The sequence below is a fragment of the Nerophis lumbriciformis genome, linkage group LG21 (genome assembly GCF_033978685.3).
Source record: "Nerophis lumbriciformis linkage group LG21, RoL_Nlum_v2.1, whole genome shotgun sequence".
Taxonomy (NCBI): Eukaryota; Metazoa; Chordata; class Actinopteri; order Syngnathiformes; family Syngnathidae; genus Nerophis; species Nerophis lumbriciformis.
Genome location: NC_084568.2, coordinates 6,489,108 through 6,561,196, shown reverse-complemented (window position 1 = coordinate 6,561,196; position 72,089 = coordinate 6,489,108). Strand labels below are relative to the sequence as shown.

The 72,089-nt window shown below is 38.5% G+C and overlaps 2 protein-coding genes across 2 annotated transcripts; one reads left to right on the top strand and one right to left on the bottom strand.

Moving 5' to 3' along the window:
* Positions 1–36,283: 36,283 nt before the first annotated feature.
* cdca5 (cell division cycle associated 5) lies at positions 36,284–37,344 on the bottom strand. Its single transcript, XM_061983458.1, has one exon. It carries the CDS (start codon positions 37,182–37,184, stop codon positions 36,462–36,464), a length of 723 nt encoding a protein of 240 aa, XP_061839442.1. The 5' UTR covers positions 37,185–37,344; the 3' UTR covers positions 36,284–36,461.
* A 3,536-nt stretch (positions 37,345–40,880) lies between these two features.
* Positions 40,881–65,796, top strand: psmb2 (proteasome 20S subunit beta 2). The gene is made up of 6 exons (XM_061983459.2): positions 40,881–41,125; positions 46,170–46,292; positions 46,501–46,571; positions 62,694–62,856; positions 62,947–62,996; positions 65,578–65,796. Exons 1-6 carry the CDS (start codon positions 41,035–41,037, stop codon positions 65,674–65,676), a joined length of 597 nt encoding a protein of 198 aa, XP_061839443.1. The 5' UTR covers positions 40,881–41,034; the 3' UTR covers positions 65,677–65,796.
* The last annotated feature ends 6,293 nt before the right edge of the window (positions 65,797–72,089 follow it).

Here is a 72,089-nt window from a genome sequence, read left to right as displayed (position 1 = left end):
AATCTCAGGTCATGCGGCCCTTTCATGCCGTCCCTTATCTTTTATTGTCATGCGCTGACAATCAAGTGCGTGCATTGTACGGCCCGAAAGAGGACAGTCGCCTCGCGTGTTGACCCACCAGAACGGCCTATCGGCGCCATACCTCGGTGTCTAATCTCTCCCGTTCCCAACTGTGGCCTAAGGCTATGTGTGGGTCCTCACTTAATCCCCACCCCAACCCACTCGAGTCCCACCTATTCCACTGGGGATTTGGCAAAACTGTTACATGTCAGCGCCGCGCGCGACGCCGCTTTTTTCACGCCGTCTTTCAGCAAAAAGGGGATTAATGGCTCCACCATTATGTACGATGAGGATGAATAACAAACAGCCGTCTGTTTATCCTGCGAGGAAATGGGTGTCCTTTTTTTGCTCTTTTATCCAACTGTCTTTGAGCGTTGTCTGAAACCAGCGTGTTAATTTACCATCTGATGCTTTTACTCGACACTATTACAATTTTTTATATGCATATGCATGACCTACTGGTTAAAATACATGCACCGGTGGTAGCACCAATTTGCATTAATGTGTACACTGCAAAAAGTCAGTGTTCAAAAACAAGAAAAAAAAAAAAAAATTAAGGGTATTTTATATGAACTAAGCAAAATTATCTGCCAATAGAACACGAAAATTTGGCTTGTCAAGACTTTCCAAAACAAGTAAAATTAAAGCTGCAAGCAGCGTTGTTCGGGCCCGCGTATTTGGCAGGTGCTAGTCCTAAGTGTCCCAATACTTTTGTCAAGTTATAGTCCCAAGTGTCCCAATACTTTTGGCCAGTGTAGGTGTCCCAATACTTTTGTCCAGTGGTAGTCCTAAGTGTCCCAATACTTTTGTCCAGTTGTAGTCCTAAGTGTCCCAATACTTTTGTCAAGTTGTAGTCCTAAGTGTCCCAATACTTTTGGCCAGTGTAAGTGTCCCAATACTTTTGTCCAGTGGCAGTCCTAAGTGTCCCAATACTTTTGTCCAGTTGTAGTCCTAAGTGTCCCAATACTTTTGTCAAGTTATAGTCCCAAGTGTCCCAATACTTTTGGCCTGTGTAGGTGTCCCAATACTTTTGTCCAGTGGTAGTCCTAAGTGTCCCAATACTTTTGTCCAGTTGTAGTCCTAAGTGTCCCAATACTTTTGTCAAGTTGTAGTCCTAAGTGTCCCAATACTTTTGGCCAGTGTAAGTGTCCCAATACTTTTGTCCAGTGGCAGTCCTAAGTGTCCCAATACTTTTGTCCAGTTGTAGTCCTAAGTGTCCCAATACTTTTGTCAAGTTGTAGTCCTAAGTGTCCCAATACTTTTGGCCAGTGTAAGTGTCCCAATACTTTTGTCCAGTGGCAGTCCTAAGTGTCCCAATACTTTTGTCCAGTTGTAGTCCTAAGTGTCCCAATACTTTTGTCAAGTTGTAGTCCTAAGTGTCCCAAAACTTTTGGCCAGTGTAAGTGTCCCAATACTTTTGTCCAGTGGGAATCCTAAGTGTCCCAATACTTTTGTCCAGTTGTAGTCCTAAGTGTCCCAATACTTTTGTCAAGTTGTAGTCCTAAGTGTCCCAATACTTTTCAATCAATCAATCAATCAATCTTTATTTATATAGCCCTAAATCACAAGTGTCTCAAAGGGCTGCACAAGCCACAACGACATCCTCGGTACAAAGCCCACATACGGGCAAGGAAAAACTCACCCCAGTGGGACGTCGATGTGAATGACTATGAGAAACCTTGGAGAGGACCGCATATGTGGGTAACCCCCCCCCTCTAGGGGAGACCGAAAGCAATGGATGTCGAGTGGGTCTGACATAATATTGTGAGAGTCCAGTCCATAGTGGATCCAACATAATAGTAAGAGTCCAGTCCATAGTGGGGCCAGCAGGACACCATCCCGAGCGGAGACGGGTCAGCAGCGTAGAGATGTTCCCAGCCGATGCACAGGCGAGCGGTCCACCCCGGGTCCCGACTCTGGACAGCCAGCACTTCATCCATGGCCACCGGACCTGTGCCCCCCGCCCCCTCAAGGAAAAGGGGAGCAGAGGAGAAAAGAAAAGAAACGGCAGATCAACTGGTCCAACAGGGGGGCTATTTAAAGGCTAGAGTATACAAATGAGTTTTAAGATGGGACTTAAATGCTTCTACTGAGGTAGCATCTCTAATTGTTACCGGGAGGGCATTCCATAGTACTGGAGCCCGAATAGAAAACGCTCTATAGCCCGCAGACTTTTTTTGGGCTCTGGGAATCACTAATAAGCCGGAGTTCTTTGAACGCAGATTTCTTGCCGGGACATATGGTACAATACAATCGACAAGATAGGACGGAGCTAGACCGTGTAGTATTTTATACGTAAGTAGTAAAACCTTAAAGTCACTTCTTAAGTGCACAGGAAGCCAGTGCAGGTGAGCCAGTATAGGCGTAATATGATCAAACTTTCTTGTTCTTGTCAAAAGTCTAGCAGCCGCATTTTGTACCAACTGTAATTTTTTAATGCTAGACATAGGGAGACCCGACAATAATACGTTACAGTAGTCGAGACGAGACGTAACGAACGCATGAATAATGATCTCAGCGTCACTAGTGGATAAAATAGAACGAATTTTAGCGATATTACGGAGATGAAAGAAGGCCGTTTTAGTAACACTCTTAATGTGTGATTCAAACGAGAGAGTTGGGTCGAAGATAATACCCAGATTCTTTACTGATTCGCCTTGTGTAATTGTTTGGTTGTCAAATGTTAAGGTGGTATTATTAAATAAATGTCGGTGTTTAGCAGGACCGATAATCAGCATTTCCGTTTTCTTGGCGTTGAGTTGCAAGAAGTTAGCGGACATCCATTGTTTAATTTCATTAAGACACGCCTCCAGCTGACTACAATCCGGCGTGTTGGTCAGCTTTAGGGGCATGTAGAGTTGGGTGTCATCAGCATAACAATGAAAGCTAACACCGTATTTGCGTATGATGTCGCCTAGCGGCAGCATGTAAATACTAAAGAGTGCAGGGCCAAGAACCGAACCCTGAGGAACTCCGCACGTTACCTTAACATAGTCCGAGGTCACATTATTATGGGAGACGCATTGCATCCTGTCAGTAAGATAAGAGTTAAACCACGACAAAGCTAAGTCTGACATACCAATACGTGTTTTGATACGCTCTAATAAAATATTATGATCGACGGTATCGAAAGCAGCGCTAAGATCAAGAAGCAGCAACATGGATGACGCATCAGAATCCATCGTTAGCAGTAGATCATTAGTCATTTTTGCGAGGGCTGTCTCCGTAGAGTGATTTGCCCTGAAACCGGATTGAAAAGGTTCACAGAGATTGTTAGACACTAAGTGTTCATTTAGCTGCTGTGCGACAATTTTTTCGAGGATTTTCGAAATAAAGGGAAGGTGGGACACCGGTCGGTAGTTTACCATGAGGTCAGGATCAAGGTTTTGTCCAGTGGCAGTCCTAAGTGTCCCAATACTTTTGTCCAGTTGTAGTCCTAAGTGTCCCAATACTTTTGTCAAGTTGTAGTCCTAAGTGTCCCAAAACTTTTGGCCAGTGTAAGTGTCCCAATACTTTTGTCCAGTGGGAATCCTAAGTGTCCCAATACTTTTGTGCAGTTGTAGTTGTAAGTGTGCCAATACTTTTGTCAAGTTATAGTCGTAAGTGTCCCAATACTTTTGGCCAGTGTAAGTGTACCAATACTTTTGTCCAGTGGTAGTCGTATGTGTCCCAATACTTTTGTCCAGTTGTAGTCCTAAGTGTCCCAAAACTTTTGTCAAGTTGTAGTCCTAAGTGTCCCAATACTTTTGGCCAGTGTAGGTGTCCCAATATTTTTGTCCAGTGGTAGTCCTTAGTGTCCCAATACTTTTGTCCAGTTGTAGTCCTAAGTGTCCCAATACTTTTGGCCAGTGTAAGTGTCCCAATACTTTTGTCCAGTGGTTGTCCTAAGTGTCCCAATACTTTTGGCCAGTGTAAGTGTCCCAATACTTTTGTCCAGTGGTAGTCCTAAGTGTCCCAATACTTTTGGCCAGTGTAAGTGTCCCAATACTTTTGTCCAGTGGCAGTCCTAAGTGTCCCAATACTTTTGTCCAGTTGTAGTCCTAAGTGTCCCAATACTTTTGTCAAGTTGTAGTCCTAAGTGTCCCAAAACTTTTGGCCAGTGTAAGTGTCCCAATACTTTTGTCCAGTGGGAATCCTAAGTGTCCCAATACTTTTGTGCAGTTGTAGTTGTAAGTGTCCCAATACTTTTGTCAAGTTGTAGTCTTAAGTGTCCCAAAACTTTTGGCCAGTGTAAGTGTCCCAATACTTTTGTCCAGTGGGAATCCTAAGTGTCCCAATACTTTTGTGCAGTTGTAGTTGTAAGTGTGCCAATACTTTTGTCAAGTTGTAGTCGTAAGTGTCCCAATACTTTTGGCCAGTGTAAGTGTACCAATACTTTTGTCCAGTGGTAGTCGTATGTGTCCCAATACTTTTGTCCAGTTGTAGTCCTAAGTGTCCCAAAACTTTTGTCAAGTTGTAGTCCTAAGTGTCCCAATACTTTTGGCCAGTGTAGGTGTCCCAATATTTTTGTCCAGTGGTAGTCCTTAGTGTCCCAATACTTTTGTCCAGTTGTAGTCCTAAGTGTCCCAATACTTTTGGCCAGTGTAAGTGTCCCAATACTTTTGTCCAGTGGTAGTCCTAAGTGTCCCAATACTTGTGTCCAGTTGTAGTCGTAAGTGTCCCAATACTTTTGTCCAGTGTAAGTGTCCCAATACTTTTGTCTACGTTTAGTCCGAAGTGTCCCAATACTTTTGTTCAGTGGTATTCGTAAGTGTCCCAATACTTTTGTGCAGTGTAAGTGTCCCAATACTTTTGTCCAATATTCGTCATAAGTGTCCCAAAACTTTTGTCCAGTGGTAGTCATAAGTGTCCTAATACTTTTGTCAAGTTGTAGTCCCAAGTGTCCCAATACTTTTGTCCAGTTTTCGTGCTTTTTGTCCCAATACTTTTGTCTACTTGTAGTCTGAAGTGTCCCAAGACTTTTGTCTAGTGTACCTACCTTGTCTGCATTGTGTGGGCACGTTGGTGCTTCCTGCTTTTAAGCAGCCATCTTAAAAAAACAGCAGCGTAGCAGCATCAGCGCAGCGGGTCTTTGAAGGGTCATAAAATCAAAACCGGAGCAGTTAGAAAAAAAGCGCTTCTGTCATTGTAATCACAAGGGTTCAATCTCTCTCCTGTGTTAGTTTGAAGGCGAAACGACAAACGCGCTCAGAGGAGATCGTTTTTGAAGGAAGGTGACCGGTTTTTACAAAAAAATTTGTTTGAAGGGGGAATAGCAAACTTCCTGTTGATTTTTGCTGGGGTTGTCAATTTATGAAATGTAGGTCTAAGTGAGACCTACATTTTTTGGTTTTTGTTTCATGTCTCTCCGACCTTCCCAGTGGGAGTTACAGGCAGTTTTGTCATTTTTTTCTTCCGAGGAGCAGTTTTTTCTCCGTTTTATTCAAAAATTGCTGTAGAGCGCAATTTTTAAATTTGGGGTTAGGTTTTTTTATTAGATCGCAATTTTTGCCAGTCCTGATGTGTGTGTTCAGTTCGGTGAGTTTTGAAGCGTGTTAAGGGGGTCAAATTACAGCTCAAAGAGGCAAAAGTGACTGTTTTTAGTACTTTTTTGTCTTGAAGGGGGAATTGCCAACTTCCTGTTGATTTCTGCCCGATGATATACAATTATGAAAACTAGGTCTAAGTCAGACCTACATACAGATGGACGGGACCGACTTTGACGGCACATAAAATCCAAACCGGAGCAGTAATTAAAACTCTTTTGTCAACTTTTAATCAAAAGGGTTCAATCTCTCTCCTGTGCTAGTTTGAAGCTGAAACGACAAACGCGCTCAGAGGAGATAATGTTTGAAAATAGGTGACCGGTTTTTACAAAACTTTTGTTTTGAAGGGGGAATTGCAAACTTCCTGTTGATTTTTTCTGGGGGTTGTCAATGTATGAAATGTAGGTCTAAGTAAGACCTACATAAAGGTTTTTGTTTCATGTCTCTACGACATTCCTACTGGAAGTTACAGGCAGTGTCTGTGTTTTCTTCCTAGGGGGCGCTAGAGCGCAATTTTGAGTTTTGGGGTTGGGTTTTTTATTAGATCACAATTTTTGCCAGTCCTGATGTGTGTGTCCAGTTTGGTGAGTTTTGAAGCATGTTAAGGGGGTCAAATTACAGCTCAAAGAGGCAAAAGTGACTGTTTTTAGTAAACTTTTGTTCTGAAGGGGGAATTGCCAACTTCCTGTTGATTTTTGCTGAAGGATGTCAACATATGAAATCTAGGTCTAAGTTAGACCTACATAGAGGTTAATGTTTAATGTCTCTACGACATTCCTACCGGAAGTTACAAACAGTGTTGTCTGTGTTTTTTCCTAGGGGGCGCTAGAGCGAAATTTTGAGTTTTGGGGTTTAGTTTTTTTATTAGATGGCAACTTTCGCCAGTCCTGATGTGTGTGTCAAATATGGTGAGTTTTGAAGCATGTTTAGTGGGTCAAATTACAGCTCAAAGAGGCGGCCGGTATAATAATAATAAAACCTTACAATTACAATAGGGTCCTCTGTCCCAAAGGGACATTGCGGTCCCTAATTAGCTAACCTCAATGAACCCAAAAATACCTGAAAATAAGTATATTCTCACTAATAACAAGTGCACTTTTCTTGGTAGAAAAAAACCGACACCTTTTTGCTCAATATGTTGAAAAATATTCTTAAATGAAGTAAACGCTAGTGCCATTATCTTGACATAATGATATGCGCTCGGCATTACATTTCTTGAAACAAACAAATGTATACTAAAAAGTAATTTATTGTTCTTAATGGAAAGGTAACAAGGAAACCGCTTGTTACTCTTGGGGTCTCCTAGCCGCTCAGGCAAATCGTATTGTCTAAAAATTCATTTTTCCATGGATAACATGACATCATCACGTCAAGTGCGTGCTCTTTCAGTCAATTAGTGCGCATTTATACACCCCAAAAAATATTTAATTGTAATTTTGAAGAATTTATCTGAATGTGCATGAACTATTTCTGTTCAAAATTGTTAGAAATGTTAAATGTTTGAATATTAACTGTACTGTGCCAAGTGTACTACTATATGAGTACGTATTTTCTATTGTTTCATTGGAAATAAAACAGCAAAGTCCATTTGGCTGTCATCTGTTTTAATTATGAGACACAATTGTGTCAAAATCATGATTTTTTTTGTTCATGCTTGAAGTAAGAAATGATTACTTTAAAAAAGTAGTTTTATACTTGTGAGTGTTGATGACACAGCTTTGCAACAGTTGATATTCTAGTTTCAAGCATGTTTTACTCAATATAGGTCATCAAATCTCAGCAACAAGCTGTAATATCTTACTGAGATCATTTAGGACCAAAACACTTAAAACAAGTAAAACACTCTAACATAAAATCTGCTTAGTGAGAAGAATTATCTAATCAGTCAGAAAATAAGCAAATATCACCCTTATTTGAGATATTTCATCTTACTTAGATTTCAGTTTTTGCAGTGTACATACTTTTTTTTAAATAATTTTAAGAAATTAATACAGATTTTTTATTTTTTTTATCCATCCATGCAATTTCTTTTTTTTAGGAAACAAAATGCACGGTCAAATTAGGTGTAAAATATTCTAAATTAAGCAAAGTGTCGTGAATATTAATCTGATTGCATATTTAATAAATACAAATCAAAGTATTAATTTAAATACCTTGGACTATGTAAACGTAGCATGTGTTGCCTGTCCCTGCTTCCTGAAATTAGACGTTATCATAAAATATGATTATTTAAATTAAGTTGTTACTCCTATAGTGCAACTATATTTTAGGTTTATTCTTATTTCTAACTAAGTTAATAATGAATACTAATAATATGTATGTCTCTTAAATAAACTGTCAATACAATTTAAGTGCAAATGAAAATACAGCTTCACCGCTTTAGTCGTAATTTTTGCACTTGACTTCTTCTTTTTGTTTGAGATTGTCATTACTGCCACAAGTGGTGGAAAAGTGTAGTGCAACCGGCTATTGCTGCGACCCATACGGACCAAAGCTGAGAAAGACTACTGCCTTTTGGCATCTAGGAATTGCAACTGCATGCAAAATCTGCTATATAAAACGGTACAGTACTTGCAAATGAGACCGAAAAGTGCAAGAAAACAAGATCATTGGACAACACAGTTGAATGTTGAATATAATTTTTTTTGTTTTTTTTTAAACATTTATTAGCACATTTTTAATTGGTATAGGCATCAATTACCATGTATGTATCAATTCAGATTCAGAACCTCCATCCATCCATCCATTTTCTACCACTTTGACTCATAAGTAAAACATTTTTTTTTTTACATACAATTACATTTGAACTAACTCAATAGTGAATACTAATAATATGTATGTCTCTTAAATAAACTGTCAATACAATTTAAGTGCAAATGAAAATAGAGCTTCACCACTTTAGTCGTATTTTTTGCACTTGAGAAACGTTTCTCGGACTTTAGCTCCAGACTTCTTCTTTTTGTTTGAGATTGTCATTACTGCCACAAGTGGTGGAAAAGTGTAGTGCAACCGGCTATTGCTGCGACCCATACGGACCACAGCTGAGAAAGACTACTGCCATTTGGCATCTAGGAATTGCAACTGCATGGAAAGTCTGCTGTATAAAACAGTACAGTACTTGCAAATGAGACCGAAAAGTGCAAGAAAACAAGATCATTGAACAACACAGGTCAATGTTGAATGTTGAATATAATTTTTTTTTGTTTGTTTTTTTAACATTTATTAGCACATTTTAAATTGGTATAGGCATCAATTACCATGTATGTATCAATTCAGATTCAGAACCTCCATCCATCCATCCATTTTCTACCACTTGGACTGATAAGTAAAACTTTTATTTATTTTTTACATACAATTACATTTTAACTAACTCAATAATGAATACCAATAATATGTATGTCTCTTAAATAAACTGTCAATACAATTTAAGTGCAAATGAAAATACAGCTTCGCCGCTTTAGTCGTATTTTTTGCACTTGAGAAACGTTTCTCGGACTTTAGCTCCAGACTTCTTCTGCTTGTTTGAGATTGTCATTACTGCCACAAGTGGTGAAAATGTGTAGTGCAACCGGCTATTGCTGCGACCCATACGGACCAAAGCTGAGAAAGACTACTGCCATTTGGCATCTAGGAATTGCAATTGCATGCAAAGTCTGCTATATAAAACAGTACAGTACTTGCAAATGAGACCGAAAAGTGCAAGAAAACAAGATCATTGGACAACACAGTTGAATGTTGAATATAATTTTTTTTTTTTTTTTTTTAACATTTATTAGCAGATTTTTAATTGGTATAGGCATCAATTACCATGTATGTATCAATTCAGATTCAGAACCTCCATCCATCCATCCATTTTCTACCACTTTGACTCATAAGTAAAACATTTTTTTTGACATACAATTACATTTGAACTAACTCAATAATGAATACCAATAATATGTATGTATCTTAAATAAACTGTCAATACAATTTAAGTGCAAATGAAAATACAGCTTCACCGCTTTAGTCGTATTTTTTGCACTTGAGAAACGTTTCTCGGACTTTAGCTCCAGACTTCTTCTGCTTGTTTGATATTGTCATTACTGCCACAAGTGGTGGAAAAGTGTAGTGCAACCGGCTATTGCTGCGACCCATACGGACCAAAGCTGAGAAAGACTACTGCCATTTGGCATCTAGGAATTGCAACTGCATGCAAAGTCTGCTATATAAAACGGTACAGTACTTGCAAATGAGACCGAAAAGTGCAAGTAAACAAGATAATTGGACAACACAGGTCAATGCTGAATGTTGAATATAATTTTTTTTTTTTTTTAAACATTTATTAGCACATTTTAAATTGGTGCAGGCATCAATTACCAGGTATGTATCGATTCAGATTCAGAACCTCCATCCATCCATCCATTTTCTACCACTTGGACTCATAAGTAAAACTTTTATTATTTTTTTACATACAATTACATTTTAACTAACTCAATAATGAATACTAATAATATGTATGTATCTTAAATAAACTGTCAATACAATTTAAGTGCAAATGAAAATACAGCTTCACCGCTTTAGTCGTAATTTTTGCACTTGAGAAACGTTTCTCGGACTTTAGCTCCAGACTTCTTCTGCTTGTTTGAGATTGTCATCACTGCCACAAGTGGTGGAAAAGTGTAGTGCAACCGGCTATTGCTGCGACCCATACGGACCACAGCTGAGAAAGACTACTGCCATTTGGCATCTAGGAATTGCAATTGCATGCAAAGTCTGCTATATACAACAGTACAGTACTTGCAAATGAGACGGAAAAGTGCAAGAAAACAAGATAATTGGACAACACAGTTGAATGTTGAATATAATTTTTTTGGTTTTTTTTTAACATTTATTAGCACATTTTAAATTGGTATAGGCATCAATTACCAGGTATGTATCAATTCAGATTCAGAACCTCCATCCATCCATCCATTTTCTACCACTTTGACTCATAAGTAAAACATTTTTTTTTTTACATACAATTACATTTGAACTAACTCAATAATGAATACTAATAATACGTATGTCTCTTAAATAAACTGTCAATACAATTTAAGTGCAAATGAAAATACAGCTTCACCGCTTTAGTCGTATTTTTTGCACTTGAGAAACGTTTCTCGGACTTTAGCTCCAGACTTCTTCTGCTTGTTTGAGATTGTCATTACTGCCACAAGTGGTGGAAAAGTGTAGTGCAACCGGCTATTGCTGCGACCCATACGGACCACAGCTGAGAAAGAGATATTTTTTTCCGGCCCTATAGGGGGCGCACCTGGCCCAAATATGGAGGCATCTGGGAATTGCAACTGCATGCAAAGTCTGCTATATAAAACAGTACAGTACTTGCAAATGAGACCGAAAAGAACATTAACATTTAACATTTATTAGCACATTTTAAATTAGTATAGGCATCAATTACCAGGTATGTAGGAAAATATATGACCAAAAAAACAAAATCCTTCCCGTCGCCACGACTGCCAAGGCGGACTGTATAAGCGACCGGCATGGAGCATAAATGAAACATGAAACAGTGTGTGCGATAAAACTGGTAGATAATCATCTTTTCATTAAAACTTTCATCCCGAGTGACTTAAATATTCAAGAGGGCAATTACGGCGCTTTGTGCATGGCGTTCCCTCGCACTCTCATGGCTGTATCCTTAACCGGGGCAGTCAGGGTGTGTGGCTGCGGGGCTGGAGGAGGCGGGAGCATCATTAGGAAGCGGTCCAGCCACTGGATGGAGGGAGGGGGGGGGGTTGACCCTTTGCGACCTCGGCCGTCCAAAGAAGTGTGAGGAGAGAGAGGGAGACGTTGCAGGTGCAGCAACGCGTGGATGTAAGGGAAAAGAGCTGAGACAAGTATAGATTTTGCAGGCAGATATAGTGCCACAAATAGGGTGCATGATTCTGGTGTGCGTGTGCGTGTGTAGCCCACAGGCTATTCCTGTGTGAGCTGCAGATAAAGGGGGGGAAAAGGGGGAGAGGAAGTACAATGGAGGGTGTGGAGGAGGAAGTTAGTTGGTTGGGTGATGAGAAAGAGAGTAGAGCGCTTCCTCTGTGCTTTCAAAGCCACACACACACACACACATTTTTGTATTTCTGACCTTCTTGAGACCTGAGAATAATGCCTACCTCTTTAGGACCACCCTTTCTAGATATATAAAGATTTGTGTTCACAACATTAGTAATATATACAAACTATGCAAATATAAAAAAGCTTGTTGTGAGTGAAAAATGAGTTGGAATTTTACAAGAAAAATGTCTGTTTATCCTGCGAGGAAATGGGTGTCCTTTTTTTGCTCTTTTATCCAACTGTCTTTGAGCGTTGTCTGAAACCAGCGTGTTAATTTACCATCTGATGCTTTTACTCGACACTATTACAATTTTTACATGCATATGCATGACCTACTGGTTAAAATACATGCACCGGTGGTAGCACCAATTTGCATTAATGTGTACACTGCAAAAAGTCAGTGTTCAAAAACAAGAAAAAAAATACAAAAATGAGGGGTATTTTATATGAACTAAGCAAAATTATCTGCAAATAGAACAAGACAATTTGGCTTGTCAAGACTTTCCAAAACAAATAAAATTAGCTAACTTCAATGAACCCAAAAATACCTTAAAATAAGTATATTCTCACTAATAACAAGTGCACTTTTCTTGGTAGAAAAAAAATGAGACCTTTTTGCTCAATATGTTGAAAAATATTCTTAAATGAAGTAAATGCTAGTGCCATTATCTTGACATAATGATATGCGCTCGGCATTACATTTCTTGAAACAAGCAAACGTATACTAAAAAGTAATTTATTGTTCTTAATGGAAAGGCAACAAGGCAACCGCTTGTTACTCTTGGAGTCTCCTAGCCGCTCAGGCAAATTGTATTGTCTAAAAATGCATTTTTCCATGGATAACATGACATCATCACGCCAAGTGCGTGCTCTTTCAGTCAATTAGTGCCCATATATATATATACACAGCCCAAAAAATATTTAATTGTAATTTTGAAGAATTTATCTGAATGTGCATGAACTATTTCTGTTCAAAATTGTTAGAAATGTTAAATGTTTAAATATTAACTGTCAGTTTACTGTACTGTGCCAACTGTACTACTATATGACTACACATTTTCTATTGTTTCATTGGAAATAAAACAACAAAGTCCATTTGGCTGTCATCTGTTTTAATTATGAGACACAATTGTGTCAAAATCATGATTTTTCTTCATGCTTGAAAAGAAAAATGTCACAATTTCACAAGAAAAACGTAGAATTTTGGCAGTGTTAGTTTAATAAAAGTCGTCATTTTACTCAACGCAAGTCAACATTTTACAAGAAAAACTGAACATTTGTGCGATGTTATGACAAAAGTTGGAAATTTACTCCACAACGGTTGCAATTTTAGAAGAAAAGTTGTCAATTTTATGAAAAGAGACGTAATTTAACTCGACAAAAGTCACCATTTTGTAAGAAAACTGTAAAATGTTTGGCAATGTTATAATAACAATCGGAATTTCACTCGGCAAAATTATGACAAAAGTCGTAATTTTACTCAAAAACAAAACAATTGGCAATATTGTGATAAAAGTCAGAATTGTATATGACAAATGTCACCATTTTACTTTTAAAAAGTAATAATTTGAGAAATTGTTGCCCATTTTGTAAGAAAAAAGTTGACACATTGCTTTTGGTTAATTTTTTTTTTTTTTTGTAATTATTTTGTAAACTTCATTATTTACTTCAAGTTATTACAGTAGGTCTTTATATACATATTTATTTAATATTTTAAAACACATTTTTGCCAAAGGGGGTGCATTTCAATTTTTTACACACACTTGTTAGTACATATGTTGACCAGAGGGGGAGCACTTCAAATTTTTTACACACACTTGTTATTTCATATGTTGACCAGAGGGGGAGCACTTTTAAAACCGACACAGTCGATTTGAAAAATCCTGCCTTTTTGGGACCACCCTCATTTTGATCAATTTCACCACCAGGGGTGCAAATGAGACATTCTCTATTAGATGCAATGGTTTTCCGTATAGGGACCATAATTTATGTCCTAACTTGTATAGAAGGTACTTTTCCTTGTTGATGTCTCAAGAAGGGTAGAAATACAACAAAACACACACACAAATATTAAAAAACTTGTTGTGAAAAATGAGTTGGAATTTCACAAGAAAAAGGTTACAATTTCACAAGAAAAACTCAGAATTTTGGCAGTATTATAATAGAAGTCATAATTTTACTCAACGCAAGTCAAAGTTTTACAAGAAAAACTGAACATTTGTGCAATATTATGATAAAAGTTGGAATTTTACTCAATAAATGTTGTGAATTTTATGAAAAGAGTCCTAATTTTACTCTGAAAAAAGTCACCATTTTATAAGAAAACTGCAAAATGTTTGGCAATGTTATATTAACAATCGGAATTTCACTCAGCAAAATTATGACAAAAGTTGTCATTTTACTCAAAAAAATGTCACTGTTTTACAAGAACAACAAAACAATTGGCAATATTGTGATAAAAGTCAGAATTTTATATGGCAAATGTCACCATTTTACTTTTAAAAAGTAATAATTTTAGAAATTGTTGCCAATTTTATAAGAAACAATTTGACACATTGTGAGCAAAAGACTGCTTTTAGTTAATTTATTATTATTATTATTATTATTATTATTATTATTATTATTATTATTATTATTTGTAATTGGTTTGTAATCTTCATTATTTACTTCAAGTTATTACAGTATGTCTTTATATACATATTTATTTATTATTTTTTTAATTTATTTTTGCCAAAGTGGGCGCATTTCAATTTCTTACACACAATTGTTATTACATAGAGGGGGAGCACTTCAAATGTTTACACACACTTGTTATTTCATATGTTGACCAGAGGGGGAGCACTTTTAAAACCGACACAGTCAATTTGAAAAATCTTGCCTTTTTGCGACCACCCTCATTTTGATCAATTTCACCACCAGGGGTGCAAATGAGACATTCTCTATTAGATGCAATGGTTTTCCGTATAGGGACCATAATTTATGTCCTAACTTGTATAGAAGGTACTTTTCCTTGTTGATATCTCAAGAAGGGTAGAAATACAACAACACACACACACACACACACACAAATATTAAAAAACTTGTTGTGAAAAATGAGTTGGAATTTCACAAGAAAAAGGTTACAATTTCACAAGAAAAACTCAGAATTTTGGCAGTATTATAATAGAAGTCATAATTTTACTCAACGCAAGTCAAAGTTTTACAAGAAAAACTGAACATTTGTGCAATATTATGATAAAAGTTGGAAATTGTACTCAATAAATGTTGTGAATTTTATGAAAAGAGTCCTAATTTTACTCTGAAAAAAGTCACCATTTTATAAGAAAACTGTAAAATGTTTGGCAATGTTATATTAACAATCGGAATTTCAGTCAGCGAAATTGTGACAAAAGTCGTAATTTTACTCAAAAAAATGTCACTGTTTTACAAGAACAAAAAAACAATTGGCAATATTGTGATAAAAGTCCGGATTTTATATGACAAATGTCACCATTTTACTTTTAAAAAGTAATAATTTGAGAAATTGTTGCCAATTTTATAAGAAAAAAGTTGACACTGTGAGAAAAAGACTGCTTTTAGTTAATTTATTATTATTATTATTTTTTGTAATTGTTTTTTAATCTTCATTATTTACTTCAAGTTATTACAGTATGTCTTTATATACATATTTATTTATTTATTTTTTAAATTTATTTTTGCCAAAAGTGGCACATTTCAATTTCTTACACACACTTGTTATTACATAGAGGGGGAGCACTTCAAATGTTTACACACACTTGTTATTTCATATGTTGAAAAATCCCTCCTTTTTTTTGACCACCCTAATTTAGATATATTTCACCACCAGGGGTGCAAATGAGACATTCTCTATTAGATGCAATGGTTTTCCGTACTGGGACCATGATTTATGTCCTAACTTGTTCACACCTCCTCATATGGAAGGTACTTTTCCTTGTTGATGTCTCAAGAAGGGTAGAAATACAAACACACACACACACACACACACACACACACACACACACACACACACACACACACACACACACACACACACACACACACACACACATTCTTGTATTTCTTACCTTCTTGAGACCTCCGAAAAATTCCTGCCTCTTTAGGACCACCCTTTCTAGATATTTAAAGATTTGTATTTACAACATTAATAATATATACATACTATGTAAATATAAAAAAGGTAAGCTTTTAGTTACATTTTTTTGCTGCATTTTCTGCACTTTTAAAACTCCTTTGCACCTGTCAATGTTTACTTTTGTATGCACATTAAATCAACAAAAAAATCCTGACTTTGGAGCAATGTTCACGGACTCTAGTATTTGGCTCTCTATTAGATGCTATGGTTTTCCGTATTGGGAACATGATTTTGGTCCTTACTTGTTTTTGCTCCTCATATGGAAGGTACTTTTCCTTGTTGATGTCTCAAGAAGGGTAAAAATACAAGAAGACACACACACGCGCGCACATTCTTGTATTTCTTACCTTCTTGAGACCTCTGACAAATGCCTACATCTTTAGGACCACCCTTTCTAGATATTTAAAGATTTGTATTTACAACATTAATAATATATACATACTATGTAAATATAAAAAAGGTAAGCTTTTAGTTAAATTTGTTTGTTGAATTTTCTGCACTTTTAAAACTCCTTTGCACCTGTCAATGTTTACTTTTGTATGCACATTAAATCAACAAAAAAATCCTGACTTTGGAGCAATGTTCACGGACTCTGGTATTTGGCTCTCTATTAGATGCAATGGTTTTCCGTATTGGGACCATGATTTCGGTCCTAACTTGTTCATCGCTACTCATATGGGTGGTACTTTTCCTTGTTGATGTATCAAGAAGTGTGGAAGTACAAGAACACACACACACACACACACACATATTCTTGTATTTCTTACATTCTTGAGACCGCGGAAAAATGACCACCCTTTCTAGATATTTAAAGATTTGTATTTATAACATTAATAATATATACATACTATGTAAATATAAAAAAGGTAAGCTTTTAGTTACATTTTTTGGTTGAATTTTTTGCACTTTTAAAGCTCCTTTGAAACCGTCAATGTTTACTTTTGTATGCACATGAAATCAACAAAAAAATCTTGACTTTGGAGCAATGTTCACGGACTCTAGTATTTGGCTCTCTTTTAAATGCAACGGTTTTCCGTATTGGGACCATGATTTCGGTCCTAACTTGTTCACCACTACTCATATGAATGGCACTTTTCCTTGTTGATGTCTCAAGAAGTGTGGAAGTACAAGAACACACACACACACACACACACACACACACACACACACACACACACACACACACATTCTTGTATTTCTTACATTCTTGAGACCGCGGAAAAATGACCACCCTTTCTAGATATTTAAAGATTTGTATTTACAACATTAATAATATATACATACTATGTAAATATAAAAAAGGTAAGATTTTAGTTACATTTTTTTGTTGAATTTTCTGCACTTTTAAAACTCCTTTGCACCTGTCAATGTTTACTTTTGTATGCACATTAAATCAACAAAAAAATCCTGACTTTGGAGCAATGTTCACGGACTCTAGTATTTGGCTCTCTATTAGATGCAATGGTTTTCTGTATTGGGACCATGATTTTGGTCCTTCCTTGTTTTTGCTCCTCATATGGAAGGTACTTTTCCTTGTTGATGTCTCAAGAAGGGTAAAAATACAAGAAGACACACACGCACGCACATTCTTGTATTTCTTACCTTCTTGAGACCTCCGAAAAATGCCTACCTCTTTATGACCACCCTTTCTAGATATTTAAAGATTTGTATTTACAATATTAATAATATATACATACTATGTAAATATAAAAAAGGTAAGCTTTTAGTTACATTTTTTGGTTGAATTTTTTGCACTTTTAAAGCTCCTTTGAAACCGTCAATGTTTACTTTTGTATGCACATTAAATCAACAAAAAAATCTTGACTTTGGAGCAATGTTCACGGACTCTAGTATTTGGCTCTCTTTTAAATGCAACGGTTTTCCGTATTGGGACCATGATTTCAGTCCTAACTTGTTCACCACTACTCATATGAATGGCACTTTTCCTTGTTGATGTCTCAAGAAGTGTGGAAGTACAAGAACACACACACACACACACACACACACACACACACACACACACACACACACACACACACACACACACACACACACACACACATATCCTTGTATTTCTTACATTCTTGAGACCGCGGAAAAATGACCACCCTTTCTAGATATTTAAAGATTTGTAATTACAACATTAATAATATATACATACTATGTAAATATAAAAAAGGTAAGCTTTTAGTTAAATTTTTTGGTTGAATTTTCTGCACTTTTAAAACTCCTTTGCACCTGTCAATGTTTACTTTTGTATGCACATTAAATCAACAAAAAAATCCTGACTTTGGAGCAATGTTCACGGACTCTAGTATTTGGCTCTCTATTAGATGCAATGGTTTTCCGTATTGGGACCATGATTTCGGTCCTAACTTGTTCATCGCTACTCATATGGGTGGTACTTTTCCTTGTTGATGTATCAAGAAGTGTGGAAGTACAAGAACACACACACACACATTCTTGTATTTGTTGCCTTCTTGAGACCGCGGAAAAATGACCACCCTTTCTAGATATTTAAAGATTTGTATTTATAACATTAATAATATATACATACTATGTAAATATAAAAAAGGTAAGCTTTTAGTTACATTTTTTGGTTGAATTTTTTGCACTTTTAAAGCTCCTTTGAAACAGTCAATGTTTACTTTTGTATGCACATTAAATCAACAAAAAAATCTTGACTTTGGAGCAATGTTCACGGACTCTAGTATTTGGCTCTCTTTTAAATGCAACGGTTTTCCGTATTGGGACCATGATTTCAGTCCTAACTTAAAGTTAAAGTTAAAGTACCAATGATTGTCACACACACACTAGGTGTGGCGAGATTATTCTCTGCATTTGACCCATCACCCTTGATCACCCCCTGGGAGGTGAGGGGAGCAGTGGGCAGCAGCGGTGGCCGCGCCCGGGAGTCCTTTTTGGTGATTCAACCCCCAATTCCAACCCTTGATGCTGAGTGCCAAGCAGGGAGGTAATGGGTCCCATTTTTTTTTATAGTCTTTGGTATGACTCGGCCGGGATTTGAACTCACAACCTACCGATCTCAGGGCGGACACTCTAACCACTAGGCCACTGAGTAGGTTGTTCACCACTACTCATATGCAGGGGCGCCGCTAGGGATTTTGGGCCCCATGAAAATAATCTTTACAGGGCCCCCAACACAGTGTCATTATTTTTTCTGTATTATAATTTCATCATCATTAGGGGCCTCTCTGGGTCCCCCTCCATCATGGGCCCCTAGAATCCGTCTCCTTTACCCCCCCTTTTCGGCGCCCCTGCTCATATGAATGGCACTTTTCCTTGTTGATGTCTCAAGAAGTGTGGAAGTACAAGAACACACACACACACACACACACACACACACACACACACACACACACACACACACACATTCTTGTATTTCTTGCCTTCTTGAGACCGCGGAAAAATGACCACCCTTTCTAGATATTTAAAGATTTGTATTTACAACATTAATAATATATATATACTATGTAAATTAAAAAAAAGGTAAGCTTTTAATTAAATTTTTTTGTTGAATTTTCTGCACTTTTAAAACTCCTTTGCACCTGTCAATGTTTACTTTTGTATGCACATTAAATCAACAAAAAAATCCTGACTTTGGAGCAATGTTCACGGACTCTAGTATTTGGCTCTCTATTAGATGCAATGGTTTTCCGTATTGGGACCATGATTTCGGTCCTAACTTGTTCATCGCTACTCATATGGGTGGTACTTTTCCTTGTTGATGTATCAAGAAGGGTAGAAATACAAGAACACACACACACCCACACACACACACACACACACCCTCTCCCATGAAAACCAGCGTCTTGGCAGGGTAATTAAGAATGGCCTCTAAACACAGGAGTGTGGCAGCCACGCTCCAGATGAAAGTAAATGATTAAAATAATTACAGGCTGCGAGATGACGAGCCCGAGCGCGGGCTGGCCGCCGGACATTTGTCGGTAATTAGATAATTAATCTGAATGCAAATGATGAGCCCTAACGAAGCAGTCAAGCTGAACCGGCGACAACTGCCGTGAGTGAAACGGGAAGGGGAAAAGGCAGGGAGGGGGGAGAAGGAGACGGATGGAAAGGGGAAAGAGGAAAAACACGTCTATATTGAGAGATAAGTAAATAAAAAAACAGTATGGTTGACGGCACATGGGTTGTTAAAAAATATGAGAAGAAGGCCTCAGTCTGGCAGGATACAGACACCACGTGCACGGCACCTGAGGAGATGCGCCTTTTTAACAGCAAACTGTGGATTTAGTCGCCGGCTTGCTCACTATTTCTCACGCTTGCGAAGGCTGTCAGCGTTCGTACCTGTTGTCAGCTGACGAGACAGGATGTCGCGTCACGGGAGGAGCGACTCCATGCATTCTCATGACTTCATAATGCTAATTAAGATATTAAACTGCAATTATGGGAATTCCCTTTGACAGCACTTGCACAGTAAACGTATGTACGAAGGGCTCATAAATGGAGGGTTGACACGCTCACCTCTCTCAAAGTATATCAGCGGCGCGCATAACCAGCAGGCTTTTTTTTCAAATTAATAATATATATATATATATATATACTTTAGGTCAGAAAAAAACACAGAGGCTATTTCATCCCTACAAGCCTGTTTTGCAGGTTTCCCTGCTCTTCAGGGGATTTTCCCAGAAGAAAATACGAAACAGGCTTGTAGGGATGAAATAACCTCTGTGTTTTTTCCTGACCTAACGTATATTCCGCTCTACCCCGATATTGAGCATTGTATAACTGATCAGCCACAGAAACCTCGACTATATACAAATATATATATACATTTTACAGTGTAGTGTTTAATAATCAGTACAATAATGCATTGTGCCCATTTGTTTATGCTGACATGTGCTTATCAACATTTCAATAAAATGTTTGTATTTTATTGACATTTCAATAAGATCCCCTGACGAGCGGAGAAACCTGCAAAACAGGCTTGTAGGGATGATATAGCCTCTTGTGTTTTTTCCTGACCTAACGTGTATATATATATATATATATATATATATATATATATATATATATATATATATATATATATATATATATATATATATATATATATATATATATATATATATATATATATATATATATATACATATATATATATACATAGGGCTTCACGGTGGCAGAGGGGTTAGTGCATCTGCCTCACAATACGAAGGTCCTGAGTAGTCTTGGGTTCAATCCTGGGCTCGGGATCTTTCTGTGTGGAGTTTGCATGTTCTCCCCGTGACTGCGTGGGTTCCCTCCGGGTACTCCGGCTTCCTCCCACCTCCAAAGACATGCACCTGGGGATAAGTTGATTGGCAACACTAAATTGGCCCTAGTGTGTGGATGTGAGTGTGAATGTTGTCTGTCTATCTGTGTTGGCCCTGCGATGAGGTGGCGACTTGTCCAGGGTGTACCCCGCCTTCCGCCCGATTGTAGCTGAGATAGGCTCCAGCGCCCCCCGCAACCCCAAAAGGGAATAAGCGGTAGAAAAAAAGAAATGGATGGATGGATATATATATATATACATATATACATATATATATATATATATATATATATATATATATATATATATATATATATATATATATATATATAGTGTTAATGTGTATATATAAACAGTACAGGCCAAAAGTTTGGACACACCTTCTCATTCAATGCGTTTTCTTTATTTTCATGACTATTTACATTGTATATTGTCACTGAAGGAAGGCATCAAAACTATGAATGAACATGTATATATGTATATATATATATATATATATGTATATATATATATATATATATATGTATATCTGCAGGCCATGGGAAAGGCAAAAGTAAGTTCCCTCGTTTATGTTTCTGTATAATAAAATCTCAACTCAGTCATGTTACTTACGTTGCGTTTTTGATGTTATTTGCTTAGTTCTACAGTACAGCTTCATGTAAACATTCTGTGATGTTATGTTATGTACTTAACAAAAAAAAGGTGAAATAACTGAAAACATGTTTTATATTCTAGTTTCTTCAAAATAGCCACCCTTTGCTCTGATTACTTTTTCGCACACTCTTGGCATTCTCTCGATGAGCTTCAAGCACACCTGTGAAGTGAAAACCATTTCACCTCTTGAATACTATATATATATATATATATATATATATATATATATATATATATATATATATATATATATATATATATATATATATATATATATATATATATATATATATATATATATATATATATATATATATATATATATATATATATATATGGCGGCATGGCGTAGTGGGTAGAGCAACCGTGCCAGAAACCTGAGGGTTGCAGGTTCGCTCCCCGCCTCTTACCATCCAAAAAATCGCTGCCGTTGTGTCCTTGGGCGGGACACTTCACCCTTTGCCCTCGGTGCCACTCACACCGGTGAATTGAATGATAGGTGGTGGTCGGAGGGGCCGTTGGCGCAAATTGCAGCCACGCTTCCGTCAGTCTACCCCAGGGCAGCTGTGGCTATGAAAGTAGCTTACCACCACCAGGTGTGAATGATTGATGAGTTCTACGTGTAAAAGCGACTTTGGGTACTAAGAAAAGCGCTATATAAATCCCAGGTATTATTATTATATATATATATATATATATGTGTGTGTGTGTGTGTGTGTGTGTATATTTGTGTATACATATATATATATATATATATATATATATATATATATATATATATATATATATATATATATGTGTGTGTGTATATTTGTGTATACATATATATATATATATGTATGTGTGGGGGAAAAAAATCACAAGACTATTTCATCTCTACAGGCCTGTTTCATGAGGGGGGTACCCTCAATCGTCAGGAGATTTCCTGACGATTGAGGGTACCCCCCTCATGAAACAGGCCTGTAGAGATGAAATAGTCTTGTGATTTTTTTTCCCCACACATACATATATTGCGCTCTACTACGGTATCGAGCACTATTTTTTGGATAACCTTATTAAGACATATATATATATATATATATATATATATATGTAAGTGTGTGTGTGTGTGTGTGTGTGTGTGTGTGTGTGTGTGTGTGTGTACCCCAAACACACGTCAAAAGTGGTAAAGGAATGGCTAAATCAGGCTAGAATGAAGATTTTAGAATGGCCTTCCCAAAGTCCTGACTTAAACGTGTGGACAATGCTGAAGAAACAAGTCCATGTCAGAAAACCAACACATTTAGCTGAACTGCACCAATTTTGTCAAGAGGAGTGGTCAAAAATTCAAGCAGAAGCTAATTTATAAATTTGCTAATTCCATGCTAAAAAACTCACTCACTGTTACTTTCAGTCCTGTTACTCACACAGAAGCCTATTGGCTTGTCAAGCTAAAACCATTGTGACTGAAAAACAATGAGGCGTGCACATAAGACACCTAGAATCTCGTTTAAAAAGGCAGATGTTGACAGATCGCGTCTCTCCGTGTTAGAGCAAATTACACAACGCCTCCGTTCAGACGTTTAAAAGCCTCGAGAGGCCATGTTTTACCTGCTCGCCCCTCGTTAAATGCAGACTGATGGCTCACTGACATAATCACTGGAGACCATTGCAGCGAGATGGAATGTGCTCCATTTGTCTAACAAGTCTCAGCTGGACATGCTATCATTTATACACAAGGGATTGATTTGATGTATACTATAGTAAACATATTTTCCATATGAAATAACCATGATTCAAATAATCCATGCCGGCGTGTATGTTTTAATTATGCATAAACTGCTGTTAATTTAAACTAGATGAGGCAATTCCTGAAGGAATTGCGTGTGAATGCTCCAATGCTGAAGTTGAACTGAAACGCTGACAGAATGTAGTATGATATAAGAATAGTTTGAATGTTGGAATGGTTCGGATGTTGAAGAGTTTGAATTTCCAGAAAATTGGAATTTGGTTTGGAACTTGGGAAAGTGTTAGTTGGATGAGTGGAATGTGTTGATGTTGGAATGGTTTGAATAGGTTGAAAAATGTGTGAATTGTGGAAGTTTAAAAAATGGACAATTCATTTTGAATGGGGAAAATGTCCCTGAAAACTGGGAATTCTTAGAAATCTGGGAATTTAAAAAAATAGTTGTTGTTTTTTTTGGAAAATGTTAAAAGACTTGAATGTTCTGAATGAGTTGAAATGGTTGGTGTTGAAATTTTTCAAATCGGTCGAGAAATGTTGAAGTAGTAACGTGTTGAATTGAGAAATGGTATTACGGAATTCCTGGAATTTGGAGAAAACCGGGAAATTTTTCCAGTTCAAAAAACAACTTTGTGTTTTGTCCTGATTAAGAGGAATGGGTTGAAAGTGGGTTGAACATTTTGGGAGGAGTAGTCGCCAGAAAAAAGGGTGGAAATAGGGCTTTGGAAAACCAGGAATTCTGGAAAATACCGGAATTATTTTGAGCTCGGAAAAAGTGTAGGTTGAATTTCCAGGATGGTGGAATGTGTTGAAGGTGGAATGGTTTGAATAGGTTGAAAAAAATGTGGGAATTGTGGAAGTTTAAAAAATGGACAATTCATTTTGAATGAGGAAAATGTCCCTGAAAACTGGGAATTCTTAGAAATCTGGGAATTTAAAAACAATTGTTGAAGTAGACCACGCAATTTTGGAGTTGGAACGGTTTGAATCAGATGAAACGTGGGAATTGGAGAACTTTGAAGAATGTCCTATTCATTTCAATGGGAATTTCCCCAAAATTTGGGAATTTCGGGAAAAGCGGGATTTTTTTGGGAAAATGTTAATGTTCTGAATGAGTTGAAATGGTTGGTGTTAAAATTTTTCAAATCAGTCGAGAAATGTTGAAGTAGTAACATGTTGAATTGAGAAATGGTACTACGGAATTCCTAGAATTTGAAGAAAACCAGGAATTTTTCCAGTTCAAAAAACAACTTTGTGTTTTGTCCTGATTAAGAGGAATGTTTTGACGGTGGAACGGTTGAAAAGGGTTGAAAAATGTGGGAGGAGTAGTCGCCAGAGAAAAGGGTGGAAATAGGGCTTTGGAAAACCAGGAATTCTGGAAAATACCAGAATTATTTTGAGCTTGGAAAAAGGGTAGGTTGAATTTCCAGGATGTTGGAATGTGTTGAAGGTGGAATGGTTTGAATAGGTTGAAAAATGTGGGAATTGTGGAAATTTAAAAAATGGACAATTCATTTTGAATGGGGAAAATGACCCTAAAAACTGGAAATTCTTAGAACTCCGGAATTTTTTTTTAAATTGTTGAAGTAGAGCACATAATTTTGAACAGGCTGAATATTTTGGAGTTGGAACAGTTTGAATCAGATGAAAAATTAACTTTGAAGAATGTCCCATTTATTTCAATGGGAATTTCCCAAAAAATTAAAGAATTTCGGAAAAAGCGAGATGGTTGGTGTTGAAATTTTTCAAATCGGTCGAAAAATGTTGAAGTAGTAACATGTTGAATTGACAAATGGTATTACGGAATTCCTGGAATTTGGGGAAAACCGGGTAATTTTTCCAGTTCAAAAAACAACTTTGTGTTTTGTCCTGATTAAGAGGAATATTTTGACGGTGGAACGGTTGAAAAGGGTTGAAAAATGTGGGAGGAGTAGTCGCCAGAGAAAAGGATGGAAATAGGGCTTTCGAAAACCAGGAATTCTGGAAAATACCGGAATTTTTTTGAGCTTGGGAAAAAAATAGGTTGAATTTCCAGAATGGTGGAATGTGTTGAAGGTGGAATGGTTTGAATAGGTTGAAAAATGTGGGAATTGTGGAAGTTTAAAAAATGGACAATTCATTTTGAATGGGGAAAATGTCCCTGAAAACTGGGAATTCTTAGAAATCTGGGAATTTAAAAAAACAGTTTTGTTTTTTTTTGGAAAATGTTAAAAGACTTGAATGTTCTGAATGAGTTGAAATAGTTGGTGTTGAAATTTTTCTAATCGGTCGAGAAATGTTGAAGTAGTAACATGTTGAATTGAGAAACGGTACTACGGAATTCCTGGAATTTGGGGAAAACCGGAAATTTTTCCAGTTCAAAAAACAACTTTGTGTTTTGTCCTGATTAAGAGGAATGGGTTGAAAGTGGGTTGAAAATTTTGGGAGGAGTAGTCGCCAGAAAAAAGGGTGGAAATAGGGCTTTGGAAAACCAGGAATTCTGGAAAATACCGGAATTATTTTGAGCTTGGAAAAGGGGTAGGTTGAATTTCCAGGATGGTGGAATGTCTTGAAGGTGGAATGGTTTGAATAGGTTGAAAAATGTGTGAATTGTGGAAGTTTAAAAAATGGACAATTCATTTTGAGTGGGGAAAATGTCCCTGAAAACTGGAAATTCTTAGAAATCCGGAATTTTTTTTTAAATTGTTGAAGTAGCGCACATAATTTTGAACAGGCTGAATATTTTGGAGTTGGAACGGTTTGAATCAGATGAAAAATGAACTTTGAAGAATGTCCCATTCATTTCAATGAGAATTTCCCAAAAAATTGGGGAATTTCGGAAAAAGCGAGATGGTTGGTGTTGAAATTTTTCAAATCGGTCGAAAAATGTTGAAGTAGTAACATGTTGAATTGACAAATGGTATTACGGAATTCCTGAAATTTGGGGAAAACCGGGAATTTTTCCAGTTCAAAAAACAACTTTGAGTTTTGTCCTAATTAAGAGGAATATTTTGACGGTGGAACGATTGAAAAGGGTTGAAAAATGTGGGAGGAGTAGTCGCCAGAGAAAAGGGTGGAAATAGGGCTTTGGAAAACCAGGAATTCTGGAAAATACCGGAATTTTTTTGAGCTTGGAAAAAAATAGATAGAATTTCCAAAATGGTGGAATGTGTTGAAGGTGCAATGGTTTGAATAGGTTGAAAAAAATGTGGGAATTGTGGAAGTTTAAAAAATGGACAATTCATTTTGAATGGGGAAAATTTCCCTGAAAACTGGGAATTCTTAGAAATCTGGGAATTTAAAAAAAAATTGTTGAAGTAGACCACGCATTTTTGGAGTTGGAATGGTTTGAATCAGATGAAAAATGTGGGAATTGGGGAACTTTGAAGAATGTCCCATTAATTTCAATGGGAATTTCCCCAAAATTTGGGAATTTCGGGAAAAGCGGGATTTTTTTGGAAAATGTTAATGTTCTGAATGAGTTGAAATGGTTGGTGTTAAAATTTTTCAAATCGGTCGAGAAATGTTGAAGTAGTAACATGTTGAATTGAGAAATGGTATTACGGAATTCCTAGAATTTGAAGAAAACCGGGAATTTTTCCAGTTCAAAAAACAACTTTGTGTTTTGTCCTGATTAAGGAGAATGTTTTGACATTGGAACAGTTGAAGTGGGTTGAAAAATGTGGGAGGAGTAGTCGCCAGAAAAAAGGGTGGATATAGGGCTTTGAAAAACCAGGAATTCTGGAAAATAACGGAATTATTTTGAGCTTGGAAAAAGGGTAGGTTGAATTTCCAGGATGTTGGAATGTGTGGAATGGTTTGAATAGGTTGAAAAATGTGGGGATTGTGGAAGTTTAAAAAAATGGACAATTCATTTTGAATGGGGAAAATGTTCCTGAAAACTGGGAATTCTTAGAAATCCGGGAATTTTTTTTTATTGTTGAAGTAGAGCGCATAATTTTGAATAGGCTGAATATTTTGGAGTGGAACCGTTTGAATCAGATGAAAAATGAACTTTGAAGAATGTCCCATTCATTTCAATGGGAATTTTAAAAAAAATGGGAATTTCGGAAAAAGCGGGATTTTTTGGGAAAATGTTAATGTTCTGAATGAGTTGAAATGGTTGGTGTTTGAATCTTTCAAATCGGTCGAGAAATGTTGAAGTAGTAACATGTTGAATTGAGAAATATTACGAAATTCCTGGGATTTTGGGAAAACCGGGAATTTTTCCAGTTAAAAAAACAACTTTGTGTTTTGTCCTGATTAAGAGGAATGGGTTGAAAGTGGGTTGAACATTTTGGGAGGAGTAGTTGTCAGAAAAAAAGGGTGGAAATAGGGCTTTGGAAAACCAGAAATTCTGGAAAATTCTGGAATTTTTTTTTAGCTTTGAAAGGGCAACGGAAATAGTACTTTCTACTACTTTCCCCCTCTCAACACTGATAAGAAGAGAGACGTGGGTGTTGTCTTCACATTCCGATGGTTTACGACACTTAACCAGGCATCTGAAGACAAAGAGAAACTGGTATACAGAGTATCCATGGAAAAATACGAGCTGCTCCAAACATGACTATGAATAAAGAAATAACTCTTATACATATGCATTCTCCACAGAGCGCAAGACCAGAACTAAAACACTACACACAGGAAAACACGAAAAAACCTCAAAATAATTCAGGGTGTGATGTGACAGGTGGTGACAGTACACCAACTTTGAGACAAGAGCTATAGTGATGCATGCTTGGTTATGGTTTGAATTCATATCCATCAAATGTGAGAACAACTTTTTACAGTCAATATCGGCTGCTGAGTTTAATTTTTTTATGTTTTCTGCTAGTGGTGTGCCTCGGGATTCTTTCAATGGAAAAAAATGTGCCTTGGCTCAAAAAAGGTTGAAAAACACTGACTTAATTTATGCAGAAGAGGACCACGTGTTTCATTATTCTGATGATACAATGAATAATGACTTCAAACATTATCCTACCAATTTGTTATATAGTATTTCACAGTTATATGCAACAAGTGAGTTTGAAGACAATAAATTCAACATGGGGGACTCCATCCATCCATTTTCTTCCGCTTGTCCCTTTCGGGGTCGCGGGGGATGCTGGAGACTATCTCCACTGTATTTTAACGTGAGTCATTATGGCAGGACCTGGAGAGACTCGGGCAGTGGTTCTTAACCTGGGTTCGATGGAACCCTAGGGGTTCGGTGAGTCGGGCTCAGGGGTTCGGCGGAGGTCAAGACACACCCGACTCATCGTGTAAATAAAAACTTCTCCCCATCTGCGTATTACGGATACGGCAACAGCAGAAGTCAGACTGATTTGCAGGTGTGTAATTTGTTGTGAGTTTATGCACTGTGTTGGTTTTGTTGTTTGAACAAGGTGATGTTCATGCACGGTTCATTTTGTGCACCAGTAAAAAAAACATGGTAAGACTTTAGTATGGGGAACATATTCACCATTAATTAGTTGCTTATTAACATGCAAATTAGTAACATATTGTCTCTTAACTAGTCATTATTAAGTACTTATTAATGCCTTAAACGGCATGGCCTTATTATAACCCTAACCCTCTAACCCTAACCAAATAACTCAATATTAAGTCTTTGTTACTTAGAATATGTTCCCCTAGTGTCCAAAAAACTCAAAATTAAGTCTTTGTTACTTAGAATATGTTCCCCATACTAAAGTGTTACCAAAAACATACAACTTTGTCTTGAATTTGAAAAAAAAATTTTTTATTTTTCACCAAAGAAGGGTTTGTTGAATGCGCATATGAAACTTGTGGGGTTCGGTACCTCCAACAAGGTTAAGAACCACTGGACTAGGGTTTTTTGAGGTGGTATTTAGTGAAAAAAGTTGTTACCACTGCTCTAGAATCTAGATATATGCCGAGGGCCAAAAAAACCCTACTTCCGGTGCAAAATTGGCTACCCGGTAGAGATGCGCGGTTTGCGGACACAACCGCGGAGTCCGCGGATTATCCGCGGATCGGGCGGATGAAATTTAAAAAACTAAGATTTTATCCGCTCGCGGGTCGGGTCGGGCGGATTAATTTTTTTTTTTTTTTTTTTTTTTGCGGGTGGCAGTTAAACCAATTCGGAAATATATATACATAGTTAAATGTTGTTACCCACATACGAAAAACGAGCAGGCACCTGCTGCATATGCCACAACAGAAGAAAAAAAAAGAAAAGAGATGGACACTTTTACGGAGCGGAGAAGGGACGCCTCGCCGGGGTCCGGGACCGAGGCCCCTTCCCCCGAGAGGGCCCCACCGGGAGCCGTAGCTGAGGCGATCCGCGAGAAGGGCCCGACGCACGTCCAGGGTCACTACCGCGCCCACCGCACCGACACCCCGCCTCGTCCGCTTTCGCCGCGGCCGGCGTCACGCGCAGCAGGTAAGCAGCTTACCTGCCCGCCACCCCCGTGGCCGGGGGCTCGTAACATGGGTCACTCCGCGCGCTCCGCCCGCGCAGCTTACCTGCTTGCCACCCCTGTTGCCGGGGGCGCGTAACAGGGGTCACTCCGCGCGTAGTGCGCTCACGAAAGGGGTGGGGCTCACCCTGGTTGATATAGAGAGCAGGACGGTGGCCATGGAAGTTGGAACCCGCTAAGGAGTGTGTAACAACCCACCTGCCGAATCAACTAGCCCTGAAAATGGATGGCGCTGGAGCGTGGGCCCATATCTGGCCGTCGCCGGCAGCGAGACGCGCTTGGAGGTGCGCTCAGCGCGGCTCCCATATGATTGCGCACTGGTGTGCGTCTGGGTCGTGACAGCGTGGCACGCGAATGTCTGTGCATTGGATCAGTCTCCTTTCTTTAACAGGCAAAAGCTTTATAACCTCACCATACCTGCCAACTTTTAAATCAGAAAAACCTAGTAGCCAGGGTCCAAGGGCCGCAGGCCCCGGTAGGTCCAGGACAAAGTCCTGGTGGAGGGTTCAGGGCTTCGCCCCCAGACGCAAAATGACTATTAGCATTCAGACAGGTTAAAATGTTGCTAAAACCATCACTTTTCTATCAGTCACAGTGACTTTTCAAAACAAAAATATTACATCAAAAATCATATGGGTTGATTGACATGTTTATTCTGTAAGCTAACTTCAATAGTTTGAAATTATTTTGACAGTTAATGCCAGTTATCCTGTCAACCTTTCACAAGACTTCAATTTGTTAATTGAAAGTATAAATAGTATAAACACTTTTTACAGTATGTCGTGCTGTGAAATACAGCCGACAGGATTGCGCATGCATGGTGCAGGAGAACAAAGGACTTCTTTCATTTAAGGTTTGTGATAAACCATCAAACTCATTCGTTAAAAGGACTCTATAGTAATATAAAGCGAATTTTTCTGGACATTATCATGCAAGAAAAGTTTATTTTTGGGATCGCGATCACCGCGTAATGATTTTTAAAGGTTGCATTACATTATTAACTGTCCCATGTGATCAGCCAGTGCGATTGGAAGTCCATGCTCAATTATTGCCTCCGTAAATAAAACTTCGGCATTTATCACATCCAAATAATCTGTTTGGGCGACGAAAAACGTTGAAAGTTTTCCACTTGTATCGCTAGCAACGGCATTAGACTTGTGTTTTTTTGTCCCAACGTGGTCTTTTACATCGCTAATTCCTCCGTGTCCGATCGAAAAATCTTGTCTGCACAAGGTGCAATTCGCGTAGTTTTCACCCTTTTTTTAAAATTTTTTATTAATATTAGATATATAACAACGGGCGGATGGTGGGCGGGTGCAGTTCTGCTCAAACGTTACATCGGGTGGATGGCGGATGGTTGGCGACTTTCTGACGCGGTTGCGGATGAAATAATTGCCTATCCGCGCATCTCTACTACCCGGGCTGCACTTTGTACACTTAATTTATGCATTGTTCTGATGAGTGTGTTAAATATAATACATCAATAATCTTATATAAAGCATTTAACAAATTAATGCCGCCTAATTTACAACTTTTTTTATAACTTGAGAGGCTTTGGATATTTCTCATTGCCGAGAGCTCAAACCACTCGTAGACATTTGTGTGTGTCTGTATGCGGAATAAAACTATGGAACAAACTGGACTTACAACTCAAGCAATGCCAAACTATTAATCGATTTAAACTATCATACAAACATGGGGTCTGTTTCAAATATAGAGATGAGGGTCTTTAATTTGACCTGTTGTACTCTTGTCTCAAAGTGTTAACATGTGCTCAATGTTTCCTTACCATTATTGCTATGTTGTATATTACCATTGTTGGTATTTTGTCTATTAGACTTAGACTTAGACAAACTTTAATGGTCCACAAGGGAAATTGTTCAACACAGTAGCTCAGTTTCAATGATAGAAAGTGTAAGGATGGAAATTGTTGGTATTTTGTCTATTACCATTGTTGGTATATTCATTCTTCCTACATTGTTGATACAAATTATTGTTACAGTGTAATATTTATTGTTACCTGTGTTAATGTCAGCATGTTACAACATTTGCATTATAATCCTTAAACAAAGTAACAGTGAAACTCATGTGAATAATCACTGAATGGAGAACTGGGGATGGGATTAAATAAATGATCTTCTTCCCACTCCCTTTCAGGCAAAACTGGACCATCATGTTTACATACTGTACATTACCTTGGGGGATCTCCGGGTTGGGGATCTCCTCCCCAACCCGGAGTGCCATCTCCGGGTTGGGGAGGAGATCTTGCCCCAAGTGGAGGAGTTCAAGTACCTCGGAGTCTTGTTCACGAGTGAGGGAAGAGTGGATCGTGAGATCGACAGGCGGATCGGTGCGGCGTCTTCAGTAATGCGGACGCTGTATCGATCCGTTGTGGTGAAGAAGGAGCTGAGCCGGAAGGCAAAGCTCTCAATTTACCGGTCGATCTACGTTCCCATCCTCACCTATGGTCATGAGCTTTGGGTTATGACCAAAAGGACAAGATCACGGGTACAAGCGGCCGAAATGAGTTTCCTCCGCCGGGTGGCGGGGCTCTCCCTTAGAGATAGGGTGAGAAGCTCTGTCATCCGGGGGGAGCTCAAAGTAAAGCCGCTGCTCCTCCACATCGAGAGGAGCCAGATGAGGTGGTTCGGGCATCTGGTCAGGATGCCACCCGAGCGCCTCCCTAAGGAGGTGTTTAGGGCATGTCCGACCGGTAGGAGGCCACGAGGAAGACCCAGGACACGTTGGGAAGACTATGTCTCCCGGCTGGCCTGGGAAAGCCTCGGGATCCCCCGGGAGGAGCTGGACGAAGTGGCTGGGGAGAGGGAAGTCTGGGCTTCCCTGCTTAGGCTGCTGCCCCCGCGACCCGACCTCGGATAAGCGGAAGAAGATGGATGGATGGATGGATGGCATTACCTTTTGCATTATCCATCCATTTTCTACCGCTGGTCCCTTTTGGGGTAGCGGGGGGTGCTGGAGCCTATCTCAGCTGCATTCGGGCGGAAGCCGGGGTGCACCCTGGACAAGTCGCCATCTCATCGCAGGGCCAACACAGATAGACAACATTCACACACTCGGGCCAATTTAGTGTTGCCAATCAACCTATCCCCAGGTGCATGTTTTTGGAGGTGGGAGGAAGCCGGAGTACCCGGAGGGAACCCACGCAGTCACGGGGAGAACATGCAAACTCCATACAGAAAGATCCCGAGCCTGGGATTCAACTCAAGACTATCGTATTTTTCGGACTATAAGTCGCACCGGCCGAAAATGCATAATAAAGAAGGAAAAAAACATATATAAGCCGCACTGGAGTATAAGTCGCATTGTTTGGGGAAATGTATTTGATAAAAGCCAACACCAGGAATAGACATTTGAAAGGCAATTTAAAATAAATAAAGAATAGTGAACAACAGGCTGAATAAGTGTACGTTATATGAGGCATAAATAACCAACTGGTATGTTAACGTAACATATTATGGTAAGAGTCATTCAAATAACTATAACATATAGAACATGCTATACGTTTACCAAACAATCTGTCACTCCTCATCGCTAAATCCCATGAAATCTTATACGTCTAGTCTCTTACGTCAATGAGCTAAATATTATTTGATATTTTGTGTTAATAATTTCACACATAAGTCGCACCCCCGGCCAAACTTTGAAAAAAACTGCGACTTATAGTCCGAAAAATACGGTACTCAGGACTTTCGTATTGTGAGGCACATGCACTAACCCCTGTTCCACCGTGCTGCCTTATATTAATTGATATTATTACGTGTTGTCTACCTTGTACTTTTTTTTATGTCATTGCCTGAAATAAATGAATGGAAAAAAAAAAAAGAATTAATGATACAATGAATAATGACTTCAAACATTATCCTACCAATGTATTATATAGTAGTTCACAGTTATTATGCAACAAGTGAGTTTGAAGACAATAAATTCAACATTAGGACTAAAAGTGAAAAACATTATTTATAAATTAAAAACATTTTCTTGAATAAAAAATAAAGTACAACAATATAAAAACAGTTACATAGAAACTAGTAATTATTGAAAATGAGTACAATTAACTGTTAAAGGTTAGTACTATTAGTGCAGTGATTTTCAACCACTGTGCCGCGGCACACTGGTGTGCCGTGGGAAATTATGTAACTTCACCTAATTGGTCCAAAAAATATTTTTTGCAAATCAATAGTCATAATAATGTGCCGTTGTCTAGTGCCTGTTCCGTGTAGAGCTTGGCAGGGTAACCATGTAATACTCCATATCAGTAGGTGGCAGCAGGTAGTTCATTGCTTTGTAGAAGTCGGAACGCGTCAAGGATGGTTTGTCGTGATCCCAATAGGCAGAGCACAGCGGGAGACAGCGTGCAGGTAAAAAGGTATGTAACGCTTAAACCAAAAATCAACAAAAGGCAAGTCCCGCTAGGAAAAGGCACTGAAGCATAGGGATGGCTATGTAAAACAAAAGTAAAACTGAACTGGCTACAAAGTCAACAAAAACAGAATGCTGGACGACAGCAAAAACTTACAGCGTGTGGAGCAAAGACGGCGTCCACAAAGCACATCCCGTACATGACATGACAATCAACAATGTCCCCACATAGAAGGATAGCGTACGCACAACTTAGATAGTCTTGATTGCGAAAACAAAGCAGGGGTGGGCAATAGCGCTCGAAGGAACGCGTGAAGCTGCTACAGGAGAACACCAACAAAACAGGAAGGGTCACCAAAATAACAGCGCAAGACAGGAACTAAAGCAATACGCAGGAAACAACAACAAACTCAAAATAAGGCACGACAACCTGGTGGAGTTTAATTTTTTAACCTTTTCTGCTGGTGGTGTGCCTCTGTATTTTTTTAATGAAAAAAATGTGCCTTGGCTCAAAAAAAGTTTGAAAAACACTGTATTAGTGGACCAGCAGCACGCACAATCATGTGTGCTTACGGACTGTATCCCTGCAGACTGTATTGATGTATAATGTAGGAACCAGAATATTAATAACAGAAAGAAACAACCGTTTTGTGTGAATGAGTGTAAATGGGGGAGGGAGGTTTTTTTGGGTTGGTGCACTAATTAGGGCCCGCAATGGCCCATTGCAAAAGGACATAAGGACCTATTGTTTTTCTAAGGTTTTATTAGGGCCCGCAATGGCCCATTGCAAAAGGACATAAGGACCTATTGTTTTTCTAAGGTTTTATTATTATTATTCTTTCTTTCTTCTTCCGCAGCTTTGCGCTCTACTTTCACCCCCATAACATGCTTCAAAACTCACCAAATTTTACACACACATCAGTAATATACGGCAAAACTTTTTATCAAAAAACCAAACCTCAAAACTCAAAATTGCGCTCTAGCGCCCCCTAGGAAGAAAAAAGAAACTAGACTGCCTGTAACTCCCACTAGGAAGGTCGGAAAAACATGAAACAAAATCCTCTATGTAGGTCTGACTTAGACCTAGTTCTCATAATTGTACATCCTCGGGCTAAAATCAACAGGAATTTGGCAATTCCCCCTTCAAGACAAAAAAGTACGAAAAACAGTCACTTTTGCATCTTTGCGCTGTAATTTGACCCCCTTAACATGCTTCAAAACTCACCGAACTGAACACACACATCAGGACTGGCAAAAACTGTGATCTAATAAAAAAACCTAACCCCAAATTCAAAAATTGCGCTCTACAGCAATTTTTAAATAAAACGGAGAAAAAACTGCTCCTCGGAAGATTACAAAACTGCCTGTAACTCACAATGGGAAGATCGGAGAGACATGAAACAAAAACCTCTATGTAGGTCTCACTTAGACCTACATTTCATAAATTGACAACCCCCAGCAAAAATCAACAGGAAGTTTGCTATTCCCCCTTCTAAACAACATTTTTGTAAAAACCAGTCACCTTTCTTCAAACATTATCTCCTCTGAGCGCGTTTGTTGTTTCGGCTTCAAACTAACACAGGAGAGAGATTGAACCCTTCTGATTAAAAGTTGGCGAAAGAGTTTTAATACCGGCTCCGGTTTTGATTTTATGACCCTTCAAAAGAACCGCTGCGCTGATGCTGCTGCACAGCTGTTTTTTCAAGATGGCTGCTTAAAAGCAGGAAGCACCAACATGCCCACACAATGCAGACAAGGTAGGTACACTAGACAAAAGTCTTGGGACACTTCAGACTAAAAGTAGACAAAAGTATTGGGACACTTATGACGAAAACTGAACAAAAGTATTGGGACACTTAGGACTAGCACCTGCCAAATACGCGGGCCCGACCAACGCTGCTTGCAGCTTTAATTGTAAGTGTATCTTGTGATTTTTATGTTGATTTAATAATTAAAAAAAACCCAAAAAAAACCGATACCGACAAGTTCCAATATCACATTTTAATATTATCGGACATCTCTACATATTATGGCATTGACTCACTTATATTACAACAATGGCCAGTCCTATAATAACAGGAAACAGCAGGGGAATATTTAAACAAAGAAATGAAATTTAAAAAAAACTTTTTTAAAATAACGTCCAGTGTTCCTCAGTCTGTATTTACTCCACCACCAGCTCAAACTCCTCCGCCTTCTCAAACTCGGCGTTCATCTGGTCAGCGAGCGTGTCCAGCTCCTTTACATCCATCTTCTTCATCTTCCTCCGGGTCCTCTTCTGCTTGACCAAAGCCACCCCGGGGATGTTGGCGTCCGGCTCGGCCAAATCGGGATCGCGGTCCTCGGCGTCCATCATAGACGAGTAGGAGCTGCTGGAGACCTCCAGGCCTAATATGGTTCGCCCGACACTTCGTCCCACTTCCGGCGTCTGCATCTTATCAAAGCCGAAAAGAGTTTCCCGGGAATTGGGGCTGTTGAAGGACTTGCCGCTCAGCCTGGAGTAGGAGCGGCGTACTTTCTGCGACCACACCGCGTCTTCTGGGGCCTCCTGGGGCCGAGGCCGGGCGGGTGGCGATGCCGGAGGGAGGATTGGTGACGGCATGGCGGCCTGCTTCTTTGCCGCAGAGGGCCGCTTGCAGACCGGGGCAAGAACCGGTGACCGTCTCGGTGTGTTTTCTTTGTCTTGCTCGGACGCGGCCGTGGTTTTCCTTGCTACTATTTTCCTGACGGTGATCGAACGCTTAACAGCGACGCTCCCGGGCGCCATGTTGGTGTTATTGTTTGCCAAAGTAGACGTCAACCGCGGGGAGCGTCTTTGCTGAAAAGAGCCATTCAAGCGACCGGCGTCCGTCGTTTTTTTCTGGCTGGGAGGTGTTCGTCCCTTCATACCGCCTTCCAGTCGTTTAAAACGTTTGTAAAATGTGAATAAAAACGCTTATTATTACGTCCAGTCCACAGTTTCCTTGACACACGCCAGAGAAAGGCCGCTCAAATTGCCCGCCCGAGTCGCACAGGAAATGCGTTGCGCCGTTTCCGGTGACGTCTTAATCAGGTGCCGACGACTTGCAACTTTTTTTAAATTTATTTTATTTTATAAACCTTCATTTATAAATTTCAACATTTACAAACAGTTGAGAAATAATAATCAAAGTAAGTACAAAACAGCGCCATGGGGGTTGTGAATTCAAAGTAACTAAAATAGAAAGCAAAATATACAGGTAAAAGCCAGTAAATTAGAATATTTTGAAAAACTTGATTTATTTCAGTAATTGCATTCAAAAGGTGTAACTTGTACATTATATTTATTCATTGCACACAGACTGATGCATTCAAATGTTTATTTCATTTAATTTTGATGATTTGAAGTGGCAACAAATGAAAATCCAAAATTCCGTGTGTCACAAAATTAGAATATTACTTAAGGCTAATACAAAAAAGGGATTTTTAGAAATGTTGGCCAACTGAAAAGTATGAAAATGAAAAATATGAGCATGTACAATACTCAATACTTGGTTGGAGCTCCTTTTGCCTCAATTACTGCGTTAATGCGGCGTGGCACGGAGTCGATGAGTTTCTGGCACTGCTCAGGTGTTATGAGAGCCCAGGTTGCTCTGATAGTGGCCTTCAACTCTTCTGCGTTCTTGGGTCTGGCATTCTGCAGCTTCCTTTTCACAATACCCCACAGATTTTCTATGGGGCTAAGGTCAGGGGAGTTGGCGGGCCAATTTAGAACAGAAATACCATGATCCGTAAACCAGGCACGGGTAGATTTTGCGCTGTGTGCAGGCGCCAAGTCCTGTTGGAACTTGAAATCTCCATCTCCATAGAGCAGGTCAGCAGCAGGAAGCATGAAGTGCTCTAAAACTTGCTGGTAGACGGCTGCGTTGACCCTGGATCTCAGGAAACAGAGTGGACCGACACCAGCAGATGACATGGCACCCCAAACCATCACTGATGGTGGAAACTTTACACTAGACTTCAGGCGACGTGGATCCTGTGCCTCTCCTGTCTTCCTCCAGACTCTGGGACCTCGATTTCCAAAGGAAATGCAAAATTTGCATGGTCGGGTGATGGTTTGGGGTGCCATGTCATCTGCTGGTGTCGGTTTTTCAAAATATTCTAATTTACTGGCTTTTACCTGTATATGTACAAACACCAATATGGTTATGTATGCAGATGACACAACTCTATACAGTACTGCCTCTACCTTAAATGACCTAGAAAATAACTTAAATCAGGACCTGGAGAGAGTGTCCCACTGGGTAAATGATAGTAAACTTGTTGTGAATATTGACAAAACAAAAAGCATTCTTTTTGGATCCAGGCATATGCTTGTTGATGACCCACAGCTTCATATTTTAATGTCAGACATACGTATTGAGCAGGTCAAAAAAGCAAAATTGCTTGGTGTGCTATTAGACAGTCAACTGTCATGGTCCGATCATATTCAGAATCAGAATCAGAATCAGCTTTATTGTCATTACGCAAGGTAACGAGATTGAGGCCATTCCATACAGTGCGATGTGTGCATGCTAGAAAAACAATGTGCAAATATATAAAAATATAAAAAATGTAGAAGTGCAATGAATATGGTGTGAAATGAATATATACATGAAAAAAACAAAAACAAAAACAGGGTGGTTGGTGGAATGGGTTATTGCACCGAAGAGAAGGCAGTTATGAGGGACAATGGGGCAGTCCGTTCAGGATGGTTATGGCCCTGGGGAAGAAGCTGTTCTTTAGCCTGTTTGTTTTGGTTTTAATGCACCTGATGGTATTTCAATGAAAATGGGAAGAGGTTTAGCCATGGTCAGGAAGTGCTCCACCTTCTTGACATCCTCAACAATGGCTCAAGTCATACAGTCCTTGGTTTTCTGTCATCTTCATTACTGTCCTATAATATGGTCCGCTACGACTAAGTCTGACCTGAACAAACTGCAACTTGTTCAGAACAGAGCAGCTAGACTGGTACTTAAATGTTCTTTGCACACTAATATTTCATTTATGCATTCACGCCTGTCCTGGTTGTCTGTTGAATAAAAGATGCATTGTAGTCTCATTATGTTCTTTAGAACTATCATTTTAGATCAATCACCAGATTACTTTTACAAACAGTTTTTAAAATCAACTAACACACATATTCATGACACTAGGAATGCCAGCAATGGCTATTTGGCACTTCCTGCTCCCAGGACCAATCTCCTCAAACATACAGTCATGTATAGATGTACATCATTCTGGAATGGGTTGCCATCTCACATTAATCTCTCACAAAGTAAATTGTCATTCAAGACAGCTTTGAAGATACACCTATTGCAGCTGCCCACATGACGTGAATTTTTAATACTGGTTTTAACTAGCTTTTTATCTTATGTTGTATTTTTCCATTGTATAATGTCTGTTATTGCATGTATTCTTTGTATTTTAATTTTGTATGCTCCTATATGGACCCCAGGAAGACTAGCAGTCGCCTTGGCGTCAGCTAATGGGGATCCATTCAATAAACAATAAACAATAAACAGTATATAACAAACAAAGTGCAAAGCCATAGGCTCACTCAATTTCAGTAAATAACTTAAATTTGGAACACGACTGTAACATAGAAATGTTTGTCACCAAACAGGCAAAACATTTTCTACATAAATGTCGATTTATGAAAGTAAGGCCTACATTTTCTAATTGGCTTAATGGTTTACAATTATCAATCAAATCCATCCATCCATTTGCTCCAGCACCCTCCGCGAACCCCAAAGGGATAAGCGGTAGAACCTTGGAGGATAATTAAGAGTACAAAAGCCCTTAAATTGATATCTTTGTTAAAAACATTATTTTTATTTTTATTTTTTTGTATTTTTTTATTATTATGTATCTGTATTTGCTTTTGTTTTCTTTCCTTGGCATGTTTTGCTGATGTTGAAAATGCCTTGACTCTTGTGTGATATATAAATGTATGTTTGTTGTTCAATAAAAAATTAGAATTAAATAAAAACAATGACAGTTATTGGCATTTTTATAACTTAGAAATGTTTGTCAACATTATTATGCTGCAAGCAAACAATTTTCTACATAAATGTCGTTTTATGAAAGTAAATCCTTCATTTTCTAATTGGCTTAATAATTTAAAATTATCAATTCAATCTTGGAAACTGATTAAAAATGCAAAAGCTCTTAAATTGATTTCGTTATTGCAGAAATTTAAAGTGATTTGGATTAGCCTTTTTTCATCTGTTTGAATTTTGTATCTTATCCTATTTTTTAATTTTTTATTTATTGTTATTATTTTTATATTCTATTTTTATATTACAGTATTTGCTCAACCTGATTTTTGAATTTTTTGAGATTTGTTGAAAGTGCCTTGATTTTTGTGTACATTGAAATATTATGTTTGTATGTACATTGTTCAATTAAAAAAATAAAAAATAAATAAATAAATAAATACATTTAAAAATATATATATATATATGTATATGTATATGTATATATATATATATATTTAAATTTAAAAAAAAAAATGCTGTGTGTGAATAAAAAGCTTATTATTACATTCAGTCCACAGTATCGTTGACACACGTCAGGAAAAAGTCGCACACGAAATACGTTGCGCCGTTTCCGGTGACGTATTAATCAAGCGCCGACGACTTGCAACTTTTGCTGTGTAATCTGACCAAGCTGCGAAGAGTAACGTTGTTTGCATACTTCTTTTTTTTTAGCCATCAAAGTTGCACTTGTTGGAGAGAATGGAATATTTAATCGGCATACAAGGACCGGATTTTGTCGTCGTGGCTGCGGATAATGTCGCAGCCAACAGCATCATTCAGATGAAACATGGCAAGTGACAATGTGTTAGCTTAGCATTTAGCATCGGCTAAAGCCGCCGTCTTGGTCATATACTAAAATAGTGACTTTAAAAGACAACTTAAATTAACTAATATCTGTATGGACTGTTATTAATATGTAAGTCATAACGTGGGCTTCGGTTTCTTCGCAAAGTTGTCAAATGCCGAATGTCTTTAGCTAGTTAGCTAAGCTAAACACCGCTTATAAATGACAAGTGGGTTGAGTTTCTCCTTTTAAAATAGCATTTTGTGTTATTTGCATGTTAGTTGTCGTCACTGCTAGATTAGTGTCAAAATAGTTAAACACCCAAGTATAAAAAAACGAATAGCGAAAGTGAAAATGGTTATGGTTAGCTCGTTTCAAAGTGACGCATCATATCATTTAATTTACATTTCTCTTTACAACATGTTCGAAAAGGAGTAGGAAGAAGGCACGCTTACTTAATCCTACCCCTTTCGTATTCCGAGCAATTTACTAACACATCCATCCATCCATCCATCTTCTTCCGCTTATCCGAGGTCGGGTCGCGGGGGCAGCAGCCTAAGCAGGGAAGCCCAGACTTTCCTCTCCCCAGCCACTTCGTCCAGCTCTTCCCGGGGGATCCCGAGGCGTTCCCAGGGTGGCATCCTGACCAGATGCCCGAACCACCTCATCTGGTTCCTCTCGATGTGGAGGAGCAGCGGCTTTACTTTGAGCTCCCCCCGGATGGCAGAGCTTCTCACCCTATCTCTAAGGGAGAGCCCCGCCACCCGGCGGAGGAAACTCATTTCGGCCGCTTGTACCCGTGATCTTGTCCTTTCGGTCATAACCCAAAGCTCATGACCATGGGTGAGGATGGGAACGTAGATCGACCGGTAAATTGAGAGCTTTGCCTTCCGGCTCAGCTCCTTCTTCACCACAACGGATCGATACAGCGTCCGCATTACTGAAGATGCCGCACCGATCCGCCTGTCGATCTCACGATCCACTCTTCCCTCACTCGTGAACAAGACTCCGAGGTACTTGAACTCCTCCACTTGGGGCAGGGTCTCCTCCCCAACCCGGAGATGGCACTCCACCCTTTTCAGGCCGAGAACCATGGACTCGGACTTGGAGGTGCTGATTCTCATCCCAGTCGCTTCACACTCGGCTGCGAACCGATCCAGCGAGAGCTGAAGATCCTGGCCAGATGAAGCCATCAGGACCACATCTACTGTAGTGAAAAAAACCCGGAAAAAAAAAACTTTTTAAATTTAAAGATTTAACAGGATTCCTGTTTTAGGCGCCAAATAATAGGTAACATTTTCCACCTTGTTATAAACATTTGGCACCAGCCTGCGAGGACACCCTTAAGGACAGTCTTCAAGGCTATAAAACCCAAAACACATTTCTAAACAAAGAGATCTTGGCGCATCATATCATTTTATTTACATTTCTCTTTACAACATGTACGAAAAGGAGTAGGAAGAAGGCGCGCTTACTTAATCCTACCCCTTTCATATTCATAACAATTTACTAACACATACAATACAGGCCAAAAGTTTGGACACACCTTCTCATTTCTATGCGTTGTCTTTATATTCATGACTATTTACATTGTAGATTGTCACTGAAGGCATCAAAACTACGACACCTGTGAAGTGAAAACCTATCAGGTGACTACCTCTTGAAGCTCATGGAGAGAATGCCAAAAGTGTGCGAAAAAGTAATCCGAGCAAAGGGTGGCTATTTTGAAGAAACTAGAATATGAAACATATTTTCAGTTATTTCACCTGTTTTTGTTAGGTACATAACTCCACATGTGTTCATTCATAGTTTTGATGCCTTCAGTGACAATCTACAATTTAAATAGTCATGAAAATAAAGAAAACCCATTGAATGAGAAGGTGTGTCCAAACTTTTGGCCTTTACTGTATGTTCACTCTGTAACTTAATTTTTTACACAATTTACTGTACATCAATGAAATACAGCAGTTCTCTTTATAATTAGTTAAATCGGTTATGATTCACATCTGAGATAATATCTCATTTGCATATAAATGCATCATATCATTTAATTTGCATTTCTCTTTACAACATGTTTGAAAAGGAGTAGGAAGAAGCCACGCTTACTTAATCCTACCCCTTTCATATGCATCACAATTTACTAACACATACAGTACAGGTCAAAAGTTTGGACACACCGTCTCATTTCTATGCGTTTTCTTTATTTTCATGACCATTTACATTGTAGATTGTCACTGAAGGCATCAAAACTATGACACCTGAAGCTCATCGAGAGAATGCCAAGAGTGTGCGAAAAAGTAATTAGAGCAAAGACTGGTTATTTTGAAGAAACTAGAATATAAAATATGTTTTCAGTTATTTCACCTTTTTTGTTAAGTACATAAATCTACATGTGTTCATTCATAGTTTTGATGCCTTCAGTGACAATCTACAATGTAAATAGTCATGAAAATAAAGAAAACCCATTGAATGAGAAGGTGTGTCCAAACTTTTGGCCTGTACTGTATGTTCACTCTGTAACTTAATTTTTTACACAATTTACTGTACATCAATGAAATACAGCAGTTCTCTTTATAATTAGTTAAATCGGTTATGATTCACATATGAGATAATATCTAATTTGCATATAAATGCATCATATCATTTAATTTACATTTCTCTTTACAACATGTTCGAAAAGGAGTAGGAAGAAGCCGAGCTTACTTAATCCTACCCCTTTCGTATTCCTAGCAATTTACTAACACATACAGTACAGGTCAAAAGTTTGGACACACTGTCTCATTTCTATGCGTTTTCTTTATTTTCATGACTATTTACATTGTAGATTGTCACTGAAGGCATCAAAACTATGGCACTTGTGAAGTGAAAACCATTTCAGGTGACTACCTCTTGAAGCTCATGGAGAGAATGCCAAAAGTGTGCGAAAAAGTAATCCGAGCAAAGGGTGGCTATTTTGAAGAAACTAGAATATAAAACATATTTTCAGTGATTTCACCTGTTTTTGTTAAGTACATAAATCCACATGTGTTCATTCATAGTTTTGATGCCTTCAGTGACAATCTACAATGTAAATAGTCATGAAAATAAAGACAACTCATTAAATTAGAAGGTGTGTCCAAACTTTTGGCCTGTTGTGTATGTTCACTCTGTAACTTCATTTTTAACACAATGTACATCAATGAAATACAGCAGTTCTCTTTATAATTAGTTAAATCGGTTATGATTCACATGTGAAATAATATCTCATTTTCCTATAAATGCATCATATCATTTAATTTACATTTCTCTTTACAACATGTTCGAAAAAGGTGTAGGAAGAAGCCCCGCTTACTTTAATCCTACCCCTTTCGTATTCCTAGCAATTTACTAACACATACAATACAGGGCAAAATTTTGGACACACCTCATTTAAATGCGTTTTCTTTATTTTCATGACTATTTACATTGTAGATTGTCACTGAAGGCATCAAAACTATGACACCTGTGAAGTGAAAACCATTTCAAGTGACTACCTCTTGAAGCTCATCGAGAGTGTGCGAAAAAGTAATCCGAGCAAAGGGTGGCTGTTTTGAAGAAACTAGAATATGAAACATATTTTCAGTTATTTCACCTGTTTTTGTTAAGTACATAACTCCACATGTGTGTGTTCATAGTTTTGATGCCTTCAGTGACAATCTACAATGTAAATAGTCATGAAAATAATAAAGAAAACACATTAAATGAGAAGGTGTGTCCAAACTTTTGACCTGTATTGTATGTTCACTCTGTAACTTCATTTTTAACACAATTTACATCAGTGAAATTCCGCAATTCTCTTTATAATTGTCTAAATCGGTTATGATTCACATATGAGATCAATAAAGTTCAAGATGTTTAATAAAATTCTTCTTTATTGTGCTTTGTAAACACTTTTAGTTTGAACAGCCTCTTAAACTGGATCATTAGAAGAACATCTAATTTTAAACATTTGTATGCACTTATAACACTTAAAACCTATCGCATGTCAATATGTGGAATTTGTATTTTGGAATGGATTAAGCAAATAAATCAAACAATGTACTAATATGATCCAGTTGAAGTAACGGATCAAACTATAAATGTTTGCAAAGTACAAGGAATAATACTTTTGATAAACATTTTCAACTTTGTTGAAAATGAGATATTATACATCTCATCAAGTGAATCATAACTCCAATCCAATCCACTTTATTTGAATAGCACATTTAAAAAAAGAATTGAAGTTTCACAAAGTGCTGCACAGAAGTTAAGACATACATCCTAGAAGAGTCAGTAATATAAAACATTTAACTATTAAAAGAGTAAATACATAAAATACATCAGAGAAAATAAAATAGACTAAAATCACACAACTCTCATGCTGGTTTAAAAGCCAAAGAGTAAAAATATGTTTTAAGACGTGATTTAAAAATCATTAAAGATGGAGCCGTCCGAATAGCAAGAGGGATATTGTTCCAAAGTTTTGGAGTCACAGCAGAAAATGCATGATCACCTCTGGATTTTAAACAGGTTTTTGGGACGACAAGAAGAAACTGATCAGCTGACCTCAGAGACCTTGTGGGGGTGTACATTTTTAAAAGGTCTGACATATACCGGTATTGTTGCGATAATCCGTTAAGAGATTTAAAAACAAACAACAATATTTTAAAATGAATTCTAAAATGAACTGGGAGTCAGTGAAGAGATTCTTAAATGTGTTCATGTTTTTTAGTGTTAACTATTAAGAGGATCAGTTGTATTTAAAAGTCATTGTGTTACAAGATGAGAACAGAAAGTGAACAAATGTTTTAGTAATTACTATGAATTCTTAAAAGGGGTAGGATTAAATAAGTTTGACTTTCTCCTACTTCCTTGTCAAACGTGTTGTAAAGAGAAATGATAAACTGTAGATTATATGATGAATCACTTCTATCTGTATACATGTTTGAAATCAACTTAAACCTTTACCCTTATTAAGTCATTGCTTTTCTGCGGTTGCACTTTTTGATGGCTGAACGCTCACTTTATCAACTCACTTTTGAATGTTTTTCAGACTACGACAAGATGTTCAAACTGAGTGAGAAGATTCTGTTACTGTGTGTGGGAGAGTCGGGAGACACAGTACAGTTTGCGGAGTACATTCAGAAGAACGTTCAGCTCTACAAAATGAGAAACGGTGAGCGCATTCAATTATTTGTTAGTCTACTATTTATGGCAGTTTGGACATATTTTGATATCAACAAGCTTAACCACTTAACTGTTTCAACAACTCATAGTGGGTAATATCATTCCTACAACAAATCATAGTTCATAACACATTGTCACACTATGAGGATTCTAATTAATAACATTGCTAAATGTCTTTTTTATTCATTGTTTGGCAGGCTATGAACTCAGTCCAGCAGCAGCAGCAAACTTCACGAGAAAGAACCTTGCAGACTACCTTCGAAGCAGGGTAAACATACTCACACATCACAATGCTAAACTTCAATCATATATTGTTTGTCACATTACTGCCTGGTTTTAGTATTTGTGAGGAGTATTGTAGATTTCCTTTCTGAATGTGAACTATCTGCATGGTCTTCTTGTTTACCGGAAAGCCATATCCCAGTTTTTGTCTAAAAAGCAATGCAATATATAGCCTCTATCATAGTAGATAGTCTATTTCTTTTTACAGAGTTACAGATTTCCAAGAAAAGAATTGAACCTGTTTTGCAAAACACAAATATCCACTGCAGAAGATGCTGGCTCTCAGTAGGGTATCAACATAAATAATCTACAAAGTTGGAAAAATTGTTAAAAGTATAAGTAAAAACGAGATGTAATACACACTTTTTACCAGACTGTAACAAACACTTTTTATGTAAATCTTTACTTAGGTGTCATATAAATGTCTTTGTTCAAGATTACATGCATGTTTTAGGGGCGACTTACAGTTAAAAATAGCTACACTTATCACTACTGACCAACTTTCTGATTATGCCAATCACAAAATCCAGGTGATACTTTATTTTTGGTCCATCCGCTGACAGAAGCGGCTAGCCCAGGCCTGGGCAATTATTTTGACTTGGGGGGGCCAAATTTACAGAAAAAAATGTGTCTGGGGGCCGGTATATCTGATTTTTAGGAACTCCTAATACAAAAATACAATAATGTCTGATTGAATGCTAAAAACGTTACGACAGAGCGCCTTAAAAAACGGAATGGAATTTTACTTTTTTTTTACTGAATGAGACACCCAGAATGTACATGAAAATAAAGAATGTGGGATTTACAATATTAACTATGATTGATAAAACATTGAATAATGACAACATATGAACGTCACACCCCCTCTTGACTGACATATTTCACAATAAAGCGAAACGCAACAAAAATGCAATAAACACAGTGAAATATGAACGCGAAAGGTAAAAAAAAAAAACACCTACTATCTGATATATCACTAAGCTCTAGAACTTTGTTGTAAAAATCTCCTTCCGCTTCTGTCCCTGACACCCGCATTTCAGGCTGGCCGCTCTGGAAACACTCTGTGGAAACGCTCCCCGCCCACACTGCTTGGTGCTTCGTTCGAGCTGCTGTGAATTAGATTACCATAGTAACTAATTAGATTACCATAGTAACTAGTATATCATGCAAAAGCGCAGATTCTAACCATTGAAATACTTTGTATAGTTCAAGACTTACTGTCATTAGAAAACATCACTGCACATCATAATGGCAGCTACAGTTTCCATCTTAAAGATCTAAAATAATTATTTGGGAATGTCCGGCGGGCCAGATCGAAAAGCTTAACGGGCCGCATGTGGCCCCCGGGCCTTAATTTGCCCAGGTCTGGGCTAGCCGCTAACTGCTGCTCCCATAAGTTAATTATCCTCCCCTCCATTGCGGCAAATAAACACTGAGAGTAAGCCAGGAGCAAGCATGCTAATAGGTAAGCTTACCGCTAAGCTAGCTTGAAACAAGAAGTAAGTGCTGAAAAAACTTTCAGAAGTGTCGACGTACCCGCGTTGCAGCAGTAAGTAAGCAGCTATTAACAGGAAATTAACAAGTAGATTTAATTAAGAGTCTACAGAGAGGATAATATTACAGTAACTATTGTGTTATATTGTCGTACACATAAGGTAAGTGTGAATCGATCCATAAATCGGTGGTGTTGCTGCCAAGATCGATACTAGAGTTATTAGATCAATATTTTTATTTGCACAAAAATCATATTTTTGTAGTTTTTGTTAATGTTTACGGTCTAATTCCCTGGACACAGGAGGGCAAACAAATCATTTAAATTGAATTTCCCCCAGGGATCAATATACCGTATTTTTCGGAGTATAAGTCGCACTGGAGTATAAGTCGCACCTGCCGAAAATGCATAATAAAGAAGGAAAAAAACATATATAAGTCGCACTGGAGCCCGGCCAAACTATGAAAAAAACTGCGACTTATAGTCCGAAAAATACGGTAGTACTTTTTATTCTATTCTAAATGAGTAGTAGGTAGCAGTTTTTGCTTTTGTTTAGTTGTTGTGTACTATTGACTTTGTTTTGGTCATACAAATTGTACGTCATGAAAAAAAAAAGAAGAAATATTGTGTTGATATTGTTAGACTCTCAATAAACACATTTTCAAAAATTACATGATGTGATTGGTATTGGCCAATCTTGGAATCGGAAGCATAAAGCCTTGATAGGAACATCCCTACCTACAGTTTATTGGCCAAACTATGGTACACTCGTGTTTAATCACGTCTCACCTGGCATTACCGTACTTAACCCCTTTTGTCAGTGGGTCGTCTACTACATTCATGATAAAACTGGAATATTATGCCACCCTTATTTGTGTGCATAAGTGTGTAATACACCATAGACTGCTTATTTTGTTGAGATTTGACTGATCTACACCAGTCAAGGATACTGTTACAACTCCGTCAACACAATAGTTGGATTAGTCACAAATATTAACATGAATGCAACTCACCTTCAGAGCCTCCCAGCATAGCAGATGCACATTAAAGTTCAACAAATGAGAGTAAGTGACAACAGTGAGTATAAATAGTTACTCCATACCCAGACTTGTGTCCAAAAAGACACAACAAGCGCTGTTGCACAATCTGAAGACTTTTGTCTGAGGCACATATTTTCCACATATTGTTGATAGTAAATTTGGTTAACGTGGCTGCATTAGCCACTTCATTTTACAAACAATAACGAAAAACGTGTGTTGAAAGACAAAATCCAGTGTCAGAAATCCTTGGAGCTTTGCATTGAGTTAGTGAAGACTTTGACCAAGTGACCGAATGGAAAACCTCTGGAATGTTTGATAGTAGCTTAAGAAAAAATGGTGTAAAGGACAACATTTTTGTTGTATCATTGTCAAATTTGAAATGGGGAGTAGGTTAGTAGGGCTCAAGATGTGGCTTTCCAGTGCATAATACTGAACACATTTTTTGGAAAAAATATAAGGCAAACCTCCCCCAAAAATCCTTCGTTTAAGTGTATTCAAACACCTATTCCAGTCAGTCAGTAGCACTAATACAGTTTCTGTCGGTGTTGAACATTCATCTTGCTAGCTTACAAAAGAGTTCAAATAAACCTCTCTACTCTGAATAGTTCAATTGCAGGGTTGAGGGTTTTTGTCAAAAACTAATCCTGGAATGCCAAGATGATGTTCACACATGAACAGCCTGATACAGGCGATACATCTGGTCGATACGCTGGAAATTAAATCATAAACAAAAGCTTTGTAGATATTTTGAGTGTACAAAAGAGTGTTTACACTTAAACTACTGAACAACAAATTTAGCCATTAAGTATATATTTTTTTGCATTTGTTTTATTTGTAATCCTCAACAACGCACACGACTAATGCAATGGAGCATAAAATCAAAGGTAAGGTTGTTTATTCAAATTTAAGTAATGCTCATCTTGAATGTTGAGAAAATGTTTGATCTTGGTGATTAGACGGGTAGTTCAGTGGTCATTAACCACATCCATCATTACATCAAAACATTTGTACTCAGCAAGAAAATGAATTTTGACTGATTTAAAAGAAGCCTGTCCCCTTTTAAGAAACACCTAAGAAGATGTCCTTAGTTCTGAAAAACACTGAGGCTTTTAGCTTAATATTTAGGCCAAGAAATTGGACTCTCACAGGATCATTTGCAGATGTCTCGTCATAACGATGCATCGTGACTCTCGCACTAATTTGTTAAGAGTATTGCAGCTGCTTCCTTTTACAATAGCAGAAGGGTGAAAATAATTACAAAAAACAATTAGTGTGGCAGGGAAGGGAATGTGGGACACATCGAGGCGGGGATAGGGGTGGAGAAGTGGGAGGAGGGAGGTGTGGAGAGACTGTGGGAATCCCTGGGGGGCACAAGAATACCCAGTAGACCACACTGCACCGACTGAGTGTGAGAACAAGTAGGATTGAATGTACACATGACTTGACATTCACATGTACAGGCTGCCGTTACGATCACTGTAAACCAGTTTTGCCTAATAAGTTGTACTAGACAATGTTAAGTGGATTGAAAATGCTGCATTAAAAAACATCCAAAGCAATTTGTAGCACCATGTCCATTACAGCAAAGACTGGATCTGTGTTTTTATTATAGCAATCCAAACTTCTACATCTTAGCTTGGTTTCTAGAAGAAGAATTGTCAACTAGTCCAACTATTTTATGAGAGTCTCTATTTTTAATTCTTAGCTTCTTATCTTAATTACTGGGCACAGGTGCATGTGTGTTGTCGCCTCGGCTTTGTTTTTATTTGCATAATAGAGCTGCGAAGTGAGATCCAATCACAAGGTGAAGTGTGAACATGTAATTGTATCAGTCAGGATGCATGTTGATAGCACTGTTAAGAGGGCTACCACCATTTGATGAGCGGCATGAAAAATAACTTAAGAAAATTACAAATTGCTAAAAAAAAACAACTCACCATTGCACTTAACTCATGTGATCTAAGTGCTGTCTTATACTTTAAAGATGTCATATCATGATTTGTTTTCAACATTTAAAACATTTCCTTGTGGTCTACATAACATGTGATGGTGGTTCTTTGGTCAATATTTAGCATAGATTATGTTTTACAGGTAGTCTTCAAGCCGGGATTTTCACCGTCTCTTCATGATGAGCCATTTTGTGGGCGGTCTTAATTACGTACCTCCACCTGGACAGCATCTTCTCCCGTCGCTCATGTTGTAGTTTTTAGTGCTTCCGTAGTGAGTCTACTGACCGATATAAGTTAGAACTATATGCTACTTTTGTATTGGAAATGGCAGCAGCGGAGGATGCATGTGCCTGTACGAGCCAGTCTGCCCCGCAACAAGAGGATAGAGGAAAAAGAAGGAGCTTAATGACTACAATGGCGGACTTGTGCTAAGCACTCAAAGTAAATTTATACTAAATACAGTATTGATAATCCGCTGATGTCATCGATGCAAAAAATGTCACAGGCTGAGAAATTTCCAAACATACCCTTTAAAGCAGGGGTGCTCATTACGTCGATCGCGAGCTACCGGTCGATCTCGGAGGGTGTGTCAGTCGATCACCAGCCAGGCATTAAAAAAATAGTCCTAAAAATGAGCGATCATAAATCTTCACTATGACGTCACTTGATTGACATTCACGGCACCCGAGGGTCTTCTGAGGTGACGCTGGCTGCTGCCAGCTCATTAAAATTACCGACTGGAAGGCGAGAAACACTTTATTTCAACAGACTCTGGCGCCGTACCTGTCGTCAAAACTCCAAAGACCGACTGCACAGTTGCGCTAACAAAATAAGAGTCTCAGAAAGCTGGCGTGCACAAGCTAGCAAGCTACAGAGTTTGCCGACAATGTATTTCTTGTAAAGTGTATACAAAGGAGTACGGAAGCTGGACAAATAAGATGCCAAAAACCAACCACTTTCATGTGGTATTGGACAGAAAGGAGGACTTTTTTTCTTCTCCATTCGAAAATGTGGACATTATCAGCACCACTGTCTGATTCCTATCAATACAAGTCATCAGAATCAGGTAATACACCAACTTTTATTCTTGTCTTCATGAAAGAAAGGAATCTATATGTGTTAAACATGCTTGTATTATCTTTAAACACATTTAACTTATTAACAATATTAACTATATATGTTAAACATGCTTGTATTATCTTTAAACACCTTTAACTTGTTAACAATATTAACTATATGTGTTAAACATGCTTGTGTTATCTTTAAACACCTTTAAGTTGTTAACAATATTAACTATATGCATTATCATTAAACACCTTTAACTTGTTAACAAAAACATATATTTCATAAATAAGTAAATATAAATTATATATATGAATGAGGTAGATCCCCACGACTTGATCAATTGAAAAGTAGCTCGCCTGCAGAAAAAGTGTGAGCACCTCTGCTTTAAAGCATGTAATCTTAAAGCAGTTATTGGTACATTATGATGTTACAACATTATTATGCTTTGACTTGAAAAACCGGGCAACAGTGTTTTAAGTCAGAAAATAAAAAGAAAGAGCAAAAACTCAATGTAATGAGAAAAAACTGACATTTCGATACTAAAAAAAACATGCTTTGTCAACTGAAACACAAAGCTGTCACATAAGGTTTTCTCTTTAAATATATCTATTTTCGAATTTAAAAAATAAAATAAATAAATATCAAATAGGCCCCCTTATGCTTTGACTGTTCGGTATGCATCCTTTGGGGGAAAAGTTGTGGACACCCCTGCTATATATAGTATTCTGGGATGTTAAAAAGAACAAAAATGTACCGGAAAACCTGTCACAAAATCGTATTAAGAGCTTAACAGTAGATTTTGTGACCCATTTCACCCCTACATCGTACTATACCTGTGTGTACGCAAAAAACTTGCTAAATAATTAAACAGAGAAAATATAACCTGCTGGGTACTGACCTTTTTAAAGAAATGTATACTGAAATGTAGAACAATGACAGGATAAGTGTTGGTGACATCGCTCGTGTTTCTCAGAACGAAAACAAACGTGCACGAGTCATTGGAGCGGTGACCGGCAAGCAACAGGAGAAAAAAAAGAAGCTGCGGCCACTACCAACAACATGGCAAGTGAAAACATAGAAAGAATGAGAACATTTCAACTCAAACAAGTCAAAGATACTTTAAATAACTGGCTTCATTTGCAAAGCGACCTTGCTTTTCATGGCAGTACGTCTATGATGCGGGAGCATTAAAGCGGAGTTGTGTCGGACATCTGGAGGATGTGGTCTCCGATTCTCCTCTGTAAGATAGTGAGCTTGTTCCCGAGTTGGCTAACAAAGAGACGTAGTTGTATGGAGAAAAAAAACTTAAACTGTAACTTAAGCCAAAGTCCGCCTGCTAAACTTGGTCTATAAACTCTCTAAACACATCTTATTGTCACACAATTGCTCTTTTCTTTTCAAAGAAGCCAGATAGCTTTAGTGCTGTTTTTATAACTGCTATTTTGACTTTCCTTTTTTTACATTTAAAAATTATAGTCCATTTATTTTTTATGGACAAAAGTTTTAATAGTTTATTTTTGTAGCAAACTAATGAACAACACGGTTCATGATTATTTTCTATGAAGTAGTCAATTTCATTATGTGATGTGATGGTGATGTGATGTCAGCACATGCTGACCCATATCTCAAACTAGATTTAAAAAGCCCCATGGCTAAATAAGAGCCACTGAATAGGTATGCGCTTTATAAACTCATTAGTCAAATAATATTTAGGGATAGTCAATGATTAGTCAACTATCAAAGTAATTGTCAGTAGGGCTGCAACAACTAATCGATTATAAAAATAGTTGGCGATTAATTTAGTCATCGATTCTTTGGATCTATGCTATGCGCATGCGCAGAGGCTACTTTTTTTAATTATTTTTTTTTATAAACCTTTATTTATAAACTGCAACATTTACAAACAGCTGAGAAACAATAATCACAATAAGTATGGTGCCAGTATGATGTTTTTTTTTTAAATACTGGAAAGGATATACATTTAGTTTGTCTCTTTTATCCGATTATTAATCGAAGTAATAATCGACAGATTAATCGATTATCAAATGAGTTGTTAGTTGCAGCCCTAGTTGTCAGTTGCAGCCCTAGAACCATCCAATTTAGATATTTTGGGATATTTTATAATGGAAATGCAATTAAATGTTTCTTAACATAATTGTGGGAATGCCAAAAGCTCACAAAACAAGTCTCAAATATTTTGCACACACCTACTGGACCCAGATTGTTTTTATTCAGTCCGGGTTGCAAATGTTGTAGCAGAAATACATTTTTATGCATTTTTTTTTCATACGCTGCAAGGAAATCTTTATTTTTGTGCCTCTTGGTTACGGCGTTGGCTTTGTTAAATTGGGATTTATCAATGTTTCGTTCTCAAGAGTGCGGAAAACCTGCATTTTTTTTCCTCCGATCCGCATCCCACACCTTCCTCCAGCTATGTTTGCGCTCACACTCATCAGACCCCAAGAGTTGCAAATTATGTTGTATAAACAGCCTTTTTTTCCTGTTCTCCTGCAGTCCATTTCTGTATGCGGTCTTTCGATTTTAGAACACAATTTCATGGTCAGTTTTCTTTTTGGTCTAATTTTGGCTCATCAATCTGTTGATGACATATCCAGACTAATCCAGTTTAGAAGTTGAGAACATAAAATACCTCAAATGAACTGTATTATTTTAGGACTTCTTTATACATGTGCATCATCTAATGTATTAATCTATCCTTGAGTTTAAGACCGTTCCCAGAACAAAACATCGTAAACTATCTATTTATGTAAAATGCCTGTAGTCCTAAGCTTTTGTTCAGTTGTCTGGGTAACTGTGCCAGATATGTTGCAATTGGTTTTAATTAATTTGATTAAATATCCAGGCCAAGCCAAAAAGAAGGATTCATCAAGATAATGATTTGTTTTTTATCCCAATTGTTTCTCCTCAATCCTTGTCATCTTTTAAGTGCCGCTCCCCCTCCTAAAAATGATCCCGCACTGCCAGCGTGCCCAAACCCTTAGGTTAAAAACTGATAAATTAATCAGAGCTATATTGTTAATTCCTACGTTCCTTTTCCCGCAGGATGAATTACAGATGAGTTCTATAGTCTGAAAGATGTCATACTCCAGTGGCTGCCGACCTTCGGGAGGTGTAGTTAACTCTAGTCAGCAGAGCATGTCTGAGCCGAGGAAGCCGGAGACTGTTCATATTGAAGTGTGCTTACTAACCCGCCGCCCAGGAAAACAACTGGGCTGCGTTATTAACCTCCAGAGTACTGCATTGACTCCAAGCTTTAGAGCGCAAGGAGGGAGACAAATAAAATTGGCAGAACACATGATCACCTGAGGCCTTGACGATGCTGCATCAGTAATGAGGATTCGGTGCAGAAAGAAACAAAAAGTTCAAAGCTGACAGGCCGTATAATCCGCTGCCTTCCGGAGCTTTGTTTTCATGCCGAATAGATTGTAGTATTTGCAAGTACTGCTTGAAAATGATGTCGTCGAGCAAACCGCTGTATCCTGTTGGTGGTGGTCATCTTTTCCAACCCCTGCACAAGGTTGTGGTGGTTATCATCTCTTCAAGAAATGCTTGTAAAAATGAAACAACCAACTTTTTAACTTTTATCAGTGGAAACGTAAGTTGAAAAGCTACACAGTGGGACAGTATATTACGTTTCACATTGCCATGATGACAGCTGTGCTATTGTTGAAATAAGCACCGACACTACCCATATCTACATAGGTTTTATTTGTCGAAAATATATTTTGCCCTGTCAGTTCGAATACACATCGACATACAGGCTAATGGGCTTATATTTCCCCATTAGCCTGTATGTCGATGTGTCATTGACCGGGCTAGCATGCTAAGGATTCGGTGCATGAACATACTACCTTTGTTAGACAATATCTTAGACTGTATTGGACAATATAGTTTACATACGAAATGTCCATTTCCATTTATTACAAGTACCGTCTTTTTCGGACTATATGTCGCAGTTTTTTTCATAGTTTGGCCGGGCTCCAGTGCGACTTATATATGGTTTTTTTCCTTCTTTATTATGCATTTTCGGCAGGTGGACTTATACTCCGGTGCGACTTATACTCCGAAAAATACGGTATTCAGGAGCGACTTATGTGTGAAATTATTCACACATTACCGTAAAATATCAAATAATGTTATTTAGCTCATTCACGTCAGAGACTAGACGTATAAGATTTCATGGGATTTAGCGATTAGGAGTGACAGATTGTTTGGTAAACGTATAGCATATTCTATATCAGTGGTTCTTAACCTGGGTTCGATCGAACCCTAGGGGTTCGGTGAGTCAAGCTCAGGGGTTCGGCGGAGGTCAAGACACACCCGACTCATCGTGTAAATACAAACTTCTTCCTATCAGCGTATTACGGATACAGCAACAGCAGAAGTCAGACTGATTTGCAGGTGTGTAATTTGTTGTGAGTTTATGCACTGTGTTGGTTTTGTTGTTTGAACAAGGTGATGTTCATGCACGGTTCAAAAAAACATGGTAACACCTTAGTATGGGGAACATATTCACCATTAATTAGTTGCTTATTAACATGCCAATTAGCAACATATTGGCTCTTAACTAGTCATTATTAAGTACTTATTAATGCCTTATTCGGCATGGCCTTATTATAACCCTAACCCTCTAACCCTGGCCCTAACCAAATAACTCTAAACTAAGTCTTTGTTACTTAGAATATGTTCACCTAGTGTCCAAAAAACTCAAAATTAAGTCTTTACTTAGAATATGTTCCCCATACTGAAGTGTTACCAAAAACATATAACTCTTGAATTTGAAAAAAAAAAAAAAAACATTTTATTTTTCACTAAAGAAGTGTTCGGTGAATGCGCATATGAAACTGGTGGGGTTCGGTACCTCCAACAAGGTTAAGAACCACTGTTCTATATGTTATAGTTATTTGAATTTACGTTAACATACCAGGCACGTTCTCAGTTGGTTATTTATGCATCATATAACGTACACTTATTCAGCCTGTTGTTCACTATTCTTTATTTATTTTAAATTGCCTTTCAAATGTCTATTCTTGGTGTTGGCTTTTATCAAATACATTTCCCCAAAAAATGCGACTTATACTCCAGTGCGACTTATATGTTGTTGTTTTTTCCTTCTTTATTATGCATTTTCGGCCGGTGCAAATTATACTCCGGTGCGACCTTTACTCCGAAAAATACGGTAATAAGAAAACGTAAATGCCTTAAATTTGGCGTCAGATGACAAATCTTCTCCGCCTTCAATCGTCTCCATCTTTCAAAGGCATCCCCGATGCAAATCCTCGTTTTCTTCCTGGTTTTGTCATGAATAAGTTGAGAATCGTAACGACGCCTTTTAGATTTACTAAGGTCTAGACATGTTTCGTACCTTTACCAGTGGCAGTAGCTAGACGAAGGTGACAGAGCGTAACTGACAACCTGGATGTGACACGCTCACAAACTTTCTAATTGGTCAAACAATAGAGGGCGGGACATCGAAATGAAAACAATAACAGGATAAATCTAAATTTTGAAATGAGCATATCCTACTACTGTTATCAGTTATAGAGGCTGTGGGAGCCTAAATGCTATTTAAGTTCATTTACATTTTATGGAAGGTGCTTTACGTTTATTCAGCCAAAGGGGGACTATTTACTTTAATTTAAATAATACGAAAATGTATATATTAATAAATTAAATGATAAATGGGTTATATTTGTATAGCGCTTTTCTACCTTCAAGATACTCAAAGCGCTTTGACAGTATTACCACATTCACCCATTCACACACACATTCACACACTGATGGCGGGAGCTGCCATGCAAGGCGCTAACCAGCAGCCATCAGGAGCAAGGGTGAAGTGTCTTGCCCAAGGACACAACGGACGTGACTAGGATGGTAGAAGGTGGGGATTGAACCCCAGTAACCAGCAACACTCCGATTGCTGGCACGACCACTCTACCAACTTCGCCACGCCGTCCCTACATGCTTAGAATAATTATAAGGTACACTTTATTTGTAATTATTACATTTGTCTGAATAATTTGATGAGTACTATTTTATACTGCTTTAATACAGTGAAGATTATGTACCGTATTTTTCGGAGTATAAGTCACACCGGAGTATAAGTCGCACCTGGCGAAAATGCATAATAAAGAAGGAAAAAAAACATATAAATCGCACTGGAGCCCGGCCAAACTATGAAAAAAACTGCGACTTATAGTCCGAAAAATACGGTAACTGTTTAATTGCATATATGGCGGAAGGATCTGTGTGGTAATATGGTTTGGACACAATGTATTATGGGTAATGGCAGTCAGGTATGGTGGAATCGAGCCGCACAGTTTTTGGACCTTACTCTTACTTTTTCTTACTCTTTCTTACTGTAACACACTCGCTTTATTTTGCCATTCACTTGTTCCCACATCGTTATTGTTTGACGTTTTTGAATGATTAAGTTGACAAGTAAACGACACAAAACGAAGAGGAGCGTCCGGAGTTTTGTTTGTTGTTGCAGAGCAGGAGAAAGTAGAGGAGCGTCAAGCTAAGGCTTCATTAGGAAACTACAGAGGCATTTGAAAAGAACATGATTTATTAATGCCTTTTAACTGGGTCATTTAATGATGACTTGGCGTGAAATGATTACATATGGCTCCTTTAGGTTAAAATACATTACAAAAACATACATCCGTTGTCATGTCTTTCATAATGATTGTGAACAATAGGCAACATTCCAAAAAAGTGCAGTTCCCCTTTAAGAGTCCCCCAATTTAAGCGTTTTGAGATAATAATTGTCTCCCGGCTTATTGTTATGCTTTAAATTGCAAGCAACAATTTGAGTTACAAGCATCTCCACTATTAGTTGGCGTAGCAAATGCCACCAGAGGGAACCCCTTAAGATCCGACCAAAAGTGGTTTTACTCGCAAGCATTACCTCATAGCTAGAGATGGATTGTTTTTCCAATCATGGGAAGGAAGAACTTGGATGTGAAGGACAGGGCTAAGAAAAAGTGACTAATATTGATTGAATTAAAGAAAGAAATCCTCCAAAAACATGACCGATTGTGTTGCCAACTTGGCAAAGCGATTTGAGTATCTCGTCTGCACCAAACTGAAGCAGATTGAATCTTAACGCCAGCTAAAGTGTGCCTGATCAAGATTCTTGCAAAGTACAAAAGCCAAACAGGATGCTGTCTCTTTTGATCTGTTTCATAGAACTTTCAGCCTTTTGTTTGTTGTTGTGCGTCGTAAAAGTGTGCGTGTGCACGTGTGTCGGGGGTAGATGATAAAGATGATGCATATTGTTTGTTAATGTGAATCTAGGTGTGAGTTCAGGTGGCGGGGTTAACAAGGTGCCTATACGAGGTGACATGGGAAGGTTATTTTGATGCCAGGTCTGTATTATTGTTACCTTGTAACCAGTGAGGCAGGTGTCTGGTGGGTGGGGGTGATGCCACTGGGGCGTTGGCAGGCTCACAGAGGAGTAAAAGTACATGCACAAACACACACTCACACATAATATTCAGTTGAGCCTGCTGTGCACCAACTCTCTGCTTTCTAGTGAGGCCATCGTTAACACTCACACTAAAGCCCTCCCCACAGGGGATATAGCAATCATCTCCCTCGTGGCAAATATAACGCCAACACAAGTCAGAGAAATAAGCAGGTCAAATGTGAGGTAAATTGAAATGGCAGGGCAGGTGTGGAGATCACAACCAGCCAGCCGCCACATGAATCATTGTTGCCTTGCTGCAATGTAATAATGGACTTCTTTTCCTGTTGGGTTCTAATCAAAAACTCTGCAAAGTCTTTGTCTGTCAAGCATTTAGGCTCGGGGTTGTTTTGAAGGCCTCCAAATTGTGTTTCTTTTAATTGAGAAGGAGATAAATTAGTGTACTGGAGGGAGAGAAGAGGCTGCGAGCGTGGAAGATGTAATTTCTAAAGATGGGGTGGGGGGGTGAGCTGCAAGAGAAACGACTTTAGAAGTTTTTAATGAGCCCTGGCGTTACTCGGGGGCACGGGGTGAAGGCGGCGAGAGTGGAGAGAGAGAGAGGGGGAAAAGAAATGAAGATGGAGGGAGGGCGCGATGAAGGAAAGTCAACGGGGGTGCTGACTTCCTGCAGATGTCACACTGCAAGTGACTAACCCCCCCCTATCATACACACCTTTGCCCTGTGACCCTCTTTCACCGTCGTTACACTACATTTATCTACTAATGGCGGATTACAACATTTGATTTGGGAGCCTGTCTCAAAAAGAGATTTAAAAACGGTTGCTATATTGCTGCGAAATAACATAACCTTCTTTTTTTTGCTGCGTTATCCATTTGCTTTGTGTATTAGTGGGGCGTAGCTTCCATTGTTGGACCAGGAAGAGGAGAAGTTATATCGCTAATAGCTCCTTCGAACGTGACTTATTCGCTGCAAGTTGTTACCCAAACATGGAGATACAGTACATAGTCGACAAAACATTTGGGGTGTGATTTAAAAAAAAAGATTGGGTCTGTTTTTGTTGACGTGTGTTAACTTCCTCATTGCTGAGCAGTGTGAAAAGGCATCAGCAACTACTGTCTAGTTCCACATAATTAACAGTGACTTCCTGTTCAGTGTGAAGTAAGCTTCAAAATAAAAGAATACTTCCGGAACATACAGTACAGGTCAAAAGTTTGGACGCACCTTCTCATTCAATGCTTTTTCTTTTTTTTTCATGACTATTTACATTGTAGATTGTCACTGAAGGCATCAAAACTATGAATGAACACATGTGGAGTTATGTACTTAACAATAAAAGGTGAAATAACTGAAAATATGTTTTATATTCTAGTTTCTTCAAAATAGCCACTCTTTGCTCTGATTACTTTTTTGCACACTCTTGGCATTCTCTCGATGAGCTTCAAGAGGTAGTCCCTTGAAAAGGTTTTCACTTCACAGGTGTTCTTGAATCAGCACCTCCAAGTCCGAGTCCATGGTTCTCGCCCGGAAAAGGGTGGAGTGCCATCTCCGGGTTGGGGAGGAGATTTTGCCCCAAGTGGAGGAGTTCAAGTACCTCGGAGTCTTGTTCACGAGTGGGGGAAGAGTGGATCGTGAGATCGACAGGCGGATAGGTGCGGCGTCTTCAGTAATGCGGACGCTGTATCGATCCGTTGTGGTGAAGAAGGAGCTGAGCCGGAAGGCAAAGCTCTCAATTTACCGGTCGATCTACGTTCCCATCCTCACCTATGGTCATGAGCTTTGGGTTATGACCGAAAGGACAAGATCACGGGTACAAGCGGCCGAAATGAGTTTCCTCCGCCGGGTGGCGGGGCTCTCCCTTAGAGATAGGGTGAGAAGCTCTGCCATCCGGGAGGAGCTCAAAGTAAAGCCGCTGCTCCTCCACATCGAGAGGAGCCAGATGAGGTGGTTCGGGCATCTGGTCAGGATGCCACCCGAACGCCTCCCTAGGGAGGTGTTTAGGGCACGTCCGACCGGTAGGAGGCCGCGGGGAAGACCCAGGACACGTTGGGAAGACTATGTCTCCCGGCTGGCCTGGGAACGCCTCGGAGTCCCACAGGAAGAGCTGGACGAAGTGGCTGGGGAGAGATAAGTCTGGGCTTCCCTGCTTAGGCTGCTGCCCCCGCGACCCGACCTCGGATAAGCGGAAGAAGATGGATGGATGGATGGAGGTGTTCTTGAAGCTCATCGAGAGAATGCCAAGAGTGTGCAAAGCGGTAATCAGAGCAAAGGGTGGTTATTTTGAAGAAACTAGAATATAAAATATGTTTTCAGTTATTTCGCCTTTTTTTGTTAAGTACACAACTCCACATGTGTTCATTCATAGTTTTGATGTGACAATCTACAATGTAAATAGTCATGAAAATAAAGAAAACGCATTGAATGAGAAGGTGTGTCCAAACTTTTGGCCTGTACTGTACATGTATAGGCCTATTTGTTGTATACTAAATAACAAAATCACCCTGACTGCAAATGATCTTTATTAAAATGTCCAAACTTTTAAATAAATGATAGATTTCAAATAAAAAAAAAATACTGTTTATATACTTGTTGTATTTTACTAGCTAAAAAATAATAATAATGGGGTTAGATTTTTCTCGTGACTCAGAGCGCCTTACACTGAGAACTCCACATTCACCCCTTGATGGTGGTAAGCTACATTTGCAGCCACAACTGCCCTTGGGTAGACTGACGGAAACATGGCTGTCAGTTTGCGCCAACGGCCTCTCCGACCACCACTGAGCATCCATTCACATTCATAAACCAGTGTGGGTGAAGTGTCTTGAACAAGGACAGGACGGCAGTGACATGGATGGCAGAAGCTGGATTTGTACCCTCAAGTTGCTTGATGATGTGACGTATCGATGCGAAAAAGTATGAAATTACACTGGAACCTCCTGAGGACGAGCATCCTCTGCAGTGGACATGGGTTTTGCATAGCAAGGCTATTTTTGTCTGAAACAAACCTCGACCGCAGTTCTTTTCCCTTGTTTGCTGCTTGATGGTTTCTTACGTGGTTTTTATCAGTCGCTATAGCCACCATCACCCTCACACCCCCATCCCATCTCCCTGCAGACGCCATATAACGTCAATCTGTTGCTGGCGGGCTACGACGACGCAGACGGTCCGGGTCTGTACTACATGGACTACCTGTCCTCGCTGGCCAAGGCCCCCTTCGCCGCCCACGGCTACGGGGCCTTCCTCACGCTCACCATCCTCGACCGCCACTACAGACCAGGTCTGCCTTCCACATAATTCACCCACGCTCACTGCAAAACATTTGTGGTCGTCTCCATGAGGCATCATCTTGTCCTTGGTTCTTTTCCAGATCTGACCAGAGATGAAGCAGTGGAGATCCTGAAGAAGTGCATTAACGAAGTTAGTCACCGTTTTTGTTCATCTGCTCAAGAGTCTGAATAACTTCATGAAAGCCAGTGTTTTCTGCGGTGGACATTTTTTGCACATAACAAAATGAGGAACTCTGACAAAATAATGTCCTCTGCAGACATTGGTTGTCAAAAGGATATTCATATACAACCATTTTCTTTTTTAATTATTAAAGGGGAACATTATCACAATTTCAGAAGGGTTAAAACCATTAAAAATCAGTTCCCAGTGGCTTATTTTATTTTTCGAAGTTTTTTTCAAAATTTTACCCATCACGCAATATCCCTAAAAAAAGCTTCAAAGTGCCTGATTTTAACCATCGTTATATACACCCGTCCATTTTCCTGTGACGTCACATAGTGATGCCGATACAAACAAACATGGCAGATAGAACAGCAAGGAATAGCGACATTAGCTCGGATTGAGACTCGTATTTCAGCGGTTTAAGCGATTCAACAGATTACGCATGTATTGAAACGGATGGTTGTAGTGTGGAGGCAGGTAGCGAAAACGAAATTGAAGAAGAAACTGAAGCTATTGAGCCATATCGGTTTGAACCGTATGCAAGCGAAAACGACGAAAACGACACGACAGCCAGCGACACGGGAGAAAGCGAGGACGAATTCGGCGATCGCCTTCTAACCAACGATTGGTATGTGTTTGTTTGGCATTAAAGGAAACTAACAACTATGAACTAGGTTCACAGCATATGAAATACATTTGGCAACAACATGCACTTTGAGAGCGCAGGCAGCCCAGTTTTCATCAATTAATATATTCTGTAGACATACCCTCATCCGCTCGCAGATTTCTTTGACTTTATCGTTGGAAATGCATCTGCTTTGAGTGTCGCAGGATATCCACACATTCTTGCCATCTCTGTCGTAGCATAGTAAAGTGTGCGGAACAAACGTCCAATTTCTTGCCACTTTCGCATCTTTGGGCCACTGGTGCAACTTGAATCCGTCCCTGTTCGTGTTGTTACACCCTCCGACAACACACCGACGAGGCATGATGTCTCCAAGGTACGGAAAACAGTCGAAAAAACGGAAAATAACAGAGCTGATTTGACTCTGTGTTTGTAATGTGTTTGAGAAAATGGCGGATTGCTTCCCGATGTGACGTCATCGCTCCGAGAGCGAATAATAGAAAGGCGTTTAATTCGCCAAAATTCACCCATTTAGAGTTCGGAAATCGGTTAAAAAATATATATGGTCTTTTTTCTGCAACATCAAGGTATATACCGTATTGACGCTTACATAGGTCTGGTGATAATGTTCCCCTTTAAAGAAAATGCCTGCTTCAAGACAACAGTAAGTGCAACTACTGTCAAGTTACACAGCATTAAAACGTGCAGACAGTGACTTCCTGTCCAGTGCAAAATAAGATTCAAAACAAAAACATGGTAGTACAAAGGAACCTCAATTTATGAACTTTAACTGGGTCTTGAACAGGGTTTGTAAATAGAAAAGTTCGTATATTGAAGCAAATAAGAAACAACGTAATCATGAATAATAAGTTCCAGTTTCACCAAAAGTCCATATTTTGTACACTTTGAACACAATACAAAGTGGGTTATACAGTACCGTATATCAAAGAAACATAAGAAGGGTGTGGTGGATGAACTTTCTATTTAATAACAAAGCCAAAACAACAACTCGCTAACTGTCCTCACATTCAGCCGCCCTGCCAACCCACACGCACACTGTCCCTGGCCCTGTTTAAAGTTAAAAGTTAATATACCAATGGTTGTCACACACACACACACACTAGGTGTGGTGAAATTATTCTCTGTATTTGACCCATCACCCTTGATCACCCCCTGGGAGGTGAGGGGAGCAGTGGGCAGAAGCGGTGGCCGCTCCCCGGAATCATTTTTGGTGATTTAACCCCTGTGTGTTGCACTCAGTTAGAAATCACAAAACTCCTTAAGTTTGTATTCATTTATTTCTGAAACAATTGTTATTTATTATTGTATAGTTATATAAATATTATTTGTCAACAGATTCAACCTTAGTAACTAACACAATTCCACTCAATTAATTCAAAATTTTTTATTTACATTGTGAGCTGCCATTGTCAATGTTGGCAATACAACTGAATTATCGCGGTAGCTAGCTCTGTTAAATAGGAGTATAAAATACCGAAGAATTAAAAAAAGAATGCAAAAATGGTTAACAAATACTTTATATGCCATTTTCTGAACATGTAAATGTGATAATACAAGCGAGTTTTGATTTTTGTGTTGTCGACAATCGCTTATGTCGACGCCTTTCAGCCAGTCTAAAAGGTGCTGACCTTAACTGGTTCTATGCTATTAACTGGAAATAACAGTTTATAGTCTAAACAAATGTTTCCAGGCCATTGTTAATATAGGAAACAAATATAATTTATCCCAAGTCTCAAGAGGTTATGATTTATGAAATAAGCAAAACATATTCATAGCAACAACTAACGTCCTCATGCAAGATAGAGGTCAACATAACATAGCCACTAATTGCTGGTTTTGGTGGGGTTATTCTACTTGTACTGTTTGTCCCTCATGTCTCAAGTTGTGATTTTTCTCCTCCAGCTGAACACGCGCTTCATCCTGAACCTTCCCTCCTTCAGCGTCCGTTTGATTGACAAGGAGGGCATCCATGACCTGGAGAAGCTCACTCCCAACAAGTGACCGTTCCCCGCTTAGCTACCGGCACTCACAATCTTTTTTTTTTTTCTTTTTTTTTTCTTTCTACCGCTGACCTCCTTGTTCTTTCTGTTCCAATAAAAAGTGACGCGCAGTTGAGATATATACGCTCTTTGTCCCTGTGGTGCTTTTCTGCTCGCTCTCTCGTTTACTCATCTGCAACATGGAGGGAGAACACGCTCCTGGCTGTGTACTTTTGCACTTGGAGTCCGTCACTGTGCGTGTGTGCGCCATGGACAGTTGTTCATGCTTGTGCACAAGTAGGGTTGTCTCCGTACTAAAATGTGTTTCGATGCTTTTCGATACTTTTCTAAATAAAGGGCACCACAAAAAATTGCATTATTTACTTTATTTTAACAAAAAATGTTAGGGTACATTAAGCATGTTTCTTATTGCAATCGAAGAAAATAATTTTATAGTGAACATACTCGACAACTTGTCTTTTATCATAGTAGTATCGACGCTCTTGTACTTGGTATCATTCCAGTGGATGTCAGGTGTAGATCCACCCATGACCTTTGTTTACATTGTGACGACGGTGAGCTATTGTATCCTCCTACGGTGTGTAGTGAAGCATGTTTAGATATTCCTCGTCCTGCAGGGATGATACTTGTAAAGAATTTACTTTTATTTGTTTTTAAGCCAAAATGCGCCCATTCTCCCTTTTCTGTCTACACACTAGAGATGCGCGGATAGGCAATTTATTTCATCCGCAACCGCGTCAGAAAGTCGTCAACCATCCGCCATCCACCCGATGTAACGTTTGATCAGAACTGCACCCGCCCGCCATCCGCCCGCACCCGCCCGAAGTTTTATTTACGGAGGCAATAATTGAGCATGGATTTCCAATCGCACTGGCTGATCACATGGGACAGTTAAATGTTTGTAATGCAACCTTTAAAAATCATTACGCGGTGATCGCGGTCCCAAAAATAAACTTTTCTTGCATGATAATGTCCAGAAAAAATCGCTTTATATTACTATAGAGTCCTTTTAACGAATGAGTTTGATGGTTTATCACAAACCTTAAATGAAAGAAGTCCTTTGTTCTCCTGCACCATGCGCTTTGGCCTTGCTTCGTGTTTGGTGCGCAATCCTGTCGGCTGTATTTCACAGCACGACATACTGTTAAAAGTGTTTATACTATTTATGCTTTCAAGTCCAAGTTGAAGAAATCTTGTTAAATGTTGACAGCATAACTACCAAAATACAGAAGTATGTCCTTAATATTTTTGCAGTGCTATTTCTGTTGAAAAGTTAAAATGATTACATTAGAGATGTGATGTGCCACTTTTCAAGTGTCTGATGGCTTAAATTAATTTTCATTAATTTTTCATATTTTGAATTCTTTTGAAAGGCTTACAAAAAAACTACATTTGAATTGTAATTCCATGCTATTGACAGGACTATTAATTTTAATGAAGTTAGCTTACCATGTTTACAGTATGATAATTGTGATAGAAATGTGAATTTCAGGCACAGAATATTTTTTACAATTGAACAAGGCAGTAGATTATACAAGCTTGGACAGAAAGTTAATAATGACACCAATTTTTTTTTTAATGGAATTATTTAGTACTGTTTTACCATTTGTTTACTGTAAAAAGTGTTTATACTGTTTATACTTTCAATTAACAAATTGAAGTCTTGTGAAAGGTTGACAGGATAACTGGCATTAACTGTCAAAATAATTTCAAACTATTGAAGTTAGCTTACAGAATAAACATGTCAATCAACCCATATGATTTTTGCTGTAATATTTTTGTTTTGAAAAGTCACTGTGACTGATAGAAAAGTGATGATTTTAGCAACATTTTAACCTGTCTGAATGCTAATAATCATTTTGCGTCGGGGGGGCGAAGCCTGAACTTTGTCCTGGACCCTGGCTACTAGGTTTTTCTGATTTCAAAAGTTGGCAGGTATGACTTGATATCATTACAGTGGATGTCAGGTGTAGATCCACCCATGACCTTTGTTTACATTGTGACGCCGGTGAGCTATTGTATCCTCCTACGGTGTGTAGTGAAGCATGTTTAGATATTCCTCGTCCTGCAGGGATGATACTTGTAAGAAACTTACTTTATTTGTTTTTAAGCCAAAATGCGTCCATTCTCCCTTTTCTGTCTACACACTGTCTGCTTGTAAGTACTCTGTGATTGTGCGCTGCCGAACATGCTCCTCTGCTCGTAAAACCAGCAATGTCACGGCGTGACGACGACGCGCCGTCATGCCTGTAAAACAAAAAATATGGCAAACCGGTACTTTACAGAGTATATAGTACCGTTTTTGATTCATTAGTACCGCAAGACCATACTAGCACCGGTATACCGTACAACCCTGTGCACAAGGAAAAGAAACAAAACAAAAAAAAGTGTATGTAAATCTTCATAGCAAAGACAAGAGATCTGTAGCAAAAATAAGAGAACTGTATCATATCGTCTGTATCGTCGTGTGGTTCTGCAGAGGTGAGAGAACGCAGCCCTGAGGGGAGCCAGTTGAGGTGTGTTGGAGGTCCGAGAAGGTGGTATTGACCAGAACTTTCTGTGATCTGTTGGTTAAAAAGTCTATCATCCACAGAATCAGCTGGTCATCCAGATGAAAGAGAGCTGGGAGTTTGTCAGCCAGGATGTTGAATGCAGTGGAGAAGTCTGCACACAAGAGTCTGGCTGAGGTGTTATTGTATTAGGAAGTATGCAGTAACAAACGTGTCCGCATTATTGAACTTACTTGATCAATTACTGCGTCTACTAGAAATATCAATCCTCTTCATTTTTTAAAGACTGCATAAATCAATTCCAGAATGTTAATAGTTTTGTTTTTTTTCATATCTGCCATTGTCTTGTTTCATGTTGGTTATAGTTTTCCTTTGTTTGAATTCTATTTCTTTTTCAGCGCTTTCTCTTCCTCCGCAAGATACACTCATTCTGGCAGGTTGATTCTGTTAGGTCCCGGTCGCATTCCCAGGATACTAAAGACAGGAAGAGGCAGCAGCTTTGCAGGTAAGAGTCTTTTAATTCCATGTACTCGGCAGAAACAAATATGATGTGCCGCCAGCAAGCGCACAGAAAAACTGTGAGTTAGCAACTGGACAAACCTAAACGGTCTTTAACTAAGCGGGACCGAAGCAGCATGTGGAAGGCAAGGTGACACTCACGTTTAAAGCTCTCAGATTAGCGATCAAGAGCCTCCCCGATCACTAATCAGAGGCATGTGAAATGAATCAGCGCCCGAGTAACCAGAGTATAAACAACAGATGGAGTGCTGAAACAGAAATGCACTTTTAACATAGGAAAACTACAACCCACACAAAACAACGTATGATCTGGTGTGACAGGTCATGACAGATGAAGCTTTTTCTGGTGTTTCACTCTACAAAATAAAAGTATGTTTGATTCATGCCGATATCGTATCAATATTGGTATCGGCCAATACTCGAGGCTTCAATATTGGTGTCATATCAAAAGTAAAACAGTTGTATCAGGATGCATATCTACCATTTATCTCGCTCCTATTGAAAACGATACTGAAGCGCTGATGCCTTTTTCTGAGAATATGTATATACTGTATATTTGTTCATTTTATTTGAAAGACAAATAGAGAGACTAATTGGCTGTTGGGGAAACAGCAAAACCGTGTCAATACAGTTAATGAGTGTGCCACACGCTCACGGAGACAGCATTTAGATCGATAATGCTTACATTTTTACAAATAAGTATAAAAAATAGGATTTCATTGAAAGGTTTATTTGATAACGTAATCAGTGTTTATTAACGTATGGTTTTGGTCAGCGATACAGAACGATTCACAAATGTCCACTGCAGTGGACGCTTGTTTTTGGTCAATTTCTTTTGTCAGCAATACAAAACTGACCACAAATGTCCACTGCAGTGGACGTTTGTTTTTGGTCAGAGATACAAAACAATTCACAAATGTCCACTGCAGTGGGCGAATGTTTTTTGTCTATTTGCTTTGTCAGAAATACAAAACAGACCACAAATGTCCACTGCAGTGGACGCTTGTTTTTGGTCAATTTTTTTTGTCAGAAATACAAAACAGACCACACATGTCCACTCCAGTGGACGTTTGTTTTTGGTCTATTTGTTTTGTCAGAGCTACAAAACAAATCACATATGTCCACTCCAGTGGACGTTTGTTTTTGGTCTATTTGTTTTGTCAGAGCTACAAAACAGATCACTAATGTCAACTGCAGTGGACGTTTGTTTTTGGTCAATTTCTTTTGTCAGAAATACAAAACAGACCACACATGTCCACTGCAGTGGACGTTTGTTTTTAGGAGGATGTTGCCTTTTTCAGAGAATCAAAACAGATAACAAATGTCGAGTCCATTGGACGTTTATTTTTGGTCTATTTATTTTGTCAGAGATATAAAACAGATCACAAATGTCCACTCCAGTGGACGTTTAATTTTTGTCTATATTTTGTGTCAGAGATACAAAACAGATCACAAATGTCCACTCCAGTGGACGTTTATTTTTGGTCGAAATGTTGTGTCAGACGTACAAAACAGATCACTAATGTCCACTCCAGTGGACGTTTATTTTTGGTCGAAATGTTGTGTCAGAGATTCAAAACAGATAACAAATGTCGAGTCCATTGGACGTTTATTTTTGGTCTATTTATTTTGTCAGAGATACAAAACAGATCACAAATGTCCACTCCAGTGGACGTTTAATTTTTGTCTATATTTTGTGTCAGAGATACAAAACAGATCACAAATGTCCACTCCAGTGGACGTTTATTTTTGGTCGAAATGTTGTGTCAGAGGTACAAAACAGATCACTAATGTCCACTCCAGTGGATGTTTATTTTTGGTCGAAATGTTGTGTCAGAGATACAAAACAGATCACAAATGTCCACTCAAGTGGACGTTTATTTTTGGTCGAAATGTTGTGTCAGAGGTACAAAACAGATCACAAATGTCCACTCCCGTGGACGTTTATTTTTGGTTGAAATGTTGTGTCAGAGATACAAAACAGATCACTAATGTCCACTCCAGTGGACGTTTATTTTTGATCGAAATGTTGTGTCAGAGATACAAAACAGATCACAAATGTCCACTCAAGTGGACGTTTATTTTTTTGGTCTAAATGTTGTGTCAGAGATACAAAACAGATCACTAATGTCCCCTCCAGTGGACGTTTATTTTTGGTCGAAATGTTGTGTCAGAGATACAAAACAGATCACAAATGTCCACTCAAGTGGATGTTTATTTTTTGGGCTATATGTTGTGTCAGAGATACAAAACAGATCACAAATGTCCACTCCAGTGGACGTTTATTTTTGGTCGAAATGTTGTGTCCGAGATAGAAAACAGATCACAAATGTCCACTCCAGTGGACGTTTATTTTTGGTTGAAATGTTGTGTCAGAGATACAAAACAGATCACAAATGTCCACTCCAGTGGACGTTTATTTTTGGTCGAAATGTTGTGTCAGAGGTACAAAACAGATCACAAATGTCCACTCCCGTGGACGTTTATTTTTGGTTGAAATGTTGTGTCAGAGATACAAAACAGATCACTAATGTCCACTCCAGTGGACGTTTATTTTTGATCGAAATGTTGTGTCAGAGATACAAAACAGATCACTAATGTCCACTCAAGTGGATGTTTATTTTTGGTCTATTTGTTTTGTCAGAGATACAAAACAGATCACAAATGTCCACTCCATTGGACGTTTATTTTTGGTCTACATGTTGTGTCAGAGATACAAAACAGATCACTAATGTCCACTCCAGTGGACGTTTATTTTTGGTCGAAATGTTGTGTCAGAGATACAAAACAGATCACAAATGTCCACTGCAGTGGACGTTTATTTTTGATCGAAATGTTGTGTCGGAGATACAAAACAGATCACTAATGTCAACTCCAGTGGACGTTTATTTTTGGTTGAAATGTTGTGTCAGAGATACAAAACAGATCACTAATGTCCACTCCAGTGGACGTTTATTTTTGATCGAAATGTGTCTGAGATACAAAACAGACCACTAATGTCCACTCCAGTGGACGTTTATTTTTGGTCTGTTTGTTTTGTCAGAACTACAAAACAGATCACTAATGTCCACTCCAGTGGACGTTTATTTTTGGTCTATTTGTTTTGTCAGAGCTACAAAACAGATCACTAATGTCCACTCCAGTGGACGTTTATTTATGGTCTATATGTTGTGTAAGCGATACAAAACAACACTAATGTCCACTGAAGTGGATGTTTATTTTTGGTCTATATGTTGTGTCAGCGATTCAAAACAGAACACTAATGTCCACTCTATTGGACGATTATTTTTGGTTTATATGTTGTGTCAGAGATACAAAACAGATCACAAATGTCCACTACAGTGGACGTTTATTATTTGTCTATATGTTGTGTCAGCGTTACAAA

Excerpts from the sequence above, each read along its gene's own strand:
- cdca5 (XM_061983458.1), bottom strand. The coding sequence starts at position 37,184 with ATGAAGGGACGAACACCTCCCAGCCAGAAAAAAACGACGGACGCCGGT.
- psmb2 (XM_061983459.2), top strand. The coding sequence starts at position 41,035 with ATGGAATATTTAATCGGCATACAAGGACCGGATTTTGTCGTCGTGGCT. Across the intron at positions 62,857-62,946 it reads CGACCGCCACTACAGACCAG|ATCTGACCAGAGATGAAGCA; the intron begins GTCTGCCTTCCA and ends GTTCTTTTCCAG. Across the intron at positions 62,997-65,577 it reads TGAAGAAGTGCATTAACGAA|CTGAACACGCGCTTCATCCT; the intron begins GTTAGTCACCGT and ends TTTCTCCTCCAG.